General features: G+C 39.7%; 1 protein-coding gene and 1 pseudogene across 1 annotated transcript; both read left to right on the top strand.

Annotated features, from left to right (window-relative positions):
- The first annotated feature begins 9,139 nt into the window (after positions 1-9,139).
- Positions 9,140-10,041, top strand: LOC149165250 (uncharacterized; annotated as a pseudogene).
- Positions 10,042-48,645: 38,604 nt separating this feature from the next.
- On the top strand, positions 48,646-50,502 carry LOC149165249 (F-box only protein 6-like). The gene has a single exon (XM_089431099.1). The coding sequence runs from the start codon at positions 48,769-48,771 to the stop codon at positions 49,945-49,947; it is 1,179 nt and encodes a 392-aa protein (XP_089287225.1). The 5' UTR covers positions 48,646-48,768; the 3' UTR covers positions 49,948-50,502.
- Positions 50,503-72,089: the final 21,587 nt, after the last annotated feature.

Below are 72,089 nucleotides of genomic sequence, written 5' to 3'. Positions count from 1 at the left end.
TATCTAGAACATCAGATCTCAAGAGATATTATAATTGGAGTTGTCAACCTTCCTCCTGCAAGAATATTACCCTTCGTATACACGGATCGAGACATGCTTTCAATTTTAGAAGCTTTAATTATTGCAGATCTTCTTTGTATATGCCCAAATCTGTCAGAGAGGTGCACAAATAATAATCATATCACAGATTTGGAAGCAAGTGATTCCTATCAAATCTGTGCAAAGATTCGAAATGACAGATCAGTTGAGATCTTTAAAAGGACGGATCGTGAAGAATGATTCCTAGAACTGCGTGAAGGAGCCCTGATCCAAATATTTATCAGAACATTGAGAGGGTAACTAACTATATGAGGATCTGGAATCGGACGCGGGTACAAGCTCTTAAGAAAAAGATTCAAAAACAACTAGGTATTCCAACAAGCTTTCAAAATCTTATTTATGCAGGGAAATCATTGTAGGAGGACATCATGTTGCAGGACTATGGCATTGTTCCCAACTCGGCCATCATCCTCAACATGGGACTTCTTGGAGGGTGCTCTGGATCTAGCTCAAAAGGAACAACTTCATTCTAGGATGTAGTCAAAGGGAAGCAAAGCCCCAAAAAAATCCATAACAACCCCGCAATCTACTTCGGCCCTATATCATGGCACAGATATCCCTAGTGCCAGCTTTGATAGTCAACTTGCTGAGGTAAATGAGCTTTATGTAGATTTCTATACAATAGCAGTTATATGTAGATTTAATGGATTCTGGCCCAAATTGGAGGCTCTTCATCAATGGATTTTCTCTACTTGGATAGCACGTTGTAATATCCATCTATGTTCTAAGGGTTTTTTTATTATAAAGTTTGATGCAGTAAAAGATAAGGATTGTGTATTAAATGAGGAGCCATGGTTTTGGGGTAATGTGGGGCTCTTCATGATACCTTGGTTTCCAGGTTTTGACGCAAAGACCATGGTGGTATCCAAAATGCTCGTATGGGTCAGGATACATAATCTACCATTGCATTTTTTTCACCACAAAGTATTAGAAGGAATTGGGAATTCTTTGGGGAAATTCTTAAAGGTGGATGCAGATCGACTCTCAAAAGGCATTTTCACATTTGCCAGAATCTGTGTTGAAGTAGACCTTAGAAAAGGTTTACATGATGGCATTTTTTTCTTTCACAATAATATGCGGTGGTCACAGCCCCTTGATTATGAGAATACGATATTCGTTGTTGTACATGTCTTCAAACATGCCATCTTCAAATTCCATGTCCACAAGTTAAAAAAGACCACAAAAGAAAAAAAGATACAACCTCAAAAGCCAAAAGGTTGGAAATTTTCAGAAACCTAGGAAGCAGAAGCAAAAGATGCAGAAACCCTAGAAAACACCACAAACATCAATGATTAGAAAGCCGAGGACATCTCGCAGAGGGACGAGGTCAAGCATAATTCTTCTTTAGTTCCAATGTCTTATGTTCCACAACAATAGAGTGAGATGATTACATCTGAAAAAGAAGTCAGTGGTACCAAACGAATCCATGCATCAGAAAGTTCGCATTCTGATAAAGAAATCCCACTAAATGTAAAAGAGAATCAAATGACTATTGTATCATCCACACCCAATTCTAGTGGTTGGCGAAAAGTGGAAAAAAAGAAAGGTAGAAAAAAGTATATTAGTGTTAACTCTTTGATGAGTTTATATTGATCCTGGAATCCAGAATCTGGTTTTTAAGCATATTCTTTTTAGCATCTACAATATGTAATTTTGTTCATTATGAATAAAATTGCAGTTTTTCCTCGGGTATATATATATATATAACAATTTGGATCAAGAGACCTAGACCCGATGATCTTGGCCCATTCATTACCAAGATAACCCAACATTACAACCATAGTAATGATTTGTGAAAAAATAAAATTTTTCTCGTAACCATCCAATAATATGTTACATTGAAATTGCATTCCTAAAATAAGAAGATTTTTTTTTTAACAAAATTAGATCTTATCCAAGTAGTTGAATTAGTAGTTGAGCATGGAATCCAAAATTGGTGATAATTGTGTTTAACTGTGTTAATTCAAACGAGAAAAATAAACTAAAAGCGCATACTTATTTCACGAGGAAATGTTATTAATTAGAGGCAATCACCTTATATAACTCGTTACTGCAAAGGCCATGACACTCATAGAAATGGTAACAAAGTATAAGAGAAAGGGAAGATAAAATGGGAAATGATAAGCAAAAAGGGTGTATAATGTAAAAAAAAAAAAGGGGTCAAAGTCAAGACTCATTATCTCCCCCACACCCATACTATTACACGTCCTCGTGCATTGTACCCTCCACAACCTGGAGCAGAAGTTCAAGCTTCGTTGAACCTTTCTTCTATATTTCTTGGAAAAGCTTTAACTTCAACATTTGCAGTGATTTACCACGCGACGTAATTTCACATAATATTACTTAAACCCTCTTGGCTAGAAATAAGTTTTGGTTTGTTGCCTTATCCCTGGCTTTTCTAAGTCCTCTCGATTGTATCCTCTTTTGCTTTGGTAAATGTTAAAAAAAGATGATAATTACATTTGTGATTAGTCATTAGTGATGGAGCATGTTCAACATCCTTTTCAAAAGAATGAGGTAATAAGATTTTTACCCTTTTTCAACTATATTTATCAGACTACCATCATCTTCCCATGACCTTTTAACCATACAAAGCCTTTCGAAATATTTAACGATTTGTTTTATGTCATCATGCACATACTACTAACATTGGGAGACTACCATCATCTTCCCATAACCTTTTAACTATATAAAGCCTTTTGAAATATTTAACAATTTGTATTATGTCGTCATACACATACTATGACACTTTGACACTTAAAGCCTTTTAAATATTTAACAATTTATGTTATGCCATCATGGACATATTGCTAACATATGACATATGATGTAGCATCTTGAGTTAGGTTTCACTCGAGGGTAGTGATTCATGCCCTCTAGCTTCCATGTCATTCCATAATCAATACCTAAATTTCACTATATTAATATTAGTATGAACCTTAACTTTGAGTTAACTTAATAGTTATTAAATTATTAATTATAATATTTGTTTTTATTTAATATTATTAATATTATATTAATTGTACTTATTAAATATAAATATGATTTTATTTATTTATTACATTTTTATACTATTAATTTTATGAGTTTATTTACTGAAGAAAAAATAGAGCTCAAATTTGCATGGGGGTTGGGGAAATCCTCCAATAACTAGGCAGAGGCACTAGCACTATGGCAAGGATTAAAACTAGCTCTGGCAAGAGGTATTCGTCAAATATCTATATTGGGTGATTTGATGCTAGTTATTCAAAAATTCTACAAAGTTAAAAATTACAGAGAGGAAGATTTGTTGCCCATGGATGCATGGATTAGAAGTCAAATTCAAAAATTTGATTCTATATCTTTTTTTCATATAAAAAGAGAGAATAATAAAATTGAAGATGAGCAAGCCAATAAAGGCACCCGTCTTGAACAAGGCGTTCTTCTCCTGGATCAAGGAGATCCCTCATTTCATTATATACCATGAAGCCCGAATGGAAGAATAATCTAGAGGTAGGGAATAATTTAATTAGCAAGGAAAGATGGAGCGAACAAACCCTGAGATTTTTCATGATGACAATTATCAATATAGTTAAGTCTTTAATGACAATTATGAAGCGACGATCATCGATCTCAACAATAGATTCACATTGTCTCTCCAAGTGGTTATCAGAGATGGTTTTTGTCACTCTCAAGGACTGAATATGTCATTCGACATGTGAACCCACCTTGGGATATATCATATCCCAAGTCAGTACTACATTCCCTTTCTTGTGGATTAAATGTGGGATGTATGATCATTGGGTGAAAGATAGGTTGCAGGACACTAACGATATCAACAGGAAAATGTGGTTCATAGACAATCAATGTAATTCAATGCAGATGGGGATTGGAATTGGGAGCACCCAAGGCTATAAATGGTGAGTGATGAAGTTGGAGCTACTCAAAATATCAATGAATTTATGTCCTTTGTTAAGTATGACCTCTCAATTTGAAGTAGGTGGTGATAGTTCTTGGTCAGTTCAGGTTGTGGTCTCGCTAGAGGATAAATTGGCCAAAATATACATAGATGGGGAGCAAAAAATGGAGGAAGCATGTTCACACTTCTCCTTGTTCATGTGGGAGATTGAGGCTCTGAGAGAGGATGTAAATAGACTTAGTTTAATTGTGGTCAATTTGGCCATGAAGGTTGATACTCTAAGTTCAAAGGTAGAAGGGATAAAGGTGACAGTTTAGGCCACAATAATAGGAGTTCTCAAGGAGGTCTTTAGACTTCAAGACCCACCCTCCAGTGGAGAAGAACCATCTGGGGAGCCTAAAGAGCAGTTGAACCCAAAGCTCACAATGCAAGCAGTAGAAGAAAATGGCAGTGCACCAACAGTGAGCAGGTACCCAAGAATGTAATCTTTTTTTTTGAATCTTTTTTATAAATGTTATGTAAAACAATATTATATAATGGCCTATTTTGGAGATTGTATGGGATAAATATTGTTAAGGACATATTGAATGGTTCTGCATATAACAAATGATAATCAATCCATGAATGTAAGGGTATTGGATCGTTTACCAGATTGATTAATACAAGCTACCCATTTCTTAAAAAAAAATTATTACGATATTGTTTTTATCATAACAATAATATTACTATAATTTATTATTAATAAATAATAATAATTATTATTATTATTATTAATAATAAAATATAGTTAATATTTTTATACACTATATTATATCATATTACAGTGAATATTATATATAAAGTTATATTAATATATCAATAAATGTATATTAGTTAATAAAATAATTATTAATAATAATAATATGTTATTATTATATTATGTTATTTTTTTTATATTTTTAAATACAATTGGTTATATATATATATATATATATATATAAAAGATTTAGTTTAATTTATATATGAAATGATATTTTTTCATAACATTTTGTGGTTAATTTTAATCAAAATTCAACAAAGATTTTTAAAAATATGAGTTTATCTTGGCTAGAGTATATTGTCAAATTTTAGTAAAAAGGTCATTTCGTAAATAAGTTTTTTCAATTGTGGTCTGCGATTATTGAGTGGCCCCTATATCTATGGGCAATAATATGGCCAGATCCACCCAAAGGTATCTTCCCGCCAGCCTAATGTGTTGGGCCTAATCCCGAGGGCATCGAGGAGTGGCCACTATATCTATGGGCAATAATATGGGCAGATCCACCCAAAGGGATCTTCCTGCTGACCTAATGTGTCGGGCCTAACCCCAAGGGCATCGAGAAGACTTGACCCCATGACCTCCCTATTGGCAAGGTACTTGGCAACAAAAACTCAACCAATTAAGCTATCCCTTAGGGCTTGCATTTCATCTATAAGTTAAACTAAGCTTTTATATAGTTATTAATAATCACAAATAGTCAATCTTTAATAATTACCTTTACACTACATTTATTAATTATTAATATAATTAATAATTAAATATTTCAATCACATTTATTAATATAACTATATATATTTCATATACACTTATTAAAATATATCAAACACATTAATAAAAATAATTTTATTAATGATTATAACATTTATATTTATTTATAATGATTAATATTATATTAATTATACTTATTAAATATAATTACAAAAAATCTTTATCTACAGCATCCTTTTATGAGACCAAACCAGTCGATCTATTTTATTTATTGATTGTGAAGTAACCCTTCCAAATCCCCAAAAAAATTATGTAAAATAAATATAAACAAACCAGTATATTTACTTTATATAAAAACTTATATATAATATGTACGGAGGTCATTATCGGGGCAACTTCATTGGGCTCTCTACCTTGGAGACTCTCCTATTTGCTCTTGTCGCTCGTGCCTCACGCATTTGCGTGAAATCCTGTCTTACGATATTTTTAAAAGTATATATAGTTTTACTAATTATTTTATATGAAATTATAGTAATTTTAATTATTTTACATAAAATTATATTAATTATATTGTGTTGTAGAGATAATTAATTAAATATAATAATATTTTTATTTTTATTTTTATTATAGTTAATTATTTTTTATTTTTATTTTTTAATTTAAATTTTTTGTTTTATTTTATTTTAAAAATAACACAGGTCAATTTCATATTGAGTTAAATTATCTTTATTTTTTTTAATTTTTAATATAATATTTTTCAAATTGTATAAAATTTTTAAATTTTTATAAAGTTATAAAAATTTGGATAATTTGGAAACCCTGCTCAAAACGAAAGAAGTCTTCTCTTTAGAAGACATTAAGTTTGGGGTTAATCGTCTCGCGAATGGGAAAGCTAAGGACATTGAAGGTTACCAGGCAGAAATCTTAAAAATTGGAGGCCCTGTCCTCATCCCCCACATCCACAAGCTTTTCAATCACGCTGTTAAGCAAGGGTTCCCTAAACCTTGGACTGAGAGCCTCATTATCCCTATTTTTAAAAGTGGAGATACAAATAACCCCTCTAATTATCGGACAATTATGATCAGCCCTCTCTTAGCCAAATTATATGGTAGTATTCTGGAAAAAAAGTTAAGCATATGGCTTGAAAGTGAAGGTAAGCGGGCTAAAGGCCAAGCAGGTTTCAGAAGGCATCACTCAACAACAGACCACCTTGTTACGCTAAGGATCATTGCGGAGGAATGTCGTAATGATAAATCCAATTTATTTTGCTGCTTTGTAGACTTTAGAAAGGCTTTCGATACGGTTCCTAGATACAACCTTTGGAATAGGTTAGAAGAGCTAAAGGTTCCTCTTGAGTTAAGAGCTGCTGCTATAAGGCTATACGAGAATGTAATTGCCAAGCTAAAGAACAATGAGGGGTGGTCAAAAGATATTAAGTGTAACATCGGAGTTAAACAAGGTTGCCCCCTCTCCCCTACTCTATTTGGCATTTACATCGATAAGCTCGAAGGTTATTTAGAAGAAGCAGGATGTGGTGGCACAATCTTAGCTGGGATAGTCATTATCCTTCTTCTATATGCTGACGATATTGTTCTTTTGGCAAGGTGCCCTTCTGATCTTGATAAGCAACTCAAGCTTCTTAAGGATTTCTGCTCTACCATGGGTATGACTGTTAACACAAACAAAACAAAAGTTATGATTATCAAATCCAAGAAGGACACTTGCGCTAATTTTATGTATGACAATAATAACTTGGAGGAAGTGTATTCTTACAAGTACCTAGGAATTGATATCCATCACAAGCTCAACTGGAACCATAGCATTAAGAAAAGGATCAATGGGGGATGGAAAGCTTATTTTGGTCTTGAAAATAATTGTAAAACAGCAAACCTCGTAATGTGGGATAAAAAGAAGTTCCTCTTTGAAACTTTAGTCACTCCTGTTATCTTATATGGCTGTGAAGTTTGGGGCTGCAACATCTCCAGAGAATCATGGAGGAAGATTGAGCAAATCCAGAAGCGTTTTATAACTTATAACCTGAAAATTAAAAGTAATACACCCTATCCTATTCTCCTTATAGAAGCAGGTCTTTCTCCTATTGAGAGCCTAGCTATGCTCAGGTTTCTGTTGTACAAGCACAAGCTCAATAACATAGACAATCATAGACTTCCTAAGCTAGCTTTAAATTCCAGCCAAAATCACCTAAGGCTTAACCGAGGATGGCATAAGGACACAAGGGCCTGGTTAAACTATTGGGAGATCGATGAGAATGATGCTTTGCAAAACATAAATAACATTAAAGATATTGTTACTTCTAAGTTCAAAGAAAAATTGTGGTGTGAGAGAGATTTAGCGTCTAAAAGAAAATTAAGTTATTATAAGAAGGTCATCAACCCCACCCTTGAAGATCAAAAGTATCTCTCTATTCTAACTAGCTCAAAGAAGAAAATTAATATAGCAAAGATTAGAACGAATTCTCATGAGCTCCATAGTGAAACTGGTCGCTGGGCAGTTCCTAAAACGCCATGGATGGAAAGGATCTGCCATATTTGTGAGAATAGGAGCATCGAGGATGAAAACCACTTCCTCTTAGAGTGCCCTGCATACAACCACATTAGATCTCAATTTCACAATCTTTGTTACAATACTGACCTTCCTAGCCTTTTACAATGCCAAAATTATAGTGAACTCGGGAGGCTTCTCTCCATGCTTTTTGAGCATAGGAATAAAATCTTAAATCAAAATAAATAATTTGTCTTTTTAGGTCCGATAGATCATTATTTGATCTCAGCGGACGTTAACCATCATCATCATCATCATAAAAATAATAATAAAATATATTTATTTATTTATAATATAAAAATAAATATATTAAGGTGTCATTCACCACATTGATTTTAATAAAAGTTAATCATTATCATTACAAAATATAAATAGTAAAAAATATATATATATATAAATTAATAAAATTATAAAAAATATAGTATGGTTACAAATAGTGAAAAAATATAAAAACATTAATCTATATATATAAAAGAGAAGAATTATGTGAGGGAAATCATTTTTTTAATTAACCTCAAAATTGATTGTTATGTAAGGCAGAAGGGAAAAAAATTTATATTATTTAATCTTTTTAAACATTTTTCAAACTTATATATCCATTATCATGTTATTTAAACCTTTAAGAATTTTCTTTAATTAAAAAAATAAATCATTTCTAGAAAAATGAAACAACAATATAAATTCATTTTTATGAAATTCTGTTGTTTTCCAATTTTCAATGCACTGAGATGGGTCATCGACTGAAATGTCACTTGCACCGCTCATCGTCAACTATTTTTAAAGCTTATCTATCATTGTTAACTACTTTTAAAGCTTTTCTGAAAATTTACAAGGATTCCACTCAGATCTCCTTTAAAATTTAATAATATTTTGTAATGTAACATCACGTGGATCGTTCAAGAATACGTTTGTTTTACTTTACTTTTTAAATACCACTTCGTGGCCGTCACTGTCACTGTTGTTGCATGATATGATCCCGCTTCTTAGTCATGACAAGGCCGCAACAACTTCCCTTCAACGAATGTTAGGGCAAGAGGAGTTTCTTGCACGCAATGCTTAGAGACGTTTTGAAGATGGTAGCGGTGGAAGAGTACTCAGCTCCGGGAGGATGGTATGAATTACCAGAGTATGTCAGGGAACAGATGTTGGCGTTGCTCCCAGTTGGTTGCCTATGTAGATCTCGCAGCGTTTGCAAGGATGAGAACACCTTGTTCTCATCCACTAAATTCATAAACACTAGATGGGCTCAACTGCCTCCAAATAAAAAGCCATGGTTGTTTCTATGCACACTCAATTCCCAAATGGATGGTTGTTCGATTGAATCTTCTACATATTGTTTCTTCACACGGACATGGAAAACCTGCATCTCCCTCTCCTGTCCTTTCACAGGGAGGCGAAAAGGTGGAGCTTATTATTTTGGATCAGCCCAAGGGTTGTTCTTGCTGGATATCCCTGATGGCAAACATGTTGTTTGAAATCCTCACACTGGAAAATTCTTGAAACTTCACCCAATGTCATCAATAAATTAAAATCCTTATGACCAAAGGCATTGTGGCCAAAATCCTTATGACCAAAGGCATTGTGGCCTGGAATGTGGACAATCAAGAAACCTACAAAGTGGTGGTTGTGGGCTTGTCCTGCTAGAGTAATGTGCGCATAGTGGAAATCTATGACTCGTTTCAAAAGTCTTGGGTAATCGCCGGACACTTGCCGAAAAATTTAGACGATTTTGGACTATCACTGGGATTGTTTTCTCCAATGTTTTTTCTATTACACAACACTCAATCGCGCGGTCGGTATGGGCGTTTTGGGTTTCAGTATTGGAGAAGGTACTTCCAATTTCACAGTGTTGCCATAGTTAGGTAATGGCGACACCATGTGGTCTAAGCTGCTCACCTGCGGATCGCGGATTCTACTGGTTGGTGGCATATGCCAAAGGAGGGGCTCCTCTGTGTACACTGTGAGGCCCCAATGAATGATTTGTGGGTGCATTTGTGCCCATTCATTGATAGAGCCAAAATTATGGTCGAGCCTTTAACAACTTCAGTTGAAGGGTGAGCTCTCTGCTGAGTTCGCTCTACATGAAGCTAAGTTGTGTTTGAAGGTGGTGCTTTGGTAGTAGGTGACTTCTATTGTTGATTGTGTGTTGATTGGACCCTTTTGTTTCCTTAGGATCTTGCTAACCATAGTTTTTTTCTTGGAACCTCGGTCCATGTAAGGCCTTTGCAAAAAAGAGAAAGCATTTTGAAGATAATCGTGTTGTTGACAAAGTCTTGCAACAATGTTTTCATAATTCACTAGTTGTGAATAAACCCTACCTCTTCATTTGAGAAGGATTTTATTAGGCAATCCTTTATTGAGGTCCACTTTGACACATATGAAAACAAATATGATAATTTCTTTGCCATTCGATTATTGTTAGACTTTAAGCTTTTGTGGTTGTTTTTTGGTGTAGTATGATCTGGATTATCCACAGTATTATATTCATCATGTCGACGTTTCAAACCCCAAAGGGGGTCCATCATCAGGACCAAAAATGGTAGATTATGAATGATTGTTCTTTGAGAGAAGAATCCTTCGACCAGCGTATATGTAAACCTAATTAATCCTAAATAGTGAATGTTTCAGAAATTGTAGGTCGGTAGTTCTTCTTTCAATTTTTATCCTTGAGATTTTGAGAAGACAGATCTCATTCCATGTATCCCCTCCGTACAGGGAAGTAATGTTAGACTTTAAGCTTCTATGGTTGTTTTTTGGTGTAGATCCGGATTATCCACAGTATTATATTCATCATGTCGATGTTTTGAACCCCAAAGGGGGTCCATCATCAGGGCCAAAAATGGTAGATTATGAATGATTGTTCTTTGAGAGAAGAATCCTCCAATGAGCGTATATATAAACCTAATTAATCCTAAATAGTGAATGTTTCAGAAATTGTAGGTCGGTAGTTCTTCTTTCAATTTTTATCCTTGAGATTTCAAGAAGACACATCTCATTCCATGTATCCCCTCCATACAAGGAAGTAATGTTAGACTTTAACCTTCCGTGGTTGTTTTTTGATGTAGCTAGAATATTGCCAGAAGATTTGTATGTTATTGCATGGATGTATGTGTCATTTTATTTGCTACCAATAATGGAATATGATGTGATTAAGATTTTTTTGTAGTTTAATATATTTAAAAATATATTAATAACAAAATAATATTTTAATATCAATCTCATTATCAAGTAAAAATATTCTTATTTCATAAATAAGTACCTTTTACATGAATATAAATGCAATGTATAATTTTTTTAGTGTTTAAAATATATATATATATATATATATATAAAGTTAAAAAATTCTTATACTTGAAAAATTTCAATAGTATGTGTATAAGAGAGATTTCTCTTTTATTTCTCTTCAATTTAACATGTGGCACCTATATAGAAATGTGTTTTTATATATATATATATATATATATATATATATATATATATATATATATATATATAATTTGAGTTACAATCTTTTTCACGAAATTTCATTGTAAAATTTATGATAAATCTAAAATTAAAATAGATATTTTTTTAATTTATGGTAATTTCAAAATTAAAATAAATCTACATTAATTAATAATAATATAGCAACTCTATTTTTAATATAATATTATAATTTATTTAATTATATTAAATATTTTTATAATAGAATAATATTTTCTAATTTTATTTTTCTAATTTATATATATAAGTAAGAAAAAACAAATTTCAAAAATAGCATAAAAAATTGTAATAGTGTGATATAATTTTCACTTCTATCTTAAACAAGGGAACCACTGTCGTAGTGGTAGTCCCTGCTGGGGTTGAGAACCTGGGGCCGCTTGTTTTGCATTGTTTCTTGCACTGGAATAGTATATCTAGCAAAAGCCTCATTCAAAATCCTTTGATTCTACTGGCTAAGGGATTGAATGACTGCATACTTGCTAAGGGATTGAACGACTGCAAAAAATCCCTGCTTCTGGTTCAGATTTGGCATCTGATTGGTTTGCTCAAGGAGAATGATCTGTAAATTATTGGATTCCCTAGTAAAGCGTGAGATGACTATTGAAACCAAGTCCATACAATAGCCAATGGAATGGAAATTACATGGCAGTCCCGCATTAACTGTCCTCACCTCAGTTCATTAAACAAAAGTAAAGTTACGTCCACATATCATTTTCATTAATGATGATTAAAATTGTTCTCCTTTTTTTAATTAAAGTATGCTTAAAGGTCATGATCATTTATATTATTATTTCTTATAAGTATCATTTTTCAAAAAATTCAAACATGTCAGAGTGTTATAGTTTTCAAAATTGTATTATGTATACTTTAAGAAGTTCGCAAGAGGTTTTAAATAATAACTACAATCAAGCAGAAGCTCACGTTAAAATTGCCTATTTAAAACATTTAATGGGAAATGAACGATGGATAGGTACTTCACGGTTCACCTAATCCAAGAATCATGATGAAACCATGATTTTCTGACTCGTTTATGCACATCAACAACTACCAAAGTGCCAAGAAAATTGTCGTTTACACGAAGAAAATAAATGTAAACAATACAACATTGTAGTAAGACTGTTTCCGGAAAGCAAAATAAACATAAAATTAGAAAAAAAGAAAAAGGAAAAGAATGTGTAGGATAGGCACGCAAGGCTTGCATGTATCCCACATGCCTCACCCCCACTTAGCCAAGAATCTTACCCAGGCCAGTCGTTCATTCCCATGGAGTGCATCATATAGCTTTTGGGCCTGGGTTGATTTTGTACTGGAAAAAGACTGGTGCATGTCTCAGGCACATCAACAAATCTCTGGCACATCAACAAGGAGTGACACTCCCTCATTTTTTATTTGAGTCTGTCTAAAATTCTACGTGGCCCCATTTTTCCATGCAAGGTGCCATATGTGTGACCCTTCTGCATGTATGGCACATGTTTCTGGTAGCAGATTTCGTTTGAGGTGCGGGAGCAACATTAGCAAATATGGATAGACCACAAGCATGCGTTGATTAACCTAATCCGTGTGTAACGCCTCTGAAGTCGCGAAGGTCTTTGAAAGACCGCAGTTGTACCCTCTATATCTAAATCAGAAATATCTGCGAAAACTGGTTCTGAAGAAGCTGAAACGGAAATTGAAAAATCAAGTTTCATTTGAATCAATTACAACCCTCTTGCTACTGATTGGGGGATTTCATGTTGTATTTCATTCTCTAACAGACACCATGGAGCGTTTAGCCTGGCAAAGGAATAGAGTTCCTTAAAGTGATTGAGATATCACATTGTAGGTCGACTTTTGTAGACTAACTGTGGTGAGATGTTCTATGAATTATGGTGGTTGCAGCTGATCAATTGAACTTCCTCCCTACAAGCATCTCCTAAACGTCCCGTCAATTCTGCATGTGAGCCAAATTCGTGAACAATAGTGGAAAAGAATTATGTATGTCAGTCAGCCAAATTCATGAGCAATAGTGGAAAAACAGTGAATGAAGTGCGCAGATGAATATAAAGTTTGTCAATAAACGATAAGCGAGATTGTCTCTCGCCACTTTTATATCTTTTTGTTGATCCCGATTGAGCCCTCTCTTGCTTGTTCAGTTGCTTCAAGTTCTCATAATATCAGAAGGGGAGTTGCTTGAGGCCTTTTGCTCTCTAAGAGGACTGAGAAGGGGAGATGTGGGATCTTGAAGCGAGAAAGGTTTCTTGTAGTTTGTATAATGCAGGAGAGTCATGGAAGCTATGTTTCAAATGTGGGTTGTTATGGTAAGCTCGTTCACTCCAACTATGCTATTTTTGTTGTTGAATGTTGTGATTAGAACCATTTTTATTACTTCTAGGATGCGTCAAAGTAATAAAACCAACACGGGTAACAAGGAAATGAACTGTGGAAAAATCCATCTCTGCATCTCTATTATCCATACTGAGCAACATTACAATTAACTCTGTTTTTTATGTTTCTTTGTAGGCCTCATGGTGAAAGATATTCACATACCTTTCACTAGCTCTTCACACCCTTTGCCAAGAGGCTGAAAACGGTGAAGCAAAGGTTAGAATTATCATTTGTATTACTTGTAGTACAATGTTGAAATTGTAAGAGTAATTTTTTTATTTTTTTATAAATAAATGTCTGTCGAAATTGTTTTTAAATGATTTATGCATAATTTTTTTGAAACGATTTGTATTTGTCAGTGAAATTGTAAAAGAAATCATTTTTTTTTAAATAAAGAGACGTCTATGCTGTGAAAGCAGTAATTGTTATGCTCTTAATCCTGCAAAATAATACCCAGATACAAAATATGCGAAGAAAAGATACCCAGAACATAGAATATGCGAAGAAAAGATACCCAGAACACAGAATAGCAATGATGTTATTATTCAAAGAGCAATGTTCACATGCCTCTTCGAGGGGGCAACCTCCAATAGAGCAGAGCTCGATTACAAAATAAGACACGATGCTCCTCGCAGGGAGTCTCTATCCTTTATATATGAATCATACATGCAATACCATGGGCCAATACCGTGGGTTTTATTAATACCATCTATCTAATACTACGGCCCATTTGCAACTAACTGTGGTCCCGTCATTAATTGCGGGTTAACCACTTACAAATATTAATATGGGCTTTATTGACTCTTGACTATGACATGATCCCATGACATAAATAAGGGGGTTAGGGTGGGACCCTAACATGCCCTCCCCCTTAAGACTAGCCTTGTCCTCAAGGCTGAAGCTGTGGAAACTGTTGAAGAATAGTGGCTGGTTCCCAAGTTGCATCTTCCGGAGAGGTGTCTTTCCATTTGACGAGGACTTCCTTAATCATGCGGCCGCGCAGGTGCTTGTCTCGTGTGTCTAGAACCTGTTCGGGTTGAAGCCGGATTGACCCTTCTTCGTCCAATTCAGGTAGACTGGTTTGAACTCGGCAATTGCTCCCAATCACTTTCTTGAGGCACGATACATGGAAAACTGGATGGATTTTTGCCGTAGGTGGCAAAGCCAACTTGTAAGCCACTTCTCCAATGCGCTGAAGTACTTGGTATGGTCCGTAGAATTTTGGAGAGAGCTTTTGACAACCCTTGTCTTTGAGTGATGTTTGCTTATATGGTTGCAGCCTAAAAAAGACCTGATCCCCTTCTTGAAATTGGCGCTCTGAGCGATGTTGGTCGGCCTGTTGCTTCATGCGGTTCTGAGCTTGATGAAGATTCTCGCGAAGATGGGCGAGCATGGTTGCACGGTGTTGTAGGAGTTGATCCACTGCTTGTACTTTGGAGCACCCCTTGAGATAAGAAGTAGGGGAATGCGGAAGTTGACCATAGACTGCTTCATAGGGAGTCATTTTGGTGGTGGCATGATAGTTGGTGTTATACCACCATTCAGCCAGAGGTAACCACTGTGCCCAAAGGTGTTGCTTTTCTGAAGTGAAACACCTAAGGTAAGTTTCTAGACATTTGTTGACGGCTTCGGTTTGACCATCTGTTTGCGGATGATATGAAGTACTGAGTTTGAGTTGAGTGCCTTGTATTCTGAAGAGTTCCTGCCAAAAATTGCTGGTGAAGATCGGGTCGCGGTCGGACACTATAAAAGTGGGCATGCCATGTAATTTGAAGATCTGATCCATGAAAGATTAAGCAACCAAAGTTGGTGTAAACGGGTGGGGTAGGGCGCAGAAATGAGCATACTTCGACAGTCGGTCCACAACCACCATGATGACTGACTTGTTCCCTGACTTTGGAAGCCCTGTAATGAAATCCATAGAAACCTCCGTCCAAATTGATGCCGGAATGGGCAATGGTTGTAATGTGCCTGGTGTGTTGACGGTTTCCCCTTTGTGGCGTTGACAGACCTCGCATTCTGCTACGAAAGTAAGGATGTCCTTTTTCATGCCTGTCCAAAAGAATGATCTTCTGGTGCGAGCATACGTCTTCTGAAAACCCGAATGTCCTGCAATGGGAGATGAGTGCAATTCTGCCAAAATGTGACTTTTGAGGGTGGATGTTGGTGATATTACAACTCTGTCCTTGTAGCGAAGAATGTCATTCTGCCATGAGTAGCCCTTGCTGGAATTAGGATCTACCTGCAATTGAGAAATGAGTTGGGAGAGCCCTGGGTGTGAAAACCATTCCCTGCGAGCCTCTTCAATCTAGTCTGGAATGGGAAGGGAAATTGCGAGCAGAGTACTTTCCTCCTCAAATTGGCGCGATAATGCATCTGCTACACTGTTGTCTTTCCCTTTCTTGTAAATGATCTCATAATCATATCCCAACATTTTGGCTAACCATTTATTTTGTTGTGGGGAGGATAGGCATTGCTCCAAAAAATATTTAAGACTGTGATGATATGTGCGGATTTGGAAACGTCGCCCCAATAAGTAAGGTCGCCAGGTCTCGACTGCATGTAAGATGGCCATCATTTCCTTCTCATAGGTAGATTGGCCCAGATTCCTCCCACTGAGTTGTTGGCTTTTGAAGGCCAATGGTCGCCCTTCCTACATTAAGACCGCCCTAATACCTGTACCCGAAGGATCACATTCAATGACAAAGGATTTGGTGAAGTCAGGTAGTGCTAAGACTGGAGTGGAACACATGGCGTTTTTTAGAGCGGTAAATGCCTGTTGTGCTTCCTCGTTCCAGAAGAATTAATTTTTCTTTAGGAGTTGAGTGAGGGGCTTCGCTATGCGGCCATAGTTGCGGACAAATTTACGATAATAGCCTGTGAGACCCAAAAATCCTCTCAAGCTCTTCAAGGTCTTAGGTTGAGGCCATTCTTGCATTGCCTGGATCTTTTTGGGGTCCACCTTGACACCTTCACGCCCCACAATGTGGCCCAAATACTCAACTTCTTCCATGCAAAACGAACACTTAGACATCTTGACAAATAATTTATGCTTGCGGAGCAGTTGCAAGAGTAGATCTACATGCTGAAGATGTGCCGCCCAAGTGCCACTATAGATGAGAATGTCATCGAACAAGACAAGGACAAATTTTCTGAGATATGGTTTTAGGATGTGATTCACAAGACTCTGAAAAATAGAAGGGGCATTACAGAGACCAAATGGCATGACCAGGAACTCATAATGGCCTTCATGAGTTCTGAAAGCCGTCTTGGGAATGTCGACTTCCTTCATGCGAATTTGGTGGTAACCGGAGCGAAGATCCAACTTAGTGAAGAATTGAGCCCCATTGAGTTCATCCAGCAAATCGTCAACCACCAGGATGGGAAATTTATCTTTGACTGTCAACTTGTTGAGGGCTCTGAAGTTGGGACACATCCGCCACTCCCCATATTTCTTGAGGACCATGACCACTGGGGATGAATAAGGACTAATGCTGGGGCGAATGACACCTGCTTCCAACAATTCCTTGATGATTTTTTCTATTTCATTCTTTTGGGTGAACGGATATCTGTACGTCCGCACATTGGGGGGTTGGGCCCCTGGAACCAAGGTGATGCTATAATCATGTTCCCCTCGCGAGGGTGGAAGCTCATGAGGCTTGTCAAAGACCGTCCGATGGTTATTTAAAATCTGTTGCATCTCAGGATGAATTGGCAGAGACATGGTTTCGATTACCTAGATGGCATTAAATTGAGCTACCACTCCATGATGGCCCTTTTTTAACAATTTTTCCATCCTATGCGAGCTGATGATAGAGGGGGCTCCCGCCTGGAGTCCACGGAGGGTATGTGTGGAGTTGTTCTGCTTAAAACTCATATATAACTCCTGGAAATCCATTGTGATTGGCCCAAGAGTGCGGAGCCATTCAACGCCTAGGACAATGTCGCAACCCCCCATGTGTATGGCAAACATGTGGGTTTTCAACTGATAATCCCCCATTTGAAGTTTGACATTTTCACAGCGGCCTTCACATTTCATTGTGCCCCCATCTGCAATTTGGACTTGGAAGTTAGAAACTGCCCGTACAAAACAATGCGCTGCTTCGGCGATTTTTTGATGGATGAAATTATGGGTACTTCCACTATCAATCAAGACTACTACTGGGCGATGTTTAAGAAAACCCCTGATTTTGAGAGTTTGAGGGGAAGAAATTCCTGCCAACGCATTTAGCGAAATAACTGGTTCGTCAGATACAATCTCCTTTTGGTTGTCTTCTTCAATCGCCTCTGGTTCCTCAAGTGGTGGATCTTCCTCGGTGGAGCTGTAGTCAGTGGCATCTATTTGAAAAAACTTGGGCTCCTTGCATTTATGACCCGGGGAATATTTTTCATCACAGTAGTAACATAGTCCTTGCTTCCTTCTTTCGGCCATTTCCGCAGGTGACACCTTTTGAATCTTAAGTGTCTGAGTCGTGTTGGGAGCCTGTGGGGGACGACCTTTAGCGGGGAAATTGGGGCGGCTGTATTGGGTTGCTAATGCACATTCCACCTTACGAGCTACCTGGCAAGCTTCTGTCCACGTGGGAGGGTGGTGGAGTAGAACTTGAGCTTTGATGGCTTCTTTAAGACCGCTGATAAAACATTCCGTGTAGAACTCATCTGTGAGACCCTTAGTGTGGAAGGCTAAGGCTTCAAAAGCGGTAATATATTCATCCACTGTACCCGTCTGTCGGAGCTTAGTGAGACGCCCCAAAAAAGAGTCTTCCTGTTCAAAGCGATTTCGAAGAGCTTTGGTAAATTGGTCCCAATTCTGAAAAGGTCCATTGCAACGCTGATGCCATTCCGCCCATTGCCATCGTTCATTGTCCAAGTACATGGTCCCCACCATAAGCTTAGTCCAATCATCTAGGATATGATTCAATCTGAAATACTGCTCCATTTGTGCTAGCCATGTTGACGTGTGAGAACCGTCAAATTTATGCATATCCAACTTGGGAGGTCGCTGACTGGTTGGTGGATGGGTGTGCCAGACGTGAGGAGAGTGGCTCGACTCACCCTCATGGTATTCAGGGCCCTTATACGCCTCCTCGTGGGCTGGTTCCTTGCCCTTCGAGAGTGCTTCCTGTACCTGGAGAGTTAGTCCGCTAATCTCACGTTTGAGGGAGTTCATCGCAGTGTGGATGGTGTTCACAGTGTCTTCAAGTTTGTCCATCCTTTCATTGGCCATTGCTTGAGCTCTAGTTTCTACCATACACCAACCGGATGAAAAATTGGGACCGCCTAAAAAGTTTTTCTAATAAATTGAATGGTACCACTGTTGGAGAGGTAAATCCCCTCTACGGATAGAGGCGATCCCTACTAGCCCAGCAAGGGTCTAGCAACAATCAAACAATGCTACTATGCATGTTCCTAATTACAATTAAACAAGAGGTAAAGAGCACCTACTTGGATTCCAGCGCTGTTGTTTGACGAAGAGATGTTGCCTTCGCTCCTTCGCTTTGGCTGGTCACAATCCTCCGCGATCCTCGCGAATGGATACCTGCACACACAAAGAGGAAACAAACACAAGCGTGAAATCTAGTAAAAGCAACCATACATCGGTCAAAAAAGATGTAATTCACATTTAACCATTGCAAGTACAAATGAGAATGGAACAATAATAGCAGTCATCTATTATTAATCAGAATAGAGAAGAGTACAACCAAATGTTCTGACGTCGGTAACCTTCTCAGGAGGGGCCAGTCAGCATGTATCTCAAGCATTCACCTTTGAGGATGATTCTCCCAAGACAAACAACTCTCTCTCTCACACAAGCAACACAAAACAACCTTCCCTAAGCAATCAATCACTTCCACACCTAGCACACCAAATACCTATAGTAGCAGCAATCTGAGCACTATAAGCTCTATACAATCCAAGCTATGTCTAACTATCCAAAAACTAGCTGCCCATGGTAATGGTGAGAGTTTATATAGGAGAAGGAGTCTCCTATAAGGGTGGAAGGATGAGCTTATCTTTGAGGGAAACGGTTGCAAAGGGTCGAACAGTCATGCCATAGAAGGGAGTCGACATTCACAAAGCTAACAACCAAGCCTGGAGTTATCTGGAAGGCTGGTTGTTTGAACAAATTCGCCCAAACTGGATCAGCGCGGATTATGAGGCAACTGACGCGATGACGTCGCGTCTACATAACTGGGAAAGTCATGTCAGCGCGGAAGAACATGGGAAAGGCGCGCTGGCGACCAGCGCGGAAAAGTGATGTCCTTCCGAGCTGTCAGCGCATTAAATACACTATGGAGCGCCAGTAATCGCGGATATTTTTCAAACAGACGCGCTGATGCATAAAACTTTAGAAAAATGGGTTTCTGGGCTAGTTCAGAAGGCATGAAGCTTAGTGATTGACACAGCAGGGTGACTGACAGGAAGGCAGTGACAAATTACTGTGTAACAGATGCCCCCTAAAGCATGAAGACCGAGAGAGTGGGAGGGGTGAAATGCTTTACAACACACGCCAAACTGGAACACCACCAGGAAGGACCGAAATATCTCTGATAATCAAGTACATGCAGTCTAGGCATGGGCGCAGCCATCCACGAAGACATGCGAAAAAGGTCTGTGGAATGGACGCAGCCACCCAGCTAGAAAGACCATAATAATGATAAGGTATGGTCGCAGCCATCCATGAAGACTCAGGTATGGGCGCAGCCATCCATCAATGAGTCATGTAATGATCATCCACAAAATCGCAACCTGGCCCTCAACAGACAGGGATCCAGGGTCTTGCGCTCCGTCCCGATCCAAACAAAGTACAAGTTCAAGCATGTGAATATATGAGTTGAAGTCGAACATGCATGAACATCGCCTGATTACCAGTCAATGATGAAAACTGTTAACAGACGTGAGAGGTACCACCTATAATGACAATGGTCCTCAAGGTACTATAGGTACAATCCGCGGCATGTGAATCAATGAGCTGGTGTCGAACACCCACGGAATCATTCGATCGGAGGCCAATGATGTAAACCTCGCGTCGAACACGAAGAACCTGCCATTGAGGCATGCAGGCTCTAAGGCACCTGAAGGGAGTCTCTAAGTCACCTTCCCGGATAATGAGCTGAAGTCGACAGGAAGTGACCTTGATCGAAGGTGGGCCATAATGTTTCCCACATCATCGACGCGAGACAGAGGAAAAATGATTTGTGTGAGATAGCAGATGAGGTTGTATTATTGCAGAGGTCAACTTCTCTTGAACATATCGGCGGCACTGTAGCGGGTTTGGCAGTATTTGACATCAAATGAGCAAAGGGTATAGTGATGATGGCAATGGGCAGATGAGAGGTCGAATAGGATAACCCAAACCCACGGAGGCCAGTGAAAAACAAGATGAGATGATCCCACCCAGACACGAAGCAGAAGAGTGCCATGTTCAAGAGCGACATACTGCCGACACGACTATGATTACAGTTCCATTTCCCCACCATTTCTGGCAGGTACCCCGGTTATTTTTGGATGTCAAGCTTGACGGGGATAGCATATGCTTGAAGAGTGTCATTTCGACAATGTCCGATGTCATCAAGTGTTTAACGAGCCTGACAAAGGAAAAACTCGGCGTCTTTTCTTGTTTAGAGAGTCTGAAAAGACAGCGGAAAAGGAGACTCCAGGGGGGTCCTTTTTCGTACAGTTGTGTCTCTCAAGCCCGAAAAAGTATAAAACAATGCTCGAAAGAACCGCTCGACCATCACGATCGAGGAGTACTTTTCGTAAATAGTGTTCTTGACCCGAAAAAGTAAAAAAGCGGTCGAAAACACGTCGTTTTAGAACCAATAACGAGTGCGAAACGACAAAAACCCGGCAATCTTTTTAAGTTTTATGGTCGGAAAAAGAGCTGAAAATGACCGCCTCTCGTTCCCTTTAACGAGCTGAAAGGGGGACTCGGCAATCTTTTCGTCTTTAAACGGTCAGAAAAGAGCTGAAAGCAGACCTCCATTTTTATTCTCTTTAACGAGTCAAAAAGGGAAAAATACTCGGCAATCTTTTCATATTTTACGAGTCAGAAAAGAGCTTAAAGGCGACTCGTCCTAGAGGAACGAGTGGTATAAAAGGTAGCAACTGGTTCCGGCAATGGTGGAACTGCTCAAAACATGTAATGGTCAAGAGGCAGGCTAATAAAACCACTCATCGCTGCGGTTCCTCAGGAAAGGATAAACAACCAAGTGAGAGCATATGATCGGCCAAAGAGATGGTAGCAATGGAATGAAACAACCAAGGCTCATCTAGCAGAATTTAGCAGATAAAGATAGCAATCACAAGATGTAAAATGGGTATGGGTTCATTTTTACACAAGCTTGAACCATGGAGAACTTTGCTTGGATTCGGTTTCATGTTTACACAAGCTTGAAACGAAAAACTATGCTTGTTATAAGCTCGCATGCCCCCAGCATAATGACGCACATGCCCCCAGCATAATGACGCACATCGAGGTACATGCCCCCCAAGCTTCATTGCATTCAACAAAGTGGATGGAATGAAGGTTCACTCTCGAGATCGATGAAAGACTCGACTTGTATTTTACGAGATCTTAATCAAAAGACTCGATTTTGAAAGGGAGGTGTTTCATTTTTTAATGAGGTTGACACAGTAAAAGAACTATCCTCATAACCCTTGTTTCATTTTTTAACGAGCTTGACACAAGAGCAGGAACTATGCTCCATCTAGACCTAATTTCATTTTTTAGGGAGCTTGACATAGGAAAGTGAACTATGCTCCATCTAGACTTCATCATAATGAACGGGAAGTGGAGGCCCCCAAGAAAGTGGCTCCAGAGGGAAGGCCGACATCTTGGAAATCAGGACCTAATGCCCCCAGGACACTATGCACGATGGTGTCATCACTGGGTACGGGCATGGGGTGGGTGGCCACGTAGTTGATTTGCGGCGAGGGAGATGCAACTTGTGGATGAAAGCCAGGAGGGAAAGACGAATGCATGGGAGGGGCTTGTGGACGAACGAACGATAACTGATCGAATGTCACGATTCTTCCGTCGTGTGGAAAGCAGACCACACGGAAAAGTGAAGAAACAAGGGCTCCCATGGCATACACATAATCACGACCAAGGAGAAGACTGAAGTCTAAAGAACCTTGGGTAACTGAGACGTCTATATAGACAGTCTTGCCCCCCAAAGTAATAGGAAACTTCGGGAGGATCCCTAATGGCTGACTCGTTCCTCCGTCAAATGCGGTGAGATGCGGTGCGACGGGTACAAGCGATGGGGAACCCAAAGCTCGCCAAGTAGTAACGGGCATGAGACTAACCGATGCTCCTTCGTCTAACACAGTGCCAGGCAGCGCCTTATTGCAAGCATAGGCGGTGACCCAGAAAGGCACATGGGACGGAAGGGGAGGGGCAGTCAGACGACTCCAATCAAAGGAGATGACCGGACTACTTGGTGGGGGAACCGTATGGTTGCCCCCCTGCTCGGAAAGAACCGAATCTAAATTCTCCGGAGAGGTTGGGGTGGGAACACCATTATCAGGCTCCGGAGGATTTGCCGAGACGAGAAGAACATGAGAATTTTGCTCTTCCTGAACAGAGTGCTTGAGAGGAGGTGAACTCGAATCAACACCCTTTCCGACCAATGACGGGTCTGGAACAGGCTGGGAACAACCAGGTTCGGGAAGAGGGGCCCGGACAAAAGAGGAAGCTGAAGCAATCTCTTTGTCAACAGGGGCGCGATCTACAGCTGTGGAAAGACGTTGATAACCAACGGGAAATGGATTCGGAGGAGCAGCAAGACTTTCCAACACAGCAGAGGCTTTATCCATGAGGGGACAAAGGTGAAGGGGATGTTTGCCTTCACAAAGTCGACAGGGGATTCGAAACTTCCCTTTCTCCTTACCATTCCCAACTGATGAGGTAGCATCGCCATGATCATCAGTGGACGATGAAGGGCGGGCCAGATCGTGAGACCATACTTCTAGTACCCTGGGAATGCCAGGACAATCTCGAAGCAGATGGTCCTCCCTGCATAATCGACAAGGAAACTTAACCTTCCGCGGAGGAGCAGAAGGTGACCCGACTTCATGTGTACTAGAGTGGATAGCTAGACTTGAGGGGGGGACTGTGTGTGTAGGCTCTCCAATGCGTTTTTAGATTCATTTGGTTCATTTTACAGTTGATCTTGAGATTAAGTTTCGATTTCAAGCTCTATCGTATGTTCGCTCACAATTACTTAGATGCAATCTATATGCCGAAGAATTCCGTTTTGTTCGATGAATTCTAGCTATGAGAGAGCAAAGAATTTTAAATCAAACCAAACGAATACAAACAAACAAGCAGCTAAATGCAACTAAAGCGAGGAAAGGAAACTTTTCTTTTGAAGATGCAAGCCAACGAAATGTTCTTTTCCTTTTCAAATTTTTAAAGCAAGCTACTAGTTTGATTTCTTTTCAACGACATAAAGCACCTAAAGGAATTTGGAGGAACCAGAACACCAAGTAAACTACTTAATGAGAGCACACAAAGTTCCCGAAACACTCAACCAAAGTTTACAAATCAAAAGAAACAAAGTAATGCACGAGCTATGTGATCTAAGCTCTGCAAAACAAGCAAAGATTGCAAGCAAGGAGGAAGCGAAAAGAGACCACTCGGAAACACAATCCAAAACACTCCAACAATCACTGAACAAATGCGAAAACAAGTCTAGAACCAGCTGGTCAAGCAAGCAAACAAAAATCCTACGGTAGGCTTGACACACACACGGCCTCTAGATGTCCTAGGGCTTAGAGTACGAAATCAATAGAGAAAAGCAAACACCCGACGGACGAGAGTTACGACTAGTCAATTAGGGACTCAACACAATCCAGCAATTGCAAAAGTAAGGATGGAAACACGAACCAAGCAGCGAAAGCAAAAGAAGGGAAGGTATTTGCAAACTCAAGAACTGAGCAAAAACGAAACCCTATGAAGCCAAGCTCCGCAATCAAGCAGTTTAGAGTTCAGACAGTGAAAAGCAAGTCATAGACAGGCGGAGAGAAGAAGGGAAAGTCACAGCAAGAGGTTCAGGAGGCCAATTTGGTCAAAAATGAATTTTACAGGATCAGCGCGGGTAGCCTTCAGCAACTCGGCGCTGACAGGAGGAGCCCTGTAGCAACTTTGCGACGTCAGCGCGGAAGAACAGGAATAAAGCGCGCTGTCTCGGAAAAACGAGGTCAGCGCGGAAATAAAACACACAGACGCGATGACGGGAAATACAAAGAAGCGGGGGCGCGATGTCAGCGCGGAAGGACACGAATAAAGCGCGCTGTCTCTGAAAACGAGGTCAGCGCGACTGTTAGACGTACAGGCGCGATGGAAAGAAAACCAAAGAACAGGGTCGCGATGTCAGCGCGACTGTTCGGAATTAAAATGCGCTGAAGATAAAAAACAGGTAAGGCCAAAGCAAAACTTCCCAAACCAAAAGCAAAAAGCCTTCTAACAATCAAGACACTTCCCAGATGTACCCAGAAAGTTTATAAGCAGAGAGACAATCCCGAAATCTCGGAAAAAAGACCAATCAAAGTCAAACACAAAAGTGGACTCAAGAGACAAAAAGGCTCTCCCAGTGGAGTCGCCAAATTGTTGGAGAGGTAAATCCCCTCTACGGATAGAGGCGATCCCTACTAGCCCAGCAAGGGTCTAGCAACAATCAAACAATGCTGCTATGCATGTTCCTAATTACAATTAAACAAGAGGTAAAGAGCACCTACTTGGATTCCAGCGCTGTTGTTTGACGAAGAGATGTTGCCTTCGCTCCTTCGCTTTGGCTGGTCACAATCCTCCGCGATCCTCGCGAATGGATACCTGCACACACGAAGAGGAAACAAACACAAGCATGAAATCTAGTAAAAGCAACCATACATCGGTCAGAAAAGATGTAATTCACATTTAACCATTGCAAGTACAAATGAGAATGGAACAATAATAGCAGTCATCTATTATTAATCAGAATAGAGAAGAGTACAACCAAATGTTCTGACGTCGGTAACCTTCTCAGGAGGGGCCAGTCAGCATGTATCTCAAGCATTCACCTTTGAGGATGATTCTCCCAAGACAAACAACTCTCTCTCTCACACAAGCAACACAAAACAACCTTCCCTAAGCAATCAATCACTTCCACACCTAGCACACCAAATACCTATAGTAGCAGCAATCTGAGCACTATAAGCTCTATACAATCCAAGCTATGTCTAACTATCCAAAAACTAGCTGCCCATGGTAATGGTGAGAGTTTATATAGGAGAAGGAGTCTCCTATAAGGGTGGAAGGATGAGCTTATCTTTGAGGGAAACGGTTGCAAAGGGTCGAACAGTCATGCCATAGAAGGGAGTCGACATTCACAAAGCTAACAACCAAGCCTGGAGTCATCTGGAAGGCTGGTTGTTTGAACAAATTCGCCCAAACTGGATCAGCGCGGATTATGAAGCAACTGACGCGATGACGTCGCATCTACATAACTGGGAAAGTCATGTCAGCGCGGAAGAACATGGGAAAGGCGCGCTGGCGACCAGCGCGGAAAAGTGATGTCCTTCCGAGCTGTCAGCGCATTAAATACACTATGGAGCGCCAGTAATCGCGGATATTTTTCAAACAGACGCGCTGATGCATAAAACTTTAGAAAAATGGGTTTCTGGGCTAGTTCAGAAGGCATGAAGCTTAGTGATTGACACAGCAGGGTGACTGACAGGAAGGCAGTGACAAATTACTGTGTAACAACCACCTTGCTCAGCTCGCCGTCCTGATTCTGATGGGCTAGATCACCAATAAGCACCCCGGCAGATCTCAAACTTTTTTTTTTTTTTTTGGAAAACTCCTAATGGAGTTTTACTCCTTCTTTATCAATACTGCAGTCGCCAAATCCTCAAAATGTCAATGCTGCCAAAAGTCCTGCGAAAAGTAGACCCCGGTATAGGAACCCTTCACAACAACTCCGATCTGGTGGATCTGAGAGATCTAAATGGTGGAACAACTGCTGCTGCGGATCTGATGGAGCTGTGGGACTGATGTCTGCTGCTGCGGCACGTCTTTGCACATGCAGATCTGGAATAGATGATGTGTGATCCCCCGATAGAAAAGGAAACTATGGTCTAGAGGAGTGTCAGGTGCTACAGATCGCAATATACATAAGGGTCTGACAGTAGTACTCGGCCCAATGTTTCAGGGCTCTAACTAAGGAGGATCGACCGTACCCTTAGCCGTACAACCCGACTACCCTATCGTACGGGCGAGTAATCTCTCCGAGTGTTGTTCTCGGTGTACTGTAGCCACAAGACGGCCGAAGGTTTATTTATGGCGAGGTTTCAAGGGAGCCTAGGGGGTTTCCTATATACCCAAAGGGTACGTGGAAGACAGTCCGTGTGCGGTTCTGTCTAATGCGCTACTACTCGAAGGGGTACCCACAGGGGTTACAAGGGAGTCCAACAGACGTGACCACCTCTTGTATTTCCTGCGTGCATGCCTCCCCAAATCCGTAGGTTTATGCGCTTAACGACAGATCCCGTGGTTTAAAGACGCCGGAACACGTCTCTAGCCAAAAAATTTTTTTGCTAAAAATTGGAGATCCCACCGAGCCCTGGAAAGTGCTCTGATACCACTTGTTATGCTCTTAACCTGCAAAATAATACCCAGATACAGAATATGCGAAGAAAAGATACCCAGAACACAGAATATGCGAAGAAAAGATACCCAGAACACAGAATAGCAATGATTTTATTATTCAAAGAGCAATGTTCACATGCCTCTTCGAGGGGGCAACCTCCAATAGAGCAGAGCTCGATTACAAAATAAGACACGATGCTCCTCGCAGGGAGTCTCTATCCTTTATATATGACTCATACATGCAATACCATTGGCCAATACCGTGGGTTTTATTAATACCATCTATCTAATACTACGTCCCATTTGCAACTAACTGTGGTCCCGTCATTAATTGCGGGTTAACCACTTACAAATATTAATATGGGCTTTATTGACTCTTGACTATGACGTGATCCCATGACATAAATAAGGGGGTTAGGGTGGGACCCTAACAGTAATGCATATAATGCGAATGAAGAGAATTTGAAATTTTACATTACTTTCTTTTGAAATTTAGAAATCCAAGTTAAGTAAATGCTTTAGTAACTGAATTTGTTTTTCATTTGAAATACAAGATATCTTTCACATTTTACGTCAGTGATTGAATTTATTGTTTATTTTGAAATACGCTAAATCGATGTGAATGATGCAGGATTCACAGAGGATCTTGCCTACCTGACAAGGAAGCTTCCGGGACCCTCTACAGTGCTCCAGAGGCCTCGGCCCTCATAAACTGCTTCAGGTTACGGGAAGCTATGCAACTGGCTCGGCTTGGCTCTGAAGAGAATTTACCTCAACTCACTGATTGGATTTATTGTGAGTTATTGTTGATAACTCAAAGACACAATGAGAACATGTGGCATCAAAGAGTTGTGACAGAATTCAGGGCAACAAGAACAGGTGGCATCCAAGAAAATGGTAGTGGCAACATATAGGAAGCAAAAGTTACTTTGGATATCACAAAATAGACAAAGAAGAAATGCTCTGCATTTAGGAATCCAAACTTTGGATAAAAACGCTTTGTATATCTAAAGTTGCCTTGGGAAACATGAAGTTTCCAATAAGAGGTCGATTTGAAAACTTTGCTTAAAATTTTGGTGCAGCCAAATTGCTAGCAAAAACTTTGGTTAAATATTTGTACGCAAGCGAAATGTTTGGTCAAGGAAGTGTTTAATTGTCAGTCAACGCCGTATCGAATGCTATAGTCCCTGCTATGTCGGAGGCAGGGACTAATAAGCTAGTCTAGTCTCTACTTGAAGACCTCATATACAAATGACCAAATAATCAATAAAATTCTCACCTTTGATTAACTATTTGCAATGGAATCATTACTTGTGAACTGCAAGAGGTGAGCTTCCGGGAGAGGAACGGTACTAGGGTTTGAGAAAACCTTCAACGGCGCCGACTGCACTGCACGGAATACGCTCAGGGACTGAAAGGAAATCTCTGTGGCGTGACAGAGCTGCAGGACATTAGCATCGTGCAATGGAACAACCTCAGGGGAGGGCGTCAGAGCCCTCCCCTTCACAGCACGATCCTGAGCAAACGGTTATCTTTGGATCTGTAGATCAGGAAATCTTAAACAAGGGGAAAAAGCATCAAGATGATAACAAGGAGACCGGAAATCGGAAGAACAAAGACAGCAATACACAAGAAGGAAGAGAAACTCCAGAAGAAAGCCCGAAAATAGCCTCATCAACATGCCGACCAGTGGCCAAAGAACGGCCACGAATAGAGCTGCCGGGAGACAAGATTGACAGAAGAATAGAGTTCATGAAGGATCATGCCCTCATTGGGAAGTTTATAGGGTTTTGGCCGACTGAGAAAGCCTTATACGGCTGGATTGCGGCGAAGTGGAAACCCAAAGGAGATGTCACTCTGCAGCTAGGGCCGAAAGGCTTCTTCACTGCAATCTTTTTCTGTCTAGAGGACAAATACAGGATTCTGGGTGCAGGGCCTTACTTTTTTAACTCGGCAGGACTGTATCTGAGGGAATGGATTCCAAGATTCAACCTAGATAAAGAAGATCTCACTTGGGCGCCAGTTTGGATCAGAATGTACTCTCTTCCTGATGAATATTGGGACGAGGACATTCTCAAGGGTATAGGAAACAGAGTAGGAGAATACATTAGAGCGGTAGAAGAAACCAAATCTCATAAGTACATCTCCTATGCTCGAATATGTGTCTTTATCCGCCTGAATGAAGCTTTACCAGAGTCGGTAACTCTCGCCCACCGAGACGAAGAATGGATCCAGCCTCTCGACTATGAACACGTACCCTTTCGTTGCAGAAAGTGCCATGCTCTGGGGCATCTCTTCAGAGACTGCCCTCAAAATGCCAAAGCCAACACCCCTGACCTGTCTGAAAACCTAACCCAGGATGGCTTTACCAAGGTCCCAAGCCGAAAGCGCTCGCATAAAAAGCCCCAGAATGGGATCAAACCCCAGCCTAACAAACCCCAAGGCCCTGTAACTAAGAACAGCTTCGATATTCTTGCTCAGACCTCTGAAGAACAACCCCTGATCTCTGAGACCAACCCTGCTCGCCCATCTTCCTCATCCCATCCCCCTCCCTCAGATCCCCTTCCCAAATCTCAGCCCCCCATCATCATCCCAACTATTCTCAGCAGAAGTCAGAAAGAAACAGCAGAGATTCACAAGGATATGGAAGTCGACGGAAAGGTAGACCTCCCCCAGGACTCAGAGATCAATATAGAAGAAAGCAGTCAAGTGCAACAAATGGAAGAAGAGCCAGAAAGCATAGATCTACACGGTCTGGATATTCTGGAATTAGAACTAGCTTGCAAAAAGAGAGCATACGATACAATATCAGAGACTCAACTCAATAAGCTCGAAGTGGTCATCTCGAGAGCCTACCATCAACACCAACTAGGGATACAACCAGGAAGTCAATGGGATGGCAGCCTACGCCCAAAGGATACTAAAAAGAGAGGAAGAAAAACAGATCTCCAGCGAACGATCGAGATTGGAAAAATCCTGGTAGATTCAGGCAGGTATGCTAAGTTGACGAAGTACTACAAGCCCTCCATTAATAGTTGAACCATGAAGCTTGTATCATGGAACTTAAGGGGGCTTAACAGCCCTGGAAAACTCAGGATGTTAAAAAACATGATAAAAATGGAAAAGCCACAGATGTGTTTTCTCCAGGAAACCAAGTGCAATAGTTCTACACTAGGCAGTATTCTCTCAAAAGCATGGCCAGGTTGTCGCTCAGTTGCAGTAGATGCCTCGGGAGCCTCAGGAGGGCTTGCTATAGCATGGAATACCCAAGCGGTAACCCTAACAGACTTTCATGCCTCTCATCACCTCATACAGGCGGCCTTTCATATATTGGGCACCAACATACATGGCAACTTATCAAATGTCTATTTCCCGCAAGATACAGGAAGCAAAATTGCACTCCTTGACACAATAGCAGCTCTGAGCAACAACAGGAGGCACCCATTATGGATTGTTGCAGGAGATTTTAACATGATCACTAAAATCGAGGAGAAGATAGGAGGGAGAATCAGAATGGAACCAGAAGTTGATCGCTTCAAGGACTTCATCCAAACTGCGTCTCTCATAGATATGCCATTCTGTAATGGTACCTTCACGTGGAGCAATCGCAGAGCTGGCAAACAAAAAATAGCCTCCAAATTGGATCACTTCCTCATCTCGGACAATGCGGTTCATCTAGGAGGAGACATCTCAGCGGCTATCCTTGCACACACAGGATCGGATCACTGGCCGATTGCTCTACAATGGCAAAGACCAGGAGACTTGACAAAGAGACCCTTCCACTTTGAAGGGTTTTGGCTCTCGCACCCTACATTCAAAGACTTTGTCAAGACCATCTGGGCATCTTTTGTCCCTCCAGAAGGATCAAAAATGTATCAGTTCCAACAGAAGCTAAGATTTCTAAAAAATCACCTAAAAAGATGGAATAGGGAGACCTTTGGAAATATTTTTAAGGCGCAACAAGAGTTAAATCAGGAACTGATGGATCTACAACAAAAGATTATCACAGAAGGGCATACGGAGGCTACCCTGGAACAGGAAAGGCTCATCCATAGCCAGCTCGAGGATAGAAGAAAGCAGGAGGAAATCTATTGGAGGCAAAAGTCAAGGGTTAGATGGCTGAAGGAGGGGGAGCGCAACACCAAATTCTTCCACAGAACCACGGTGCAGAGAAGGATGCATAATAACATACCCTTCATCCAGAATCAAGAAGGGGCAAAAGTAGAGAAGCATGAGGAAATCGAAGAGGTACTCCTCAATCACTTCCAACATGTCCACAATGAACCAAGGGAAGATCGGCAACAGGCTATCAGGAAAATAATCAGCAACGTGCCAAAGCTCATCAAGGAGGAACATAATGAGCTTCTCATGCGCCCCATTCTCCCTCAGGAAGTGGATGATGCAATGTCCCAGCTCAAAGAAGGAAAGGCCCCTGGCCCAGATGGATTCACCACCACGTTCTTTCATGCTTTCTGGGACATGATAAAGCTGGAGGTTTGGCAGATTGTTGAAGAATCAAGAGCCCTGCGCTGGCTTCTTCCCTCCCTCAACTCCACCTTCATCACTCTCATCCCAAAAGAGGAGGACTCCATCACCCCTGATAAATTCAGGCCAATAGCACTTTGTAACGTCATCTACAAAGTCATATCTAAAGTTATTGCAAATAGGCTTAAGCCTCTCTTACCTCTGCTCATCTCACCGGAACAATCGGGGTACGTGGAAGGACGACAGATAATGGATGGCATTCTCCTCACGCATGAGATAATACACTCCCTCAAGCATTCAAAGCAAACAGGTATGATACTCAAACTGGATCTCTCTAAAGCGTTTGATAAACTCAGCTGGACTTATATTCAACATATGTTAAAAGCTTTTGGATTTTGCTCCATGTGGATCCGATGGATCATGAGCCTAATCACTTCCACTCACTTTTCCATCCTTGTGAACGGTATCCCCTCCCGCCCCTTCAAACCCTCTCGAGGTATCAGGCAAGGGGATCCCCTATCCCCCTTCCTCTTTGTGCTTATGGCTGAGGGTCTTGGTCGACACATTAAACACGCCCTCCATTCTCAGCAGCTTAAAGGTATTTCTGTTCACAATACCCCTGCCACCTCTCATCAGCAATTCGTTGATGACACCATGCTATTCGGCTACCCCTCTGTCCAGGAAGCCTCTCGTTTAAAATCCCTTCTCAATGACTTCTCTGAAGCCTCTGGCACCCATGTCAACTGCTCCAAATCGCAGATTTTCTTCTTTCACACACCTCCTTCTGTTAAATCTGCTGTCATTCGCATTCTGGGCTTCCCCTCTGCAACCCTCCCCTCTAAATATCTCGGAGCCCCCCTCACTGCCTCAGCCATAAAGCATCCAGCTTGGCGCTCTCTCCTAGAGAAGCTTGATTCCCGCCTCAACCTCTGGACATATAGATCTCTAAATTTAGCCAGTCGGGTGGTGCTCATCAAGTCTGTCCTTCAGGCAATGCCTCTTTACCTTTTCTCTATCCTAGCTGTGCCTAAATGGGTCCTAAAAAGATTAAGGAACCTTCAGCGTGACTTTTTATGGGGCAGCTCGGCAACTAATCGCAAGTGGGCGCTGGTTAAATGGACTACTGTATGCATGCCCAAAGACAAGGGTGGCATCGGGCTGAGGGACCCGGAGCACAGCAATTCCATTATGAACGCCAAGATCTGGTGGCAATGGATCACTAATCCAGAAAAGCCCTGGGTAAAAATCTGGACAGCAAAATATGCCAACAATAGACCTCAAGAAGAGCTCATCAGATTTATTCCCACCGAAAAGGGGTCGCTAATATGGAATGCGGCCAAACAGCATTATCAGCTAATTCAACAGCACAGCTTCTGGGAAATCAGGAATGGTCGCACGGCAAGATTCTGGACAGATGCCTGGAACCAAATGCCCAAGCTTACTAGTGTTCTTCATCCATCTCTGATACCGGACAGGCAGGAGCAGCAGCAGGTAAAAGTCCAACAATTTTGGACGCAGGAGATGGAGCATGGATTCAGAAAATGGAGATAGAGTAACCAAATACTCAACAACACAAATATACGGGAGGCAGAAGAGTTCGAGAAAGAGTTAAGGAAAAGAAGCATAAGGCATGATGAAGGCAATGACATCCTAAGATGGGGATACCAACCCAAAGGGACCTACACCACCTCCGAAGCTTACAAGTTAGTCTGCAACCTCCCCACTCCTCCAGATCCATTATGGAGCAAAATATGGGGTCTCGGATCATGGCCCAAAATCTCCTACTTTCTCTGGCTGGTAGGGCATAAAAGAATTCTCACACGGGATAAACTAAGGAGACGAAACTTTCATGGTCCCTCTATCTATCACAACTGCTTTCAAAGCGAAGAAACTCTTAAACACCTCTTGGACACCTGCCCTCTAGCCAATCAGTTATGGGAAAAGGTGAGCTTCAGATGCCAGAAAAGATGTAGAGGGGATAACGACATCATCAATTCCATAAGACAATGGCCAAAGAACCCCTACAACTGTGAGATTCTCAACCACCTATGGAACATAATCCCCGGAATTGTCCTATGGAGCATTTGGAAGGAAAGAAACAAACGTATATTCAAAAACAAACGCTCTCCTACTGAAGAAATTTGGAACAGGCTACATGGGAATCTCAAAGAAACGATGTTGCTTCGAGCTTGGACAAAGGAGGATCTCCCCTCTACAGATAATGAGAAAAGCATTCTCGACAACTGGCAATTGCAACTGCCACAAGAAGTTTCCAAGCATTGCCCTTCTAATAGCAGCATCAAGGACAACAGCCGCTGGAATGCCCCTCCTATTTACTCATACAAACTCAACTTTGATGGGGCTTCCAAAGGCAATCCTGGAGCAGCTGGATTTGGAGGAATTTTGAGGAACCATGAAGGCACTCCTCTGCAGATCTACTTTGGAAATATTGGGTGGGACACCAACAACTCCGCAGAGCTAGAGGGACTCTGGCAAGGTCTCCTGCTAGCCTGGAACCTCAACCTTCAACCCTTGATTGTAGAAGGCGACTCCCAGATTCTCATAAACATGGCTACTCGCATTCAGAACGGCTCTCAAGCTAGGAAGGTGGCAACAAGTTGGAGGCTAGAAGCGAGGCTGAATGCTATTGAACAAGATCTGCGCAATAATAGAGCCATCTCCTTCAATCACACAAAAAGAGAGGGCAACAAGATAGCTGACCTCCTGGCCAACATTGGGGTAGAAAATGATCAGACCCTCCTAGCCGGAAACACGGATATCATTCCGAACAATCTCCAGGTCCAGGAATGCGAAAGCCTGATCCAAAGAGATGCAGTTTTCCCGGATGCGGGTGTTTGTACGAGTGGCAGCGAGGAGCCACATGTATGACATGTGCTGCCTCGAGTTCATCCGGGAAATTCATTGCCTCTCGCCGCCGAGGAGTTAAGAGAGGAGACGCGATAGCAGAGCATTCAATGTTGCGTAAGGTGAAATGGGGAGGTTGCAGAAAGCAGTTAAGGAGTTCGGGTTTCGAGAGAATGTCGAGAGGTTTAAGATGGATGAGGGAATGCTGCAGGTCCATGCTCAGAGCAAGGATCACGCAGCTCAGGTTCCCGTGGGCAATCTTATCATTCAAGCTACAGCTCTTGTTGATCCAGCCAGCATTCAAGAAGCCAAGGGAAGTCGCGAGCTGGTATATTCTGTTGTCTGTTGTTTCTGTTCTGGTGAGCTTCGTCTCAGAACTGTGGGGAGAGGACTTATTTCTGTTGGGGGGCGACTCAATCCGGGAAAGCCTCCATTTGCCGCTCAGCTTCAAGCCACCGGCATCCCTGCAAATATGGTCAGACCCAGGCAAAGGTTGCTCAGTAGAAGGGGGTCTGCTCGAGGAGGTTCTTCTCGCCACCCTGGTGCGGAATCCCACCACCACTGCTGTTGTTGTTACTGCCACAGAAGGGCAGGGGCCACTCCTATCCAGGCAAGTCAACACATGGACATGGGTAATCCCAGTGCTGGACCGCACCCTCTTCCAGCGTTCGGGTCTACCATCTTCACGCTTGGCAGCTCGAGGGACAATTCCCGCATCAATGCACACATCTCGGTTCTATTCACTGAGGATTTTCAGGAAGGTGAAGGCGGTTCGGGCAGCAAGGGGGAGCTCCCAGGCGAACAGCCGGAAAAAGTCGAGAAAGATCCAGCGGGGGTACCTGAGCAGATTCCCAAACGACCTCAGGAGCAGGAGGCGTCGACTTCAAAGAGGGACGCAGGGGAAGAATGGGACGGCTTCCCCGAACACTACGGGTGGTGCCGAATTATCGAGGAAAAGCCGGAGGATTAGCGTCCAAAGGCACACTCTGTCGCTCTCCACTTTTGTTCAGGTCTGGTATGGGTCTTTCGTTCCTGTCTGTGTCGGGTATAGGTTATATGTCTCTGTTTGTGTCTCTCTAGTTTATATACATGTCTATGTTCGCTCCGGTTATGTCAGTAGGTTCTGTAAGGGTGCTGTCAGTCTTCTAACGCCCCTGCGAGGGTTGGATTTTTGTTCTGAAGCCCCTGCGCGGGCGATTTTTGTTTGGATTGAGAACAATGTTATGTCATGTCGCGATATGGAAGAGGTTCTGTCTGGAATTGATGCCCCTGCGAGGGCCAATACTGAGATGCGAAATGCTAACCCAACGAGCCACAGTCGGCCTTGGGCAACTTGACTCTTTGCTTGTAATGCTTTCATGTACATAATATAATAGAATAGAATAGATTTACCGAGAAAACTATTTGCAATGGAATAAATCACTTATAATTATTCATAGCTAAATGCATAAATGTCTAATCAAAATTTATGGAACTCTTACTTAGTATAATTTAATATATAAATGTAATGTATTTTTTAATATATATAATTTCTAAGTTAGTTCCACGAAACAAACATTTTTTTTATGGTTTAATATATAAATGTTTTATTCTATAACTAAAATATTTTGGTTTCTAATTTTTACTTTGTTTTTATTTTTTTTTAGTAAATTTAAAAATTATATATAATTAAAAAAAATCAAAATACAAGATTGTTCTATTTATTTATATGTCGGATTTGTCTCGTTACTTTGGGACACAAAAGGACCTCTCACTAAACTTATCAGAGACAACAAAAGTAGCAAAAAACTAAAGAGACTGGAAACACAGTATAAAGTATGATTGAAACCTAGATATGCTAGAGGATTTAAAAACCATTAAGAATTAAAATTAAAAATGGATGCCTGGACTCTCCCACCCGAGCTAGGGGTATATCAATATTAGTATCACATTGGAGATGCCTTTCTACATGAGATAGTCTTTTGTCGAGCCTATCCATGAAGAAGTGTTGGTTCCTCAACATCCTTTTAATGTATTTCTGTGAAGCAAACACATTATATCTCCTGTTTTTCCTTCAGGACTTGACCAAGTAGAGTCTTAATTTGCCAATGTGATGCTACCAAATTGAGGCATTTCTTTCTTTGTCCCCTAGTGTGACTAGGATCTGAAACACAATAGGATACCTCTTTGAGTATCTCATAATCAAAGTAGAATTGCTTCTCACCCCCCACCTTAGTTTCCAATTTTCATATTTCACAATCGGTCTCAGGCAACACAACATTAAAGTATGCCACAACCGAATCTTGTGGAAAAAGCTTTGCCTTGCATTGACCCTTTGGGCTGCTGCAGTCACTTCCTTGTCTACATCATGCTGTCACTCATTGCGTTTTGGGTTTCAGATTGGTCAAGGTTTCCCAAGAGCAGTGAAGTTTGAAGTCACCTTATCAGGCCACAGATTCTCTTAGAGCCAAGTCACTCCCACTCCATTGCATAATGCTCGTGAAAACATTTCCAATGGTATATAGAAGTCCCAAAATGGACTGGCATGTTGAAGATGAGGAGTTTTGTTGCCCTGAAATGAAGGACAAGAGCTTATCAGAGGACCCCGGGCATAGCAATTCAAGCATATTGGGAACCCCACAGTCCCGCACCCTACAGTCCCACACCCCGCAGTCCCAGAATATCGCATCCCGCATCATCACAGTCCCGCACATCAGCTTATTGGGCTTATCGACAACCCTGGGAGTTCATAGGCTTATTGGCGATCGACGACGAGCAAATCCCGAACCCCATAGTCCCACATGGCCCCCACAATACCTGATGGGCCATCCTTAAGGAATTGTTGTGGGGGGTTGGGGGGGGGGAAAAGAATCGACGATATAATGTAAAATCCCTGGGGAAGGCTGAAACAGTTTAACAAAGGAAATGCATGCAAAGACAGGGGCAGGCGGGCCCTTTCTCTCTCCTCCACATGGCAGTACGATTTATCGAAGGTTTGGGGCCCCGAGCACAATGAATCTCATAGATCGACCATGCCAAAGTCTTGCATCCCGCAATATCACAATCCCATAAGATCGGAAAATCAACGATCAACGTGGCCGAGGGGTTCTAGCTTAAAAAGCTTGTGATCTCGGCGATTTTTCATGTAGTGTTAGATCGTTGGGAAGGGGCCAATTCTATTTAACAAAGGAATTCACGAAGGACCAAGGTCGGGCAGACCATTTTCTCTCTCCTCTAGAAGGCCACGTGGTGGGATATGATTGGCCCTTATGGCTAACATGGCAACTGACGTCATCAATGATGTGGCAGTACGGGTGACCCGTGGCACACAGATTCAGCGTTTTCAGGGTCCTATGGGGGCATTTCCGGGTGACACGTGTCACCAATCACAAGGTGACACGTGGCAATGATGATGTCACCCCCTACAGATCGGCGATCGGCAGTTGCACAAGTTAAAGCACTCTTACACCAAAGTTCCTTCCAGGCTTGCAATTGCAATAAGTGGGGATCCTCCTGGATGTGATATATTATGTGATCGGGCCTATAAATCTCCCACATCTGGACAATCGGCCAATGCTAAAAAAAATAAGGTAAAAGGCCCTCCTTCTTCAGGGTTGCGATTATGATATCTTTGGTGGGCCTGATCCCGTTGATCGATGATCACAAGTTAGAAAGGGAGACGACAAATGGTAAGGTGTATCAAGCACTAGGATGCGATATTCTGTGGAACAAAGGAAAAAGCCCCCCAGACAAGAGCCTGAAGGACTTAGCGCCCAAGGGCTAAGCCCTTGGTTATAGGTCCCGTTCATATGATAAGAAAAATAGAAAGGGACTAAACCAAAGGGGGGCCAAGGAGCATCAGATCCCATTGTTCTGCAACACTTTCAAGAGTAAAAGTCTTGCTGCCTTGCAACCCCCATAGCATGGTACATGGCTCTTAAGGCAGATGGGTCGGCAGATGTGGCATTAAAGTAAGTATGACGCAAAGTGTTGATGATAGTATGGGGGGCTCAGTAAGATTAATGGATTGACATTGAGCCTCACTCCTCTACACATCGAAGGACCACCGAAACAGGCACTTACAGTCAACCCACTCCATACTTCGCAGAACAAGGCATTCGAGCAGTAAAGGCAGAAGTGACGAGGTCAGTTGAGTAGCACAAGAGGCCATACTGTGAGAAAATTACAACCTGAGGAAGAGGCGATCACAGGATGGGCACAAAGACTTTTCATTTACTTTTATGTCTGGTTGTTTACTTATTTTTGTCCTGTAACATGCCTTCCTTCAGTGTGGTCATTAATTCCGTAATATTTTTCGGCCACAGAGCCATCCCAACCGAGATAGCTAGTCAACCTGACAGCTGAGACTCGATCGAAGATATTTGTTGTAATGAATGCTCTTGCTGCCCCCTCCAGATAAATAGGGGGAAGCAAGACTTCACAATGGTTTTAGAAATTCTAAAGAAAACTCTACATGTAATTTTTAGACTCTATAGCTTCAAAAGACAAATATTTCAGAATATGAAGAAATGGTGGTGATCCCCACTTCAAGTATTATTCAGTATGTTATCCCTATGTTAAAACCCATTATGTTCATTTTTCTACTCTGAATTCATGCAATCACAGTTGTTATAAATATTTCAAAACTTCCTCATAGATTCGCTGCTATCAAAATGTTATGCATGTGCATGTATGGATTATTGAGATTATGTCTTTAAAAGTTGATCTTCATGTATCATAGCACACGGCCTCTCTTCTTCCCATTATATCTACTTCTAACACAAATAAGTATAGGAATTCTTAAAGCTGCGAGCTCTGTGTTTTAAGCATAGAATTCTTGATGTTGTAAGCTCCATATTATGAGTTACCCCTTCTCCTTATCCTCTATCATTGCTCTACAAAATTTTATTAAACTTTAAGTCCTTGGACTACCTGGCCTCCACTGTTTTATGCATATTTTTGAGATTTGTACATGGGAAGAAGTACCAAGAAATTCATGTCTTACTCCTTTAGAGGAATGAACCAACCCATTATATATACATATAGAATATAAGTGAGGTCTCCCTTTACTTAGAATCATTTGAGACACTCCTAATTTAGATGTGCTCAAGCACTGGTTTTGTAAGCAATCCGAGGCTATCTCTGGGAGCGACAACATTTTTTGGCGCTGTTGTTGGGGAACGTATTGAAGGATTTTTCCCCTGGGATATGACAAGTTGAGCACTCTTTGTGTAGGTTAGCGAAGTTTGCTCTGATTACATCCACATCACCTTGGCGACTCAATACCCCCCATTATCAATTATCTCCCTGGCTTTTAAAAGACCTCACACACGCTCGGATACATCTCAGCAGAAAGCCCCATTTGTATCTGACCTAGAAAAAATAATTTTCAGGAAAGTCTGGAAAGAGAAAACTCCCCCTGCTGATACTACTATCTCACCAACCTTTGAAGCTTCCTCATCCAGCTGTCAACCCACTGCTACTCACTACACAGGATTTGTTCCTAAGGCCCTAACATGCCATGCATTAGTCTAGCCACTCCTAACACTGTGTTTTGGGGCCAAGTTCCTTAGTCAAGTCTCAATCCCCCTCCATTAGTCCAGATGGCTCTTCCAGGTTTTTTGCTAAATAAATATGCACCTCTTAATTTACCTCAGTCTACGAACACAATGCCCCAGGACTACCTAAAGCAGCTGCTTAGGTTCAATGGGGAAGATGATAACACAACATAGAGTCAAATTGAAACCTTCAGTACTTTTGTCAGAGCATAAATGTGGAACAACTAGATGTGGTCATGAGACTTTTTGTAGAATTCCTCGATGGAGAGGCTAGAAATTGGTTCAAATCCCTACCCAATGCCTCTATCACTACCTGGGAGGAACTTGAAAACTCTTTCACACAAAAATGGGGTGAAAAAAGAAACCATGAGTACCTCACAGAGTTTAATGTCATAAAGAAGAAGCCAAAAGAGGATATCTCAAAATTTATAAAGAGGTTCAACAAGCAATACAATAACCTTCTAGTTGAGATAAAGCCTCTTCCAGCTGTGGCCCGAGTAGCCTTTTTGGGAGCATTTGAGTTCGAATTTGGCTTTACTCTAAGGGAAAGGAAGTATATCACTCTAGATCAACTCCAAATCGATGCACTTGAGGTGGAGGAAAATTTCGCCTCAGTAGGAAATTCAAGAGGAAATCAAGAACCTACTGAGAACAAAAGAGGGAAAGAAGAGGCATCTTCCTCTAGTCGAGATAGAGGATCACTAGACCTAAAGATGGAGGAACTAGAAAAACTCATTAGGAGTTTATCACTGAAGGTTGGAAAGCTTGAGATTGAGAACAAGAACCTCTCCAAACATAATGCTCAAGTCAACAACCGGGGTTACAACCCGCAGTATAGAAGACCTCCATTACAAGTACTTCCAAGGGAGAGAAAGGAGTAACTCAACTAGATCCCTCATCCTTTATACTTAGAAGATGGTCCCGATGAGCAATTGTCGGATACACAGGGGATGCAAGGAAACTTATATTCCGCTTTCCTTGAAGAAGAACATGAGAATATGGGTCACCAGGAGGTCAGTCATGATGGAGAAGCAGTAGGTGAGGAAGATATAGATTATTATTCCAAACAGTTTGCAGAGTTCATGCAAGCACAACCACAATGTAAATATAATCTAATATATTCATGGAAGAGGTCAAGAAAACAAGAGAAACATGAGGGAACTGCTCCCCAAGTTATTCCTCCGATACCAAACAAAGGGAAAGGCAAGCTAAATCCTGACCCTTCCAAGATGAATGTCTCTACAAATAAGGAAAGAAATAGTGCAAAGGGACACATTGACAAGGAGGCACCTGCTCCACTGAAAACTGCCAGTGGTAATGAAGAAGGAACAAAACCTGAAGGTATAGAAAAAGTCCAACCTACATTCAATCTCCAGAAGGAGCTTGAAAAGGTAAAGATTCTTGTCCCTCTGATTGAGCTTCTAAAGCAACCTACTTATAAAGCTCAAGTCTCTCAATTCATGCATCCCTCTACCTTAGCACCAACCCATTATAGTTTAAACCTCCAAGAGGAGAGTCCAATGGTTGTTTTTGGAACGCATGTAGAAGAACTTGATTCCTCTACTGCACCTTTCTATGTGACTTTGGTGATCCATGATCTTTTATTACACAACAGCATGTTGGACTCTGGAGCCTCACACAACCTCATGCCACTAGTGGTAATGGAACAGATGGGCTTGGAGATCACCAGACCATACAAGGACTTGTACTCCTTCGACTCCAAGAGAGGCAAGTGCTTAGGGATGATAAAGGACCTGGTTGTGAACCTAGCTCAGATCCAGGTGAAGAGTGTGGTAATGGACATAATGGTGGCCAATATTCCTCCTTTGTTTAGAATTCTCTTATCAAGATCTTGGGGTTCCAAGGTGGGGGGCTATATCAAGCTAGATCTGACTTATGGCACAATTCCCACTTTTGGAGGTGAACAAAGGAGGTTGTATAGAGAATCCAGGTTTGTAAAAACCATGACCTCAGCTAAATGCTCATAAAACTCCCCAACTCATGGAAAATAAAGCGACCTCTCCTGCCTATTCCTAGAAGAAGATGAGGTCATCTTAGAGGAAGCATCAGTACACCTAACAAGATAGTTAGACCACTAACATACAGATGAAAATCAAGTGTGTAAATTATACTTTAACGGATCATCCAAGCCAAAGCTTGAGGCAACCAACAACGTGGCAGAACATGAAGCAGTGCTCCTTGGGTTATAGACAACAAGGAATGTGAATGTTGAATGCTCGGCTGTGCTTGGAGGCTCCGAGTTGATTATTAAGCAGATCAGATGATTTATAGAAGAAGGTAAGGAGATCAGTAACTTGATTAGAAGGTTCATGGAGGAGATCAAAAGTTTTGAGCATCAATTACCAAGTTGGGAACACATATTAAAGTTCTTGTCTGAAGATTTTATGAGGTACATGTTGGTTTTAATTGTTGAATTTCTAGAGAACAATGGAATGAGGTCTAGTGCCCTGATGTGGAGATAGTATCATTGGAAGGTTGTTTTTAAGAATTAGTGGAATCTTGAGTTGCCACTCCCTTTCTTCTTCTGCCTGCTCATAAGAGGTATGAGCAGTCAAGTAGCTAGTTGCTTAACTGGCTGCATTGGAGAGAAGATATCACCTAGTAGTTATATATTCAGTAGGTATGGAAAACTGTCTTTCAAGTTTGAAGCCCGAGGAGAAGGCCCTAAGACTTTAGTGATGTGCTGTCTAAATTTTTTATTTTTCTTAAAAGTTTTCTGCTATGTAAGCCAGTTAGTTAGTGAATCTTACAATCATTTAGTCAGTTTGCAATCGTTCAGTTAATTTTTCAGTTTTTAGAAATGAGTCCATGCCCAATGGAAGGAAATCTACTGGTCTGCATGTTCTCATCACCTTGCCAACAAGGCATTATCCCCAGTTGGAGCCAATGTTGTCACTCACTACATTGTCGGTTTCAAATTGGTCAAGGTTTCCCAAGAGAAATGAATTTTGAAGTCACCTTCCTAGGCCACAAAATATTTCAGAGCCAAGTCAGTCCCACTCCATTACATAATGCTCGTGAAAATCTTTCCAACGATATATAGAAGTCCCAAAATGGACTTCTGGATAAGAAGATATGGCATGTTGAAGATCAGGAGTTTTGTTGCCCTAAAATGAAGGAAAAGAGCTCATCAGAGGACCCCGGGAATAACAAGTCAAGAATATTGGGCACCCCATGGTCCTGCAATCCCGCATCCCACATCATCACAGTCCAACACATCGGCAGGCCCCGCGAGTTCATAGGATTATCGGCTATTGACGGCAGGCAAATCCCGCACCCTGTAGTCCCACAGTGTTGCATGGCCCCCGCAATACCTGATGGGACATCTTTCAGAAATTGCAAGGGGGAATCGCCGATATAATGTGAAATTGCTGGGGAAGGTCGAAATAGTTTAACAAAGGAAATGCATGCAAAGACAGGGGAACGCAGACCCTTTCTCTCTCCTCTAGGTTGCAGTATGGTTTATCGAAGGTCGGGGGCCCCGGGCACAACGAATTCCACAGATCAGCCATGCCAAATTCCCGCATCCCGCAATATCGCAATCCCGCGAGATTGGAAAATCGACAATCAGTATGACATTAGATCATCGAGAAGGGGCCGATTCTATTTAACAAAGGAATTCACGAAGGACCAAGGTCGGGCATGCCATTTTTTCTCTACTCCAGAGGGTCACGTGGAGGGATATGATTGGACCTTATAGCTGACATGGCAATTGATGTCATCAATGATGTGGCAGTGATGACGTCACCCCCCGCAGATAAACGGTCAGTGGTCACACAGGTTAAAGTGCTCTTACACCAAAGTTCCTTCCACACTTGCGATTGCAATAAGTGGGGATCCTCCCAGATGTGATATATTATGTGATTGGGCCTGTAAAGCTCCCGCATCTAGACAGTCAGCCACGCTGAGAAATAAGGTAAAAGGTCCTCCTTCTCCGGGGTTGTGATTGTGATATCTTTAGTGGGCCCGATCCCGCTAATCGACGATCACAAGTTAGAAAGAGAGACGCCAAATGGTGAAGTGTATCAAGTGTCGGGATGCAATATTATGTGTAACAAATAAAAATCCCCCCCAGACAAGAGCCCGAAGGCCTTAGCATTGGAGGGATAAGACCTTGGTTATAGCCCTCAGTCATATGATAAGAAAAACAGAAAGGCGCTAAACTAAAGGGGGGCCAAGGAGCATCAGAGCCCATCATTCTGCAGTGCTTTCAAGAGTAAAAGTCTCACTGCCTTGCAACCCCCATAGCATGGTACGTGGCTCTTAAGGCGGATGGGTTGGCAGTTGTGTCATTAAAGTAAGTATGACGCAGAGTGTTGAGGACAATATGGGGGGCTTAGTAAGATTTAATGGCTCGTCATGGAGCCTCACTCCTCTACACAACGAAGGACCACCGAAACAAGCACTTACAATTGACCCACTCCATACTCTGCAGAACAAGGCGTTCGAATAGTAAAGGTAGAAGAAACAGGGTCAGTTGAGCAGCAGAGGAGGCCATACCATGAGCAAATTACAGCCCGAGGAAGAGGCGATCACAGGATGGGCACATAGATTTTTCATTTAATTTTTTGTCTGGTTGTTTACTTATTTTTGTCAAGTAACATGCCTTCCTTCAATGTGGCCATTAATTCTGTAATAATTTTGGGCCACAGAGCCATCTCGGCCGAGACAGCTAGTTAACCTGACAACTCAGACTCAACTGAAGATATTTGTTGTAATGAATGCTCTTGCTCCCCTCTCCAAATAAATAAGGGTAAGCAAGACTTCACAATGGTTTCAGAAATTCTAAAGAAAACTCTACATGTAATTTTCAAACTGTATAGCTTCAAAATACATATGTTTCATAATATGAAGAAATGGTGGTGACCGCCCCTTCAAGTATTACAGTATGTTATCCCTCTATTAAAACCCATTATGTTCATGTTTCTACTCTGAATTCATGCAATCACAACTATTAAAATATTTCAAAACTTCCTCATAGATTCGCTTGTCTCAAAATGTTATGCATGTGCCTATAAGTTCCTCACAGATTCATTTGTATCAACATTTTTAAATGCTAGTGCTTGTATGGATTATTGAGATTATGTCTTTAAAAGTTTCTCTTCATGAATCATAACACACAACCTCTCTTCTGCCCATTATATCTACTTCTAACTCAAGTAAGAATAGCAATTCTTAAAGCTGCAATCTCTGTGTGTTAAGCATAGAATTCTTGTTGTTGTAAGCTCCATATGATGAGTTACTCCTTCTCCTTATCCTCTATCATTGCTCTACAATTTTTTTTTAAACTGTAAGTCCTTGAACTACTCGGCCTCCACTATTTTATGCATATTTTTGAGATTTGTACATGGGAAGAAGTACCAAGAGATTCATGTCTTACTCTTTTAGAGGAATGAACCAACCCATTATATATACATATAGAATATAAGTGCGGTCTCCTTTTACTGAGAATCATTTGAGACACTCCTGATTTAGATGTGCCCAGGCACTGGTTTTGTAAGCAATTTGAGGCTTTCTCTGGGAGTGACAACACATCACATGCATTATCTCGGAGGCATGGCGAGCAAGCAGGGATCATAAATTTGAGAAATCAATGAATAACTAGAACCTGCAAAGAGGCTAGAGTAACAACACTTGTAATACATAGGTAGGCCTTGAAACAACAACCTTCACCACATAAATGACATTGAAATGCACCCAGAGAAAATCCACTAATATCCAACTCCCTGAAGAACACAAGTCCTCCCCCCTTGAAAGCTATAACGACCTAGGAGTTTAGAAAGATACAAAGCCATAGAAAAATCCAACACCAAGACATACCACACCTCTTCCTTGTTAAAATAAACCAAGAAGACAATGATATATGAGAGAGTTTAGACAAACCAAACTTGTAAAGCCCCCGAGTTAGATCAGAAATGCACATAACCTTCACAAGCTTAAATAGACTAAACCAAAGCCCAATTTTCCTTAATTCATACCCTATCCCAAACACATTAAACTCAAGAAATGAATTGCAAGAGACAGAGTTAAAAGGCCAAGAAAAATAACAAGCAGATCAAGAAAAGTTGTGAGGAATGAAACTTGTGTAACTAAGCCTGTGTTAATGATGGATATCACTTGTCGAGCTAGACCCCCATTCTAAGAACAAATTCTCCTCTCGCTAGTAGAATAAATTCCCTAGCCACCTCCACTTCTCAAGCTCCAAGCAAAAATCACACCCCTCAATAGTAATGTCATGCTCGTAGACAGACCAAGATATCTCAACACAAGAACCTAATGAAGGGTCTAGCCACAAGAAGGTCTACTCCTTGACCTCTCGCCTACCCCAACCTCAAGCTCTTACCACCAAAACTAATGCCAATTCCATCAACCACTAGCTTATATTTATTGTCATCTATGTGGTTGCATGTTGATGCATGCCGAGGATGGGTGTGCCCCTTGCAATTTAATGCACTTTAGGTGGGAAGAGTGGCGGGCTTGTCCCCGAATATCCCATCTTGAAGTTCATTCTCACACCATTGAGGATATAATTTTTACTTTATTATTTAATAAATAATATTTTATTTTATTATTTTGTTTATATTAGTTAGTTTAATTTTTTTAATATATATATATATATATATATATATAGATAACATAAAATAATTTTTAAATTTTTATTTTTAAGTACTTATTTAAATATATAGAAAGTAAAGATATATGGTAGAAAAAGAATAAATGGTTAATTTAAATACTTAAAAGATAAATATACAAATATAAATGTTTAGAGAGATCCTCTATTCTTACACATCTCTTTTATTTTAAGCAATACATTAATAAAAATATTTGAATCATCTCTCTCTAAGCATGGAAGGAATTCTCATATATCTGACATTGAAATATTTTACTCAACATGTTTATTGAAATATTTTATTTATGATCAACAGTGTCCATATTATTATTTTGAATTATTAATATATTTTTAAATACACTTCTTTGTTGGGAAGTAGAAAGAATCATGAATTACATATCTCTTTATAGATTTTTTTGTTATTACTATTTATAACTTTGTTATTGTAATTATTATTTTAATATTTTTAAATGTATGGTTATTGGACAACATCTCCATATTGGATTGTAGAGCAGCTCTATGCACTTAGTTTTTTTGGCCTATTTTAAGATTAGTCTAAATTTATTGACCTCATATTTATCAAATTTAGAAATAGATCAAATCTCTTGAGATGCAAAACCTCAAACAAATTAATAGATTAAGATTAACTTAAAAAAACTCACGTCATTATAACATCTTCCCTAATAACTTTTATCTCTTTTTTAATAAATCCTATTCTTTTAAACAACTTAAATCAATATTTCTATTTTTATTTTTATTTTTCAATCTATATATATGAACACAAAATCTTCCCTCTTTCATAAAATATAAATGAAATAACATTTTTACACTTTTTCCCAAATATTACAAGGTGTCTCATAAATGCCTTCCTTACCTGAATCTTCCCTCATCCCCTAACTTATAGATCAAATAACCTTTTTACTCTTTTCCATAGATTTCTTGAAACCTCTAAATCCTCATTTACATCTAATATTTATTTAACTTTTTTTTTTTATAGATTCTAGAAAGTATTTAATTATGCAAATAAATATGTTTATATGAAATAGGTTTCTAAAATTTTTGTTTTCTTAATTAAAAATGAAAATGAAAATAAATTAATTAAATGAATAAATAAAATTTAATAAAATATATATATAATTTTTGGTGGTCTTTACAAATAAAAAGATCAAATTAAACTTTAATCTTAATCGTTAATTAAAACTTCCCTTATTAATTTATTTCAACAATAATGCATATACTTTAAAATAATAAGACCAATTTTTTTCAACAATAACACACATACTTAAAAATAATAAGATTAAATAGTAAGACCAAAAAAATGGATACAAAATTTTAATTTTCATAAAATTTATTTCTTGAAAAATTAAACAACAATATAAATTCCTTTTTATGAAATTTCCACAATATCCAATTTTTAATGTATAGAGATCGGTAACCGACAGAAATGTCATTGTCACATGTCACCGTCAACTAATTTTTTAAGGTTATCTTAATATTTACGGAGATTCGACTCCGATGTCTTTTGAAAAGCAGTAATATTTTTATTTTTTATTCGTTTTAGAGTCGCTATCGTTCCAGAATACATGATACCATCGATGCACGATGTGATCCTGCACCTTACGCCTCATGTGATCGTGCAGCTTCCCTTCAACGAATGTTAGGGAAAGAGGAGCTTCCTGCGGGCAATGTTTAGGCGTTGTGAAGATGGCAGCTGTGGAAGGGTGCTCGGCTTGGGGAGGGTGGTATGATTTGCCAGAGGATATCAGGGAACAGATATTGGCGGTGCTCCCAGTTGATTGCCTATGTAGATCTCGTAGCGTTTGTAAGGAGTGGAACACCCTGTTCTTATCTACTAAATTCATAACCACTAGATGGGCTCAACTGCCTCCAAATAAAGAGCCATGGTTGTTTCTGTGCACACTCAATTCCCAAATGGACGGTTGTTCAATTGAATCTTCTGCATATTGCTTCTTCACACGGACATGGAACACCTGCATCTCCCTCTCCTTCCTTTCACAGGGAGACAAAAAGGCCAAGTGTGGAGCTTATTTCTCCGGATCGGCCCAAGGCCTGTTCTTACTGGATATTCCTGATGGAAAATATGCTGTCTGCAATCCTCTCACTGGAAAATTCTTGAAACTTCCGCCGATGTCATCAATAAAGATCCTTATGACCAAAGGCATTGTGGCCTGGAATGTGGACAATCAAGAAACCTACAAAGTTGTGGTTGTGGGGTTGTCCCGCCAGAGTAATGTCCGCATAGTGGAAATCTATGACTCGTTTCAGAAGTCCTGGGTAATCGCCGGACACTTGCCGGAAAATTTGGACGATTTCGGACTATCACGGGGAATTGTTTTCTCCAATGGTTTTTTCTACTACACAACCCTCCATCGCGCGGGCGGTATGGGCGTTTTGGGTTTCAGCATAAGGGAAGGTACTTCCATTTTCACAGCGTTGCCAGAGTTAGGTAATGGCAACACCATGTGGACTAAGCTGCTCACCTGCGGGTCGCGGATTCTACTTGCCGGTGGTAGAGGCCAAAAGAGGGGCTCCTCTCTGTACACTGTTAGGAAGATCATTGATCTCATCTTGTGGGAGTTTGACAGCGACTCAAAGTCGTCGTCGTCCTCTTGGAAGGAGATTGCGAGGATGCCTTCATCATTGTGCCAAGTTTTTGAGAGGAATTCATATTTTGATTCGTTTGAGTGCGTAGGTGTGGGGGATTGCATGTGCTTCACCTCTGGCAGATGTATGGATATAGCAGTTTATAGTTTAAGCGAGGAGACCTGGAGTTGGCTTCCAACGCCCACAACTATACATAAATTTTATGGGTACCCGCGTATTATGACCTTTAAACCCAGGCCCGATATGAAGGTGGGGTGAAGCCTAACTGGCCCTTTAACATTCATTTTGTTTTGTCTGTTATTAATTTTGTAAGAGGTTAATGGAGTATCGTATTGTATGGCCATGCTTGGCATCTGAGGATAAGGGTTTTTATTCCACTCTTGGTGCTTGGCATCTGAGGATAAGGGTTTTTATTCCACTCTTGGTGCTTCACCTCTGGCAGATGTATGGATATAGCCGTTTACTGTTTAAGCGAGGAGACCTGGAGTTGGCTTCCAACGCCCACAACTATAGATAAACGGTATGGGTACCCTCGTGTTATGACCTTTAAACCTAGGCCCGATATGCAGGTCGCGTGAGGCCTAGCCTGGCCCTTTATAATGGTTTTGTGCTACTTTAACATAGAACTTGTCTGTCAGTGATTTTGTATGAGTTTAATGGAGTATCGTACTGTATGACGGTGCTTGGCCTCTGAGTTGGCATCTCGTATAAGGGTTTTTATTTCATTCTGGTTATTTAAATTATGGCCATGCTGGATAAGCATAATGCCACTAAGTTAATGATTAGCTTAGTGGTCTTTTCTTATTTATGGAATATTATGTTTTCTTAATTTAACCAAAAAAAGTTTGATAAAAAATAATATAAATGAATGATTGATTTAAGGAGTTGTCTTTAGTGCAATTATTTGGAGATAGATCTGGTGGGAAAAATTGAGGTTAAATTTTGATTTGTATTATTTAAAATGGTTTTTTCACTGCATATTTGGATTCAACACCCTGAAAAACCCCTGAGATGCTTTGATTTTGCAGAAATTAGCTATCAAACTTACGATTTCAATAAATTGCTGCCGGATTTTGACCGGAAAAACCCACCGGAAAAGCTTCAAAAAAGTCTCTTTAAAGACAACTCCCAATTAATTAGTAAACAAAATGCCATTAAAACTAGAAGATAAAGAGAAAACACTTATATTATGCCAATTTGAGAGATTTTATAAGCTTTCCAACATAGATTACCTCTTAATATTTGAAAATGGCCTTTTATGGTGTAAAATGAATGTTGTTTTGGATTTTAATGGTTATAAAACTGTAATCATAATTCTATAAATTTATTGCAAGAATATTCTATTAATTGTAATCATAATTTTATAAATGTATTGCATAAATATTATGCTCATTATTATAGAGTAGTCTGAGATGTTTGATATTTTGGAAAGTGAAAATCACTTACTATATATAGTAATTGTTGTACCCTTTTATGAATTTCATTATAAATGCCAATCAATCAAGAGATAGTTACACCCAATATGGAAATGAACATTCCTATCCATAGAGTGATAAAAAACAAAATGATACAAATGTTTGAGTTTGAATTGGGGGAAGAATGTAAATGGATTTGAATGAGAACCAAGAGAGCTATATCAATTGCAAGAAATCTTGAATCCCAAATAAAGTTGGCATATTCAAATAGGGTGTGGATAAATTCCAATCATTCAAGTAGGAAAATACCTCAAACACTAGTCTTACCAATACAAATACATATGCATGTTTAACCGAAAGACCAAATGAGGGTCTTCTGGTCAATAATTGCCAAGGATAGAGACCAAAAAGGCTCTGAGGGTCTTCTGGTCAATAATTGCCAAGGATAGAGACCAAAAAGAGAGAGTATGATACTATGGATACTCTTGTCATGTCAATAATGCAATTTTTGAGACCCCTCTTTAAGTAAGACCCAAAATTCTACTTACACCCTTTGACAACATCTGGTAACACTTTCACTGTTATCATGGAAGAGTAACATTTTATTGCTACTCTTTCCTATACAACATCTGGTGAAATCGCTAATTTAACACTCTTTAAAAAATAAAAATAAACAAATTACTTATACATCATAAAAATACCACTTCCCATATATTTAGGACATATTTATCACCACAACAAACAAATTACTTATACATCATAAAAATACCACTTCCCATATATTTAGGATATATTTATCACCACAACACCAGCGAAAACACTAAGAATTATGTTTCCCATATATTTAGGATATATTTATCACCACAACACCAGCTAAAACACTAAGAATTATGTGTGAGAGATGTGACATTGCCTTGATTGTTAATTTTAAATCTTAATAGCTTAAGAAATCTCAGAAGTTCCTAAATTATATCTAAGTAATCAAAATAACAATTAATTTTGTTGACGGACATTATTTCAGTTTCATTAGAACTTTTAAGAGATTTGACATTGCTTTGATTGTTAATTTTAAAGCTTAATAGCTTAAGAAATCTCAAAAGTTACTAAATTACATCTAAGTAATCGAAATAACGATTAATTTTGTTGCCGGACATTAATTCAGTGTCATAAAAACTTTTATTATGCATAAGCATATGTCACTCCTTATGAAGTGACATATATGATTCAAAACTTTTATTATGCATAAGTATATGTCACTCCTTATATTAACTATATTTTAAATGGGGGTAGTTAGTTCCCTGAAGAAGCATTTATTAGGTCATTATGTACAATATATTACAAGTATCCAGGCTGATAAACATCACATCCATCATCCATCATACATCATTGACCATATAACAACTGCGATCATACAAATCGCTGCAGAGCAGCTCACGATAGGGAATCGAAACCGGGCGGGGCGCGCATAAGCCGGCAGCCCCGCCGTTCAACCATGCACCCATGTGCACTCCTTATATTAACTATATATTAACTATATATTAATATATATAGTTAATATAAAATTAGGAAGATTAGTATCCGCTTTGGAAAAGATTGGTTTTAAAAATTCTTCAACGCTTGAGAATGAAGAAACGAGGATTTCGTGGATACTCCACTCCAGCCGAATTGACTAGATTTAATCTTAAGTCAGTTGTATTCTTGTCTCCAGACCTTAGTGGCTGGTTATAAGACATTGTTTTCTGCAAATACAATGACACTTTGGCCTCAATAATATCTTTGCAGAGAGCATGCAACGTATTACGATTTTTGTGTTCCATATTTTTTTGTGAAAGCAGTGACAATTTTTAAACACCGTCCAAGTTGCTCTTTGGGTGTTTTATTTCTTTTGATGTGATAATCAAATTTTTAGTTTTAATGTAGGATGATTGGAAATCATTATTGTATGAATTAGGAGTGTTTAAATTGTGTTTTTGAAAATGGAAATGGATTTAACACCATCAAAAATTCCTGAAACACTCAAAATCTTGAAATTTAACAACTGTATCCTACAAAAATTCCTACAAGAATTTTCATGATTTTTATGGAAAAAAAATCTGGTTAAACCGATAATCGTTATCAATTTTGTGTCACTGGTTTAAAAAAGACTCACTATTAGTGTGTGTGCATTTACTTCATGTACACGTAATAATGATGTTTGTCAAAGTAAAGCTTTGAATACGATACATAGTTTTTATATTGTCATTCATTTTGAAAATATAAGAATAAGCAAAACTTGCCAATTTTTGGACACTGATGGGACATTCGTCTGGATGGTCATACATGGCATAATGTCCATATTTGGACAATCCCATCGGAATTTCATCACAGCTTCGTCGACCGGAAAATATACGACCCCTGTCCTGTACTCAGATGATCTATACGATGCTCATTAATGCAATGACCACCAACAAACAGTAATGGAACTCGGTGAGCCAAGCCAGTTTTGAATATGAATTTGAGCGCGCTCATCACTGAAACTTTCAGAGTCTTTTTATTTATTCCAATCTAATAATTTGAATTTGAACAAGAACGATTCACCGTCACTCCATTCATCAGGTTTTTGGGAAAGGCAAGTGTGGGAACTTAAGCATGAATGTTGGAAAAATATTAATTCCAACCACCCTCTGCATTGATTGTCGTAAGTAGGAAGTCTTCTCAAGAGTTTAGGAGATGGTATCGAGACTTCAGACAGCATTCCAAAGAACCACTGTCATCGACATCCAGAATCGAGAAGCTTCATCGCAATGTATAAAATGCTTTCTCTTCCAATTTAAATTTGAAGTTCGTGATGTTATCTATGTTTTCTGATATGGTATCAGAGCCAAAGGAAGGCTTGGTGGTGTAAGCTGGAGCGGCTGGACAGAGAAGTTCAGTGGAGCATTATTGGAAGAGCGTTGGTTGAATTGTGAGACAATGATTTGGTCTATTGGAGTGGGTTAGATACATGTTGAAGAATTTGTTCAGTGAGGCAGCAGCAACAAAGGCCCATCCTAGAGTTGTTCACTGCGGTGGTGGGAAGGCAAAGCCTAAAGCTATTTGTTGGGTGCTATTGTTGTGAGGCATCAATAGGATTATGTTGTGAACACAAAAAGAGAGCACGGTAATGACTGCGAGAAGAGTTGTGTAAGGGAGTTGTCCAAACGTCGATTTTTCATAAAAAGTTGTTCCAGTCATGCTTAGAGGATTTAGTTCAGCGTGCAAGCATTTGCTGTGTTGAGCCGACTGTGGTGTTGTTTTTTGGTGCGGCCCGTGTGACTGGCTGCTAAGAGTAAGATGAGGAGTAAGCCAACGTGGTGCTTTATTTTTTTCTGATTTTGTCGAACTATTCTGCTAGCGTTTTAGATCAGATCCAGTGGGATGTCGGTCCCAAATCTCGGTTCATTGTCTGGTTGTGGGCTCGAGTCGAGTCTCATATCAAGTCCTTGGTAGCTTCTACAGCGTGTTAGGTGAAATTTGGAGATCAGTTTTTTCCAGCTTTTAAATAAATAAAAAAGCAGGGATCGTGAGAAAAGGGGATCATTAAAGGCAGTAGAAATCACTGTCAGGGAGAAGTGAATCTCTGCATTGTTCCATTGTTGTGAGGCTGCGTGATCTGGAGAGGGTCGAAGAAGGCATGGAGGAGTTGTTGTGGAGTCAAGCGAATTGTCATTATTGTGGAGTGAAGACGTGTTGTGCGTGTGTGGAGCTGAGGGCCGTTGTGAGAGCTGTTGGAAAGCATTGGAAACTGTCTCATTGAGCACTGAGCCGAGGTCACGGTCATGACTGCTGTAAGAGCTGCGAACTTGCAAAATCGTTGAGCAGTTGTTAAGTGAAAGGTGAGGAGCATCGGAGGAGGGACTGTAAAGATTTTGTATTGCAAAGCCTTTGGTCCTGCCCGGGTGCTATCGCATGCATCTGTAGGTAAATTGAGAGAAGTCGTGCAATAATTCCCCATTTCTTAATTATTCCAAAGCGTTTGTTTCCCACGTGGAATAATCCCTTTTCAAAGTAATGTAACTTGTTTTCAAAGTAATGAAACTTGTGGTATAACGTTTTTTGTGACCGTCGTTTAATAAGGTAAATGGTAAAGGTGTTATAAAGTTTGAATTTGTGGAAAATAAATTACACATGGAGAGATAAACTAAGAAAACGTGAAAGGAGTTAAAAAATAAAATAAAAAAATCGTTAATTTGCACAGTGGTTAAAATTAAAATTGTGCTGGTTGAATTTTGGTGTGACTGCTCAGGTCTGAGTTGGCACCTGTCGTGAGCTAGTGTTGTCTAGCTGTTGTAGAATTCTGATTAAACTGGAAGGGCATTCACAGACAAAGTCGTGAAGCTTTGAGGTGTCGCTGAGTGTTAGCTCCTATGCTTGTTGAAAGAGTATATGTGTGCTTTGCCCGGCGTATAAATGCATGGAATAATGTTTGATAACAATATTTTTGATGATGTTTTTACAGAGAGTCCATTTGGTAGTTTTTTTTGGGTCGGGTAATATTTTTTTTTTATATTCGATAAACATAATCGTTTTATTGATGACCATGAATATTCGGAAGTGCAATCTATTCCACATGTTCCTGCAATCGCTAAGAGCGGAAATTACTTCTCATGGAACTCAATTGTTAAAAAATTATTGGAAATGCTTCTAATATGGTTGTGACAATGGAGGATAAGACCATGGATGTTGTTTAGAGAACGCACATGTTAAAAGATGAGTGCATTTTCGTGGATGAAGAGGAATTTGGTCGCATACTTTACAAGGCTCCTTCTCATGGAAAGAGGGGAGAGCATCAATAAGATTACCTGGTTTTCATTGTTCGGGATGTTGCTTTGCATCCCAATCCAAAAGAGGTTGTTAAGTACGTAAGCAAAGAGCAAAAGAAGCTCATTATGAAAGCAATAAAGGTGAAGATGAAACTACATCAGCAAATGAACAAGCATGGACCCTTTAGCAAGAAGGCAAAAATGAAATATGTGTTATCAAGTTGTGTGTTGTAGAAAATCCAGACTATGTTGTAAGCCTAACTAAGACTTAGACCAGCAGACATGTCAATTAAGAATATGCTTGTGTCTTATGCATTGTGCTATAGTGTATTTTGTGTGTTTATCTTATGGTTGGACTTAAGGGGAAGTGTTGGAAAAACATTAATTCCAACCACCCACTGCATTGATTGCGTTAGGTAGGAAGAATTCTCGAGAGTTCAGGAGATGGTATCAAAACTTTTCAAGACTTCAGATAGCATCCCGTAGAAGCCACTGTCACCAACAACCAAAATCAAGAAGCTTCATCGTGATGTATAAAATTATTTCTCTACCAATGTAAATTTGAAGTTCGTGGTGTTATCTGTGTTTTCTGATATGGTATCAGAGCCAAAGGAGGGTTCGGTGGATAGAGATGTAAGTTCGGTGGTGTAAACTAGAGCAGTTCGACAAAGAAATTCAGTAGAATGTTGTTGGAAGAGCATTGGTTGAGTTGTGAGACAATGATTTGGGCTATTGGAGTGGGGTAGATACATGCAAAATAATTTTTCCAATGAGGCAGCGACAACAAAGGCCCATCCTGGAGTTGTTCGTTGTGGTGGTGGGAACGCAGAGACTAAAGTTACTTATTGGGTGCCATTGTTGTGAGGCATCGATAGGACTATGTTGTGAACACTTGAGGGTACAGTACTGATTGCGATAAGAGTTGTGTAAGGAAGTTGTGCAAACACTGATTTTTCACAAAAAGTTGTTCCAATCTTGCATAGAGGAGTTAGTTCGGCGTGCAAGAATTTGTTGTGTTGAGCTGACTGTGTTGTTTTTTTTCATGCGGCCTGTGTGAGTGGCTGTTGAGAGTAAGTTGAGGAGTAATCCAGCGTGTTGCTGTTGGATCAGGTGCACAACAAAATTAATTAAACACACAGCAGAATAAATCAACCAGCACATAAGACACAACTTTTAACGTGGTTCACCCAACCAATCTGGGCTACGTCCACCAAACATAGGCATTAGGAGTTTATTAATCAAATTAGGAGATTACATCATGAAATCCTCACACTCTCTTTTCAAATCATCCGAATGACTGCCTGTTATATAGCATAGAGAATCTAACAGCCTCATAACTCCCTCACATCAAATATAGGAGGCATTAACTCCCTCCCAACAACCTGGAGCTAATCTAGGAACTGAATCCCTATTGTTGTCATCCTTCAGAGATTTTTGCCTATTTGACTAAAACAGAAAATCTCAACAATCTCCACCTTGACAACAATTCGCCTGATGCCCTGTTATTATTATTTTATCTTTTCTGCAAGCCAAGAGAAGCCAAACACCAGCGTAGCTTCTCCAACAAAACTGGTTTCGTGAACATGTCTGCACAGTTCTCCTTTGTATGCACCTTTTCAAGAGAAACTCCCCTTTCAGTGATAACCTGTCTTACAAAATGATACTTGATTGGAATATGCTTTGATTTACTGTGATAGGCCGGATTCTTAGCCAAATGTATTGCACTTTGACTGTCACAAAGTAACCTGATGTTATCCTGTAACCTACCAAACTCACCAAGCAAACCTTTCAACCAAACCGCCTCTTTGCAAGCATGAGAAGCAGCAATGTATTCTGCTTCAGTAGTGGATAAAGCAACAATATTCTGTAGCTTTGACATCCAGCTTATAGCTCCACCTGCAAGAGTAAAGATGTACCCTGAAGTTGATCTTCTCTTATCCAAATCACCTGCAAAATCGGAATCAACATATCCGCAAACAAATTCACTACTTTTATTGTAAGAAATACAATAACTACTTGTGCCTCTCAAGTACCGAAGCACCCATTTCACTGCTGACCAGTGTTCTTTACCCGGATTTGCCATGTACCTGTTGACAACCCCAACTGCATGAGAAATATCTGGTCGCGTACACACCATCGCATACATCAAACATCCTACTACATTGGCATAAGGAATTCGAGACATATAATCCTTTTCTTCATCTGTATTAGGACATAAACTCGAAGAAAGCTTAAAATGGGAAGCTAAAGGGATCGACACAGGCTTCACATTGTTCATACCAAACCTCAAAAGTATTTTCTCAACATACTTCTGTTGTGATAGCCATAGCTTACCATTACTCCTGTCTCTGAAAATCTCCATGCCCAAAATCTGTCTTGCGGCTCCTAGATCTTTCATATCAAACGTCCTTGCCATCTGAGTCTTCAACCTGTTGATTTCTTCAATGCTTTTGCTTGCTAAAAGCATATCATCAACATACAACACTAAGATAATGAACATGCCATTATTTAACTGCTTAAAATAAACACAATGATCATATTCACTTCTTACATATTTCTGACTCAACATGAAAGAATCAAACTTCTTATACCATTGCCGAGGCAACTGCTTCAGGCCATATAATGACTTCTTGAGCCTGCAGACAAATTTCGCATTGCGATGCTGAACAAACCCTTCCGGTTGTTCCATATATATTTCCTCATCTAAATCACCATGTAGAAATGCAGTCTTAACATCTAACTGCTGCAACTCCAAATCAAACAAAGCCACTAATGCTAACACAATTCTAATTGAAACAATTTTAACCACTGGTGAAAAAATCTCATGAAAGTCTATGCCAGCTTTCTGAGAAAACCCTTTTGCAACCAGCCGAGCTTTGTACCTGTCTTTCGTATCATTCACACCCCATTTCAGCTTGAAAACCCATTTACACCCCACAGTTTTCCTGCCTTTCGGAAGTTCAACCAGATCCCACGTGCCATTCTTACCTAAGGCCATCATTTCTTCCTTCATGGCTGCTTTCCATTTGTCACTATTTGAACCTTCTACAGCTTCCTGATAACACAAAGGTTCATCATCATTAGCGATCAAAGCAACTGAAGTAACATGATCATCATACCTTCTCGGGCGGCGTTTGATCCTTGTAGACCTCCTTAAGAATGTTTCTGGTGCTTCCACAATTGGCTGTCTATCAACTGTAGGAATTTCTTCATGATCGCCATCTGAGACCTGTTCATGTCCTCCATCTGAACCCTGTTCATAATCTGATTCTGAAACCTGTTCATGACTAGAATCTGAACTATGGTCGTTATGACTATCATTAGAAATGCTGTCAAACTGAATATGCTGGAAATCAGATACATCATCCTGTTTCAATCTTCTATCTACATCTAACTGTTCAAGAGAGGATTCATTAAACTTTACATCTCTGTTGATGATGATTTTGCGGGTAGTAGGATCCCACAATCTAAATCCCTTTGTTCCATCACCATACCCAACAAAGATATACTTTTTAGACTTTGGATCTAATTTAGTTCGCTGATGTTTAGGCACTAGAGCATATGCTTCACAACCAAACACTCTGAGTTTAGAATAGTCACAAGGGTGTCCTGTCCATACCTCTTGCGGAACCTTGCAGTCTATTGCCGTTGATGGAGATCGGTTTATCACATAACAAGCAGTTGCCACTGCTTCCGTCCACAACTCCTTCGGCAACCCGGCGTTACTCAGCATACACCTTGCTCTCTCTAGAAGAGTCCTGTTCATGCGTTCAACAACTCCATTCTGCTGAGGAGTATAAACCGTGGTCTTATGTCTCTCGATCCCTGCATCCTTGCAATAGCTGTCAAACTCCTTGGAAGTAAACTCACCACCATTGTCAGTTCTTAAACACTTTATTGTTCTACCAGTGCTGTTTTCTACCAATGCTCTAAACTGCTTGAAAACTGTAAAAACATCAGACTTCTTTTTCAACATGAAGACCCAAACTTTCCGAGAAAAGTCATCAATGAATGATACAAAATAAGATGAACCACCATATGAAGCTGTAGGAGCTGGACCCCACACATCTGAATGGATATAATCAAGTATGCCTTTACTAGTATGTTTGCCTGTTTTAAACTTTTGTTTACTTTGTTTACCAAACAGACAATGTTTACAGAAATCCAATTTTCCAGATCTTAGATTAGGAAGTAACTTTCGGTCAGCCAAAATTTTCAATCCTCTTTCACTCATATGCCCCAATCTTTGATGCCATAAGTGAATGGAACTACCGTCATGTTCAGACACAGACACATGATCTGACCCAGTTCTACCTTCTAACTGAAATAGATTTCCTACTTTCTTAGCCTTCATCACTAGTAAAATACCTTTATAGATTTTCATAACTCCACCTTGAATTACAGTTTTATATCCATTTGAATCAAGTGCTCCTAATGAAATCAAATTTTTTCTTAAATCTGGTACATGCCTCACATCAGTTAATATTTTGGTTGTGCCATCAAACATTTGTAGTTGTATGCTTCCAATCCCAACAATATTACATGTTACATCATTACCCATGTACACAACACCATCATCAATTGATCTATATGTTTTAAACCAATCTTTATGTATACACATGTGGTTAGATGCCCCGGAATCTAACAACCAATGTTGATCATGTTTTGAAATATTAACTGACAATACCTCATCACTCATACCTGAACCTAATACTGAACCTGTATCCGTGGTGTTGGCTTCCTTTTTTTCTGTCGAAGAGCCTTCTTTAGCAGCCTGCTTTCGCTTCCAGAAATCCTTTTTCAGATGTCCAGCCTTGCCACAATGCCAGCACTTCACCTTGGGCTTCTTTCCTTTGGATTTTGAATGAGAGTCGCTATGCTTTCCCCCGGAGTGTCTCTCTCATGAGCGACCTCTGGCCATCATTACCTCTGATGTAGAGGTGTCTGCATTCGACCTCTTCCTCGTCTCCTCAGCCAACAAGGCTCCAACAACATCGTCAAACTCAAGAATTTCTGATGTACTAAAACTTATGGAAGTAACAAAGTGATCCCAGGATTCGGGCAATGAACATAATAAAGTTATCGCCTTATCCTCTGAATCAAATTTCACATCTAGACTGTTTAATTGCACCAACAAGGTATTAAAAACATTCAGGTGATCAGCAATTGAGGTACCTTGTTTCATCCGCAAACTGTAAAGCTGCCGTTTCAGGAGAATTCGATTTGTCAAAGATTTCGTCATGTAGAGCTTCTCAAGCTTCGACCACAGGCCTGCAGCGGTTTTCTCTGACACAATGTTGAACAGAACATCGTCCGCCAGACATAACCGAATTGCGCTCAGAGCTCTATCGTCCATCTCATCCCATTCATCCTCCGTCATGGAAGGAGGCCTTTTGTTTTTCCCCAACAGTGCTTTCGCCACACCTTGTTGAACCAGCAGATCGTGCATCTTCACCTTCCAGACCTCAAAATTATTCTTACCATTAAATTTCTCAATTTCAAAACGGGCACTTTGAGTTTTCGCCATTTTGTATCAAAAAGCACAATAATCTCCAATATCAACGTTTTAAATACCAGCAATTTAAAAAAAAAATTGCCTATGCCTTTAAAACAAAAAATATCTTCCCTTCCCAAAAAAAAATTTCTGCTTATGTCTCTGTACTCCTGCCTTTAAAACAAACTGCCCTTTTTTCCAATCATTTTAAAAAAAAAAAATAAAAAAAAAATAATGTGCTACTGCACCATCCCATTAACGTTCTGCTCACAAATGATAAATGAATGCAACCGGTACCAAGAGGTGGAATTAGTGATTGTACAGATTCTTACTATTCAAATTGGTGGGCAATACACCCATCTGTACTTGAATAAACAATCTTAGCAACTAGATTTTTATCCGAACAAACAATCTCACTACCAAGAATTTATGTTCTGTCGCTTTCACTAATAAAGAATCCCGTGAGCTTATAAATCATCCATTGTGTTATTTTCCTTACGAAAAGAACAAACAAATTCTGTTATCCATATCGGTGCTCAATTCTAGGTCTGAAGAGGGCTCAGAGTTTGTGCTTGCGGGGAAGAGAAAAAAAGCATCTCGAGTGAAAGTGGGAATTAATGTTTACCACATTCAAACACACGATTCACAGGCTACAGCAACCAACACAGCAATCCAATGCACAATACAACGCAGGGTACACTGATATGACGCTGATAAAACTATGCCATTTCATAATATATGTCCATGCTGATTTTAAAAAACATACCCACGCTAACAGTCACATATATCCACTTTGGAATAGATATCCGCGCTGGTTTAATAACATGTATAAATGCCGTGTGTAAATATACACTCACGCTGTGTTAAAATTCATTGTTGTACGCACATATATCCATTTTAACATATATATATCAACGGTTTAACAAGTAATACCTCGATCATCGAGCAGCACCTCTTGTTATATAAAACACGCATTCATGCATAGAATCTCAGGTATATTAGCGCTCACCTAGGTCCACGGTGTCTCCCTTCAGTCAGCGCACCGACAGCAATACAACAGGCAATTCAAAACAACAATCCAGCGCATTCCATATGCTCCACCAGGTACTCAAACCAGCTCCACGCAATCTCCAGCACGCACCAGCGCTCCACCTCCAGCACGTATTTCAACTTGCCTCCAACATGCTCTGATACCATTTGTTGGATCAGGTGCACAGCAAAATTAATTAAACACACAGCAGAATAAATCAACCAGCACATAAGACACAGCTTTTAACGTGGTTCACCCAACCAATCTAGGCTACGTCCACCAAACATAGGCATCAGGAGTTTATTAATCAAATTAGGAGATTACATCATGAAATCCTCACACTCTCTTTTCAAATCATCCGAATGACTGCCTGTTATATAGCATAGAGAATCTAACAGCCTCATAACTCCCTCACATCAAATATAGGAGGCATTAACTCCCTCCCAACAACCTGGAGCTAATCTAGGAACTGAATCCCTATTGTTGTCATCCTTCAGAGATTTTTGCCTATTTGACTAAAACAGAAAATCTCAACAGTTGCTTTGTTTTTTCCGATTCTTTTGAACTATTCTGCTAGCATTTTAGATCGGATCTAGTGGGATCTCAGTCCACAATCTTGGTTCATGGTTGTTTCTTTCTAGTCTAGTTGCGGGTTCGAGTCGAGTCTCGTATCGAGTCCTTGGTGGCATCTGCAGCATGCTAGGTGAAATTTCGTGATCGGTTTTTTCCAGATTTGAAATAAAAATAAAACAGGAAGAGTGAAGAAAGGGGATCATTAAAGGCGACAGAAATCATTGGTAGGGAGGAGCAAATCCCTGTGTTGCTACGTTGGTGTGAGGCTACGTGACCTGTAGAGGGTCGAAGAAGGCGTGGAGGCGTTGTTGTGGAGTCAAGCGAATTGTCATTGTGGTGGAGTTAAGAGGAATTGTGCGTGTGTGGAGCTGAGGGCCGTTGTGAGAGTTGTTGGAAAGCACTAGCAAGTGTCTAATTGAGCATTGAGCCGACATCACGATCATGACTGCTGCAAGAGCTGCTAACTTGCGAAATTGTCGAGCAGTTGTTAAGTGAAAGTTGAGGAGCGTTGGAGGAGTGGCTGTAAATATTTTGTATTTCACATCCTTCGGTCTGACTTGGGTGCTGTCACATGCATCTGTAGGTAAATTAAGAGAAGTCGTTCAATAATTCCCCATTTCTTAATTATTCTAGAGTGTTTATTTACCATGTGGAATAGTCCACCCTTAGTTACTTTTCAAAGTAATGAAACTTGTGGTATAACGTTTCTTGTGACCGAAGTTTAATAAGGTAAATGGTAAAGGTGTTATAAAGATTGAATTTGTGGAAAATAAATTACATGTGGAGAGATAAGAGGAAAAACGATTTTTTTAATTGGTGAAAGGAGTTTAAAAAAGGAAAAGAAAGATTGTTAATTTGCACGGTGGGTAAAATTGAAATTGTGGTGGTTGAATTTTGGTATGGTTGCTTGGATCGAAGTTCGCACCTGTTGTGAGTTGGTTTTGTTTCGTTGTTGTTGCATACTTATGATTAAACTAGAAGCGCGTTCGCAGACAAGATAGTGAAGCTTTGAGGCGTGGCTGAGTGGTAGCTCGACGTCACTGAGTGTTAGCTCATGTGCTTGTTGAAAGAGTATATGTGTGTTTTTGCCCAGCGTAAGGAAGTTGAGAAATGAGTGGAATAATGTTTGATAACGATCTTTTTGATGATGTTGTTTCAGAGAGTCTATTTGAAAGTATTTTTGGGCCTGGTAATATTTTTTATTCAGGAAGTATTTTTGAGTCAGAAGAATTATTCGATAAAATTAATGGTTTTATTGATGACCATGAATATCAGGAGGTGCATTGTATTCCACATGTTCCTACCAGATGAGTGCATTTTGGTGGATGAAGACGAACTTGGCGGCATACTTTACAAGAATCCTTCTCATGGAAAGAGGGGAGAGCATGAATCAAATTACCTGGTTTTCGTTATTCAGGATGCTGCCTTGCATCCCAATCCAGAAGAGGTTGTAAGTATGTAAGCAAAGAGAAGAAGAAGCTCATAATGAAAGCAATAAAGGTGAATATGAAATTGCATTTAGCGAGAAGGAAAAAATGAAATATGTGTTATCAAGTCGTGTGTTGTAGAAAATCCAAACTATGTTGTAAACCTAACTGAGACTTAGACCAACAAAAATGTCAAATAAAAGTATGTTTCTGTCTTATGCATTGTGCTATAGTGTATTTTGTGTGTTTATCTTATGGTTGGAATTAAGGGGGAGTGTTGGAAAAACATTAATTCCAACCACCAACTACATTGATTGTGTTATGTAAGAAGTCTTCTCGAGAGTTCAGGAGATGGTCTCGAGGCTTCTCAAGACTTCATATAGCATCTCGAAGAAGCCATTGTCACCGATAACCAAAATCGAGAAGCTTCATGGCTATGTATAAAATGCTTTCTTTGCCAATGTAGATTTGAAGTTCATGGTGTTATTTGTGTTTTCTGATATGGCATCAGAGCCAAAGGAGGGCTCGGTGGATAGAAATGTAAGCTCGATGGTGTAAGATGGAGTGGCTAGAAAGCGCAGTTTATTAGAGTGTTATTGGAAGAGAAATGGTTGAGTTGTGAGACAATGATTTGGTCTGTTGGTGTGGGGTAGATACATGTTGAAGAATTTTTTGAGTGAGGCAGCAACAACAAAGGCCCATCCTAGAGTTGTTCACTGCGATGGTGGGAAGGCAGAGCCTAAAGCTGTTTGTTGGGTGCCATTGTTATAAGGCATTGGTAGGACTGTGTTGTAAACACTTGAGGGCACGATACTGACTGCGAGAAGAGTTCTGAAAGGGAGTTGTGCAAACAGTGATTTTGCACAAAAATCTATTCCAATCATGCTTAGAGGAGTTAGTTCGGTGTGAAAGAATTTACTATGTTGAGCTGACTGGTGTTGTTTTTTGGTGTAACCTGTGTGAGTGGCTGGGGAGAGTAATATGAGGAGTAAGCCAGCATGGTGCTTTGTTTTTTTTTTTTTTGTTTTTATTCTGTAGAACTATTGTACTAGTGTTTTAGATCGGATCTATTACGATCTCGGTCCCAAATCTCGGCTCGTGGTCGTTACTTTCTAGTCTGGTTGCGGGTTCGAGTCGAGTCTTGTATCGAGTCCTTGGCGGCGTCTGCAGCACGCTGGGTGAAATTTGGAGATTCATTTTTTCCAGCTTTGAAATAAAAATAAAACAAGAATAGTGAGGAAAGGGGATCATTGAAGGCAACAGAAATCATGGGCGGGAAGGAGTGAATCCTTGCATTGTTGCGCTGTTGTGAGGATGAGTGACCTATAGAGGGTTGAAGAAGGCGTGGAGGCTTTGTTGTGGAGTCAAGCAAATTTTCATTGTGGTGGAGTTAAGAGGCATTGTGCGTGTGTGGAGTTGAGGGCCGTTGTGAGAGTTGTTGGAAAGCGCTGGAAACTGTGTGATTGAGTGCTGACCCGAGATCATGGTCATGATTGCTGTAAGAGCTGTGAACTTCCGAAATTGCTAAGAAGTTGTTGAGTGAAAGCTGACGAGCGTTGGAGGAGCGATTGTAAATATTTTGTATCGCAGAGCCTTCGGTCTTGCCTGGGTGTTGTCACATGCATCTGTAGGTAAATTGAGAGAAGTCGTGCGATAATTCCCCATTTCTTAATTATTCCAGAGCGTTTGTTTACTACGTGAATAGTCCACACTTAGTTACTTTTCAAAGTAATGAAACTTTTTTCAAAGAAATGAAACTTGTGGTATAATGTTTTTTTGTGACCGAATTTTAATAAGGTAAATAGTAAAGGTGTTATAAAGATTGAATTTGTCCAAAGTAAATTGCACGTGGAGAGATAAGAGGAGAAATGATTTCTTTTAATTGGTGAAAGGAGTTTACATAAAGGAAAAAAAAATTGTTAAAGGAAAAAAAATTGTTAATTTGCATGGTGGGTAAAATTAAAATTGTGATGGTTGAATTTTGGTGTGGTTGCTCAAATCTGAGTTGGCACTTGCCATGAGCTAGTGTTGTCTCATTGTTGTTGCAAACTTATGATTAAATTGGAAGGGCGTTCACAGACAAGATCGTGAATCTTTGAGGCGTTGCTGAGTGTTAGCTCATGTGCTTGTTAAAAGAGTATATGTGTATGTGTGTTTTTGCCCACTGTAAGGAAGTCTAGAAATGAGTGGAATAATGTTTGGTAATGACGTTTTTGATGATGTTTTTCCAGAGAGTCTATTTGGAAGTATTTTTGGGCTGGGTAATATTTTTTTATTCAGGGAGTGTTTTTGAATCAGAAGAATTATTCGATAAACATAATGGTTTTATTGATGACCATGAATATCAGGAGGTACAGTCTATTCCACATGTTCCTCCAATCACTGGAACTCCAATTGTTAGAAATTTGATTGGATTAACTTCTAAGATGGTTGGGACAATGGAGGATAAGACCATAGATGTTGTTCAGAGGCCACACATGTTCAAAGATGAGTGCATTTTGGTGGATGAAGAGGAACTTGGTCACATAACTTACAAGGCTCCTTCTCATGGAAGGAAGGGAGAGCATGAATCATATTACCTAGTTTTCATTGTTCGGGATGTTGCTTTGCATCCCAATCCAGAAGAGGTTGCTAAGTACGTAAGAAAAGAGCAGAAAAATATCATAAAAAAAACAATAAAGGTGAAGATGAAATTGGATCAGTGAATGAACAAGCATGGACCCTTTAGCAAGAAGGCAAAAATGAAATATGTGTTATCAAGCCGTGTTGTAGAAAATCCAGACTATGTTGTAAGCCTAGCTGAGGCTTAGACCAGCAAACATGTCAATTAAGAGTATGTTTGTCTCTTATGTATTTTGCGATAGTGTATTTTGTGTGTTTATCTTATGGTTGGAATTAAGAGGGAGTGTTGGAAAAACATTAATTTCTATGACCACACTTTGCATTGATTGTGTTAGGTAGGAAGTCTTCTCTAGAGTTCAGGAGATGGTCTCGAAGCTTCTCGAGACTTCAGATAGCACCCCAAAGAAGCCACTGTCACCGACAACAGAATCGAGAAGCTTCATCACGATTGATAAAATGCTTTCTTTGCCAATGTAAATTTGAAGTTCATGGTGTTATTTGCGTTTTCTGATAATATGTGCAATCATGTCCAGTGCTATCATTGGAAGCCCATGAGGATTAATTTGCCACACGAAAATGCGGAAACGATGGATGGCGGCTATTGTCATAAAGCATTCCCGAGGTATCTTTCATTTTTTAACTTGTTTAGGAGGTTTCCTCGGGTTTCCCATGTGACAGTCAAGACATCCTTATCCCCATGAACTGTAGTGATAGAGAATGGTATTCCCCTGTGTAAGGGAATTATGCAACAACTGCGAGGGAATTTGTTGATTTTGGAAAACAGCGCTTATATCGAGCATAAAAGTATCCATTGGGGGTGCATAATGGATTCAAGATCCAACAACGACCCTCAACCTCATAAAGATTCACGATAGTTTGTTTGTTGAATAATCATTTCCTTCGATGACTATGTTCACGACCCTCAAGCTCCTAAAGATTCACCATAGTGTATGTTGCATAACCATTTCCTTAGATGACTATGTTTTAAAAAGCATTAGTAACCTATAATTTTGTAATGTTTTGAGGCCTCTCCAGTCGCAAAGTTCCCACTCAGATGTGAGAAACCATTAATGTGTAAAATTCAATTAGTTTTTATTATACGAAAACTTTTCATATAAGTAATCTGTTAACGTGTATATTTAAATTACAATAATTAATGGTAAAATAAGAATATTTATATATTTTTCAATTTTATAATAAAAATTTATATTTCACTAAAAAAATAATATATTTTATTTTAATAAGATATTATTAAAATCTATGCCCTAATCAACAAGAATCGTAGATTTGAGGCCTCTCTAGTCTCAAAGTTACCACGGCCACTTGGCAGATGGATATGGTAAATCGAGAAGGTTGGAATGATTTGGCCAGTCGGGGACTTATGTATAACAACCTTCAAACCTTATACTATGTATTAACATATATATACATGAAACATTGGTGATACATGTGTTATATTTAAGCGTACAAACCATCCTCATACAATATCTAATTATAAATATATATACTTTGTTGCAATTTAGAAAGAAAATATCGCTCGAAAAATAATAAAAAAAATGGGGTATGTTATATATATCAACCCGGGAGGGATTGAAAGCATTAATATTAAAATTAAAATTAAATAAAAATAGGGTATGTTATATATATTAAGTATGAAGAGGGATTAAATTTTTTTAAGCGTAATTTTTTTTCAAAATTTTACACTCTAGAATAAGTTTGGGCTTTTTGTCTCTATATATATAAGAATTAATTTTAAAAATAAATGTGAAAATATGGAAGTCATTATTACCAAAACTCTGGACATCTTCCAAGTTAGACTTCCTAACAAAAAGTAATCCTTTCAAATCAATCAAATTAGTATAAATGTTCTGTAAACATAACCACAGAAAAAATAAAATACATTTTTAAAATATCTTATTCAAATTAATATAAATGTTCGGTAAACATAACCACATAGAAAAAATGAAAATACATTCTTTAAATATCTTATTTTATAGATATTAATTTTGTATTTGTCTTTTAATGATGCTAAAACGTATGATAACTTAATAAGTTATAATAAAGGATGAAGATACGTATTACTTCAATACAATGCAAATTAATTCCTTATTGTTAAAAAAAATCATATCATTAAATATATAATTTAACTATAATTACATGTTCAGTTAATGATATGTCAGTCTTCTAAGATATATTTAATTTTGTAATATTTTATTTTTTAAATATATATTTAAATTATTTTATTTTTATATAAATGAATAACTTTTCTATTAAATCTATAACGAGTTGCAACAAAACATTTGGGAAGTTTTATATTGCAATCCAGGAAACAAATTCTTCCTCTATGAAAACTAGAAGAATTGAGATCTTTATCAAGCTAACTAAGATTCACACACATATAACCAATTAGGCGATAACTATAAACAAGACAAAACTGATCACATATAAACAAAAATTTGTAGAATGAGATCGTGAGATGGGGGCAATCTATTTGACTTTCTATTAGGTTGATCACCGAGGGAGTTGCTCACAAAGTTGAGATTAAATACTTTGTTTCTTGTAACTTGTAGCTCGACCAGTTGGCTATGGAGGGCATCAATCTCATCTCCCCGACAATTTACTTGTGTTTAAATCCAATACATTTCCTCGATCACGTGCAAAATAGTGTGGATTGTTGGAGTATTTTCCATTGGAGATCATTGTTTCATCATAAAAAGTGACAAGGTGATGTGGAGAAAGAATGCAAGCATTAGTACCATGTGAATCGTCAAATTTCTCAAGATTATAAGGCTTCTGTTCTCCATACTATCTAGAGAAAACAAATAGGAGTTGTTATCCAAACACCAATTGGGCCAAAAAAAGGTATCCAATAAACCAGAGAAAGGAGCCACCACCAACAAGGGAGGAGCAGACTTCTCAAAATTCATAAGACTTCAAAGACAAGAAAAGGAGTAGGAGCATACCCAAGAGACAGATGTAAGTTGAACAAGACAGAGATCAATAATCAATTTAACTAGAACATGAAATTTAGGTACCTTTGTTTCCTCAAAAGACCCAAATTGACATGTAAATTCACCCACGACAACTTCCTTCCCACATAGCCTCCACTATCTAGAGATAGAAGGGCAAGGAATGCACAAGGTGGAAAAGTGACTTTGAATGCTTTTGCATGAGGAATTGCTGGAAATCCAAAATAAATCATTACCCAGCTCCACTCCATGAAGGAAATTAGTGTCGAAATCATGTAGGAGAAACACAAAGATTGTGAACCTCAAAGTGTTGAACTAAGCTCAATTCAAGTTTATATGGTTGAGCTAGTTAATGATAATAATGATAATATTATTAAAAATAAAAATAAAAAATGATTATTGGTTTATAAGATAATTATATCCCACTATGATCGTATAAGAGGTTTATATCAAGGAGCGAAAATGGGAGGCAGCTACGAACCCTAGCTTAGCAATGGAGCGAAAATGGGGTTTCCGCTGAACCCAGGAGTGGTAACAAGAGGATGGGAATTTCATAGCCACTAGAAGACAAGGCACGGAGCAACAAACATATTTTTACCACGAAGTTTTGGCACCATCTGATCACGCAGATTTGTCGAGTCAATAGACAAGGGGATTAACGATGGAGGAAGATGGTGGAATAGTTGGGTCAGTGTTTGTTGGAGGGTGTTGAGCACAACAGAACATTATGACTGTGTAATGGTGAGAGGGCAAATGTTGTTACTACATGGACGAGGAAATTTTGTATTATTCCTCAGATATAATGGGCGCTTCCCAAATTTGGGTGGAGTAGCCACATCAACACCAGATTGGGGTTCCATCGAAACCACCCCATGAGCCAAAAGTCTAGGTCGAAGCTTTTATCTCGGGGCTGGATGATGTAGAGGGTTCCTTAAATTCCCTAGGGTTTACCCACTTGAGCTTGATAGTGAATGTGGAATTTCTTCAACTACAAGAGGACTAGGCTCACCTGATCTTCCAAATACCATTGCCATCAGAGTTACAATATTAGGGAATTGAGCAACATAGACAAGCGACAAATTTACAGGGAGGATCGTTCATGGTAGATGGGGGCACGAGTGTATATGGGGCCGACACATATGGTTATGTAAATTCAAGGCATAATGTTCAAGGCTCAATAGGAGCCTACCTCCAAGGCTTGAGACCTCCTCTTGTGGCTCGCACATTAGGATGTTTTGATGGAATTTCTCAGCAGGAACAAGGTAATGAGGACAACAAAGACTCAGAATCAGATGAGTATCAGCCCACGGAGGATGAACAAAACCTAGTAGACCACTCTCAGAGGTCAGGGGGAAGAAAAAATCAAAATGCACCAAGGTACGTGAGTGGGGGAATCAGCTGATATTTGGAGAAGGAATCAGTATGGCACAAGTTTCCCTTATGGAGGGCATCAATCTCATCTCCCTGGAAATTTACTTGTATTTAAAGCCAATGCATTTCCTCGATCAGGTGCAAAATAGTGTGGATTGTTGGAGTATCTGCCATTGGAGATCATTGTTTCAGCATAAAAAGTGACAAGGTGATGTGGACAAAGGTTGCAAGCATTAGTACCATGTGAATTGTCAAATTTCTCAAGATTATAAGGCTTCTATTCTCCATACTATCCAGAGAAAACAAATAGGAGTTGTTATCCGAACACCAATTGGCGAGAAAAAGGTATCCAATGTACCAGAGAAAGGAGCCACCACCAACAAGGGAGGAGCAAACTTCTCAAAATTCAGAAGACTTCGAAGACAAGAAAAGGAGTAGGAGCATACCCAAGAGACATAAGATTTTTACCCTTTTTTTCAACTATATTTATGAGACCACCATCATCTTCCCATAACCTTTTAACCGTACAAAGCCTTTCGAAATATTTAACGATTTGTTTTATGTCATCATGCACATATTACTAACATCGGGAGACTACCATCATCTTCCCATAACCTTATAACTATATAAAGCCTTTTGAAATATTTAACAATTTGTACTATGTCGTCATACACATACTATGACACTTGACACTTAAAGCCTTTTAAATATTTAACAA

This window comes from Pinus tabuliformis, chromosome 5_1, assembly GCF_031772625.1.
Source record: "Pinus tabuliformis cultivar Carrire ecotype Pingquan chromosome 5_1, CPIR1, whole genome shotgun sequence".
In the NCBI taxonomy this organism is placed as follows: domain Eukaryota; kingdom Viridiplantae; phylum Streptophyta; class Pinopsida; order Pinales; family Pinaceae; genus Pinus; species Pinus tabuliformis.
Note: the sequence above shows the minus strand (reverse complement) of the source record. Positions and strands in the feature narration are given on the sequence as shown.

Coding starts and splice junctions, on each gene's coding strand:
- LOC149165249 (XM_089431099.1), top strand. CDS start 48,769: ATGGCAGCTGTGGAAGGGTGCTCGGCTTGGGGAGGGTGGTATGATTTG.